We start from the raw sequence: 72,089 nt of genomic DNA, 5'->3' as shown, positions 1-72,089 counted from the left end.
ATCGCCTAAGCTAATTAAATAGTGTTTCCGGTGTGGTTAATTTTTCCGATTCCGTTTTCTGATTAAATTATGGATACATCCGATGAAATTTATCCGATGAAATGCAGTTACGGAAGAAATTTGATCGAAAAACCGATCACATATTTCATCGGATATGCAATTTAATCGGATATATCCGTTTGTTATTATATAATTATGAATTATCCGATTATATGTAATCGGACATTTTTCTCAGACCAGATATGTAAGAGAAGAAAGGAAAAGGGGAAGAGAGAGAATGAGGGGGCAGCCTAACATAAATTCCGCTCTTACGCTGATCGGTTATTTTCGAAATAACCGATTCAATTATCTAAACGCCAGATCAAGTCGCGCCTTTCGCGGCCCCCTCGAAAGCTCGGCGGAGCCCCAATCTCCCCGTATCATAAATTCGCGCACGTCCAATCGCGGTACCGTCAAATCGCCTAGCTAGGCCGCGCCGAAGAGCGACCGGGAATATTATTCGATCGGCCGAGACCGTACGGCTACGTTTGACGTGAAGAGTTTCGCGCCTGGCCGGGCCCGGGCTCGGCTTTAATTAAAAATTAATCGGCGCAAATTAATTTAAATGCAAAAAGTGGGGCCGGGGTCCTTCGGAGGTGGAGTCGCCGTTTGTTGGGGGCGGGCCCACTGAGTTAGGCGATCGTTACGGTGCCTGGTACCGGACGATAATCGAAAACCCCGAGACGATCCGAGACAAAAGGCTCGCCGTGGAGAGTGGGCACAAGAGAAAGAGAAGTAAGAAGGAGAAGGAAGGAGAGAGAGAGAGAGAGAGAGAGAGATAGAGAGTGAGAGAGAGCGAGAGATCGGACGGGATGGCCTCGGACGATCGGTTAAACGTGAGCCTCGTCCGTGAGGCAACCTTCCTTCCCTCGAACTGGTTCGGCTCCGATCGTTAATACCTCGTTATCGCTCGGGTCAGCCAGGATCGGCCCGTATTGATCACTTTTTGATCGCGAGGCGGATAAATGCGGCCGCGCCGCCGATCCGCTCCGCTGGTTCTTTCGCGGGCTGTAATCTGTCAACCGGCCGCTTTTAAACGGAAGAATTAAAGAAGCAAATCGGCATGTTTGGTCGGCCGATTCTCTACCTCTCTCGTCCGGGTTTACCGACAAACGGCCCGTTATCGTTATCACCCAATGATATATGCAAATTGAATTTCGTGTAGATCTAACGCGCGATTATGTCTCGGACGCTGCGCGACTTTTTGTATTCTTTTTTTTTGGCCGTTCCTCTCTCCGGCCCCGGCAGTCTCTTCGTATTTATTACAAATGTGATGTAACGTGGTTTTTTAAGAAAAATGAGGCAGTCCGTTGGGAAACGCTTAATGCTTAATTAATCACGCGGTTGTAGCGAATAATTAGCATAGTTTCGAAACCGCTCGTTCTTTTAAAAAAAAAATCGATTGTAAACAAAACAATTTTGCGAAAAATAAATAATAAAAAAATACGCAGGAACAGAGGAAGAGAAGTGAAAAAAAGTAGCGAGTACTTAATCATTTACGACAAATGAATAGCAACGTTTAAGGACATAGCGCGCTATCGGGGGAATTTGATTCAAAACGCCATTAATCATTGCCCGAATTTGCTTACGCAAGACGCTGAATGTATGCAACCGCGCGCGGCCGAAGGGCTTAAAAATTGTGAAATACACGAACGGTGGAATGTTGATAAATCGGAGCCGGCGGAATTATTCCGCATCGACCGGCCGCGCCGCTTCGTGATCGAGGGGAGGCGAGGGCAACGGAAGCACCGCATATTTCCCCCAGACCATTCTCCCGGTCATCGTGAATCCGCTTTCGAAAAGAGAAGGAGACGAGGCGAGGCAGGGAGCGAGGCAATGCGTGGCGTGGCGAGGCGAGGCGAGATGACGGCGGCGGGAATCCCCGCCTACCCATAACGATATTTTAATTAAACCGAGGCGCTGGCCGAGCCGAGGAGAAATTCAATCTCGAGATAATAAATGATCGCGGCCCAACACCTTCCTGACTGCTGACGAGCCGACACCTCGGCAGCTTAAGGAGTTCACACCTTTTCCCGTGCGGCCATCGAAAAAATGGCGAGCGCCAAGGATACTCCATTTCTCTCCCTTCATCTCTCTCTCCCTCTCCCTTTCTCCTTCCTCCTCCCCATCCCTCCTCCCCCTCCCCTCTGTCTCGCTCTATCTTCTCTTTATTGTTTGTTTGATAGATACGACTCCGGACTCGCCCTTATCATTAGTCTCGGCCGGCTACATGAAGTCGTTAACGCGAGATTAAAGCGCGCGGCGGTAGCTACCGTCCTTCGAAGCGTCATAATATTCCGTCCGGCGGATTTTTTCCAAATTCCAAACCGCGCTGCCTCCGCGCTTTCGACGAGCGCGATGCACGCGGAATATGGCGCCGCGATACGCGCGCCGCGCATCTAATTGAACCGCGAAAAATCTAATTCAACTGACATTGAAAATTAGCATGCGAAACGACGCCGCGCCATGCACGCCGCTCGGGGTCTCACCTTCATGCGAGCGTCCCCTTTGTTCTTGTCGCCGTGGCCGTGCATCCATATTCAAAACTCCCGCGTGCGATATTAATTATCGCGGTAACTTCAGGCCGAGACGAAAAAGTACCGTCGCGTAGGCGCTTAGACGTCAGTTCAATTTACGCGAGAGGAAGCTGCAAGGTGCGAGCCCCGATCATGCGAGCCCTTAATTGTAATCAGGCCCGCGAGGATATCCCGAGGAGCGATATTCTGCGTAAATCGCGCCGCGTGCGCGTTGCGAGGGGAAAAATAAATTCCTCTCCGATCGCCGCCGCTCATAACACAACTGCTCGCGATAACGTATTTAATGTGCTCGCGCGCTCGCGTCCGAAAGCGCACCGGTATCGGGATATGCGTTTCCTGATCGTTCCCAGAAGGATTCGTAATTAAACGCGGAGATCGCATTTCGATACACGTGGCCGTATCTCTTTGCGGACGAATTCGTATGAACGGTATGCCCACTACGCGCGAAAAATATTGCGGCGAGTCGAGGAACCCCTTCGTAAACATGGCACCGTTACCTCCCCGGCTTGTTTTTAATCTCGCATTATGGAAAAATCAGATTCGACGTTACCTAGGACGCTTTTTGTGTCGAAAAACGCATTTTTTTTTCAAAATTCGTGACAATATTAACAAAATATTAACAAGACATATCTTAATATATTTAGGGTAAAAATGTTAGCAGTGAACAACGAGGAAAACAGTATTTTCAATATAGATTGTTAATTAATTTGGATGACAAATTCAAAACTGTTTTGTTCCCCCAACAAAACTGTTTTGTTCCCCAAGAAAATAGTTTTGTTCCCCCAACAAAACTATTTGTGTTGGGGAAAAAGGTCTTAGATTAATTAATTGTTTGTCTCTTTCCGGGGAACAGTTGAAAAAAGACAAAGGATGAATTGAGCTATTAGGCTTAAAGTTAAACAAACGTTAGTGAGATCGGGCTTAAGGTGCAAACATATCAATTAATTTATAAAACTACTCAGTATTAAAAACCGGCGGTCTCGCGGAGAGAATAATATTGAAGATGTCTGTTAAGGCAAAACCGAAATATATAATTTAGGAAGAGCGCGGTTTCGACGTCCTTTGCATTAAAACTCATTTCGCGCCCTCGGTTGCGAAAGAAGTCTAACGCGAAAAAAAGAGAAAAGAAAGAAATTATTGCAGGAATCCCAGGGGAAAAAACCGACGTTGTTCTAGCGTGGCCATATTTGCGACTTGGGATTGAATTCCCGGCAATAATAGATCAGGAATATTCGCTTTGTCAACCGTGATGAAACCTCGGCGGAATAGCTTTTGTGCTCCGCGCTTCATAGACGCGCGATTGGTCTTGGCCTCGCCATTAGTCTCGCCTGTCTACGCGAAGTCGTTAACGCTAGATTAAAACGTAAATCACCTACCGAAATGTTGCAAGAGCGGTTTTTGCACGGCTACACCTTGTTGGAATTCGAGCGGGATACAATCGCCGCTTCTTCTCCCGCTTCTCACCTCCGCCGATCCGGCGATCGAGAGCCTGCGCGAGGGCCGAGCCGAGCGTTCATAAAAAGGAGTGCTCCTGTAATATGGAGAGAAAACGCGATTTCCATCGCAAACGGGGGGGAAAAATTGTAAACGGTAATATCATTGCGCGGAACGACAATAGCATTATTAACTTCGTATTCGGACAACGAGCGGCATAAATCATCCGACACAATTGAAGGCGCTTTTCTCGCGGCGCTGAATAAATCATAAACATAGGAATACACGCGCGTAGAATACAAATGAATCGCGCGGTGGCTGAAATTTACAGCCGGTGTTTTATGTCCAATCTAGAATCCATCCTCGCCTGGCGAGTAAATCCAAACGAAAGTTCCCGAAATTTAATTTAACTTAATGAGAATCGTAATGTACGATCCGCACTGTCGGAGGTAACGCGGCCGGGATTAATTTTTCCCCATTGACGACGATACGACAAATGGAAAAAAAAAGAAAAAAAACGGCCAAAGGTGCTCCTCCCCCGGGGAAATTTCCGTGGTCCCGAGATTCGAAATTGATTCCGGATCCGATAGTGAATTATTTCACTGGATTAATTGCGCGGGACGGGGCGATCAATATTCGCCGCCGCGCTCGCATGATCGATCGCGCCCAGCTACGCGTGATAGATAAGATACGAGGAGCTCGAAGTGAATCGACGGCGGGCGACTTGGGTATGCATAAGTATCGCGGGCGCCATTGCCTGATTAATTTGGCAAAAACAAATGGACACGGCCGCGTGATCGTCCGCGTGATTAATGAAGTAATGAAGTCTTGACTAACCCTTTAATGGGGCGAGACGCGCGGTGTCGGCCGCGTCGGTGTCGGTGCCGGGCGGGGAATCGGCGAGCGGCGTCCTCGCCGCGGCAGGAAAATCAATTTGGTTAATTACAATTAATCGCACGTTTTGTTGGAATCGCGCGTGAGTTATTTCGCCAATTAAAAATGTAGATTGCCCCGGTTCGGGCGGGCCGTCGGCCTCGTCTCGCTTTATTTTCGGTTAAACGCGCGCTCGCTCAAGCTGCCGGACGCTTAAGCGTCCACCGCCTGATGAGTCTATTATAAAATTAATAACTATAAATCTCGACGGTCGTCGGCGACGGTAGCACGTGGCGGACCGTTTTTCATACTCCGGTTAATTATACGCGACTGCAAATTGAGCGCGACGAGTAACGAGCGCCTTACCTCCATCGTCCCTTTTTCCCTCCTCTCTCCTTCTCCTTACGTATCGGAGAGTCACTACGTGGTTCACGTGGAACGGTGAGACTTTTCCTAACGCACTGTCGCAACGAAACGTCCATCTTCTTGTCGCAACAGCGCGAACGAGTCCGCTGCGCCGAGCGTTATTCACATTCTTACGAAACAACAGATTATCGAGCGCTACGAGCTTTTTAACGATCATTTTTTCACGCTTTGCGATCTCTATCGCATAGTTCTTTCGAGTATTCGTATCTGCATTCGATCATAACCGTAATTATAAGACATAGTAACAATAGACCGGGCACGAGGACTGGGGGTTAATTCTGTATTCCACACTATAGTGGAAAGTCTCTTTCGAATCGTCCCTTTGAAAAGAGACAAAGCCGATCATTTTTAGCATTTTCACTATAAAAGATTTGTGATTAAACTTGAACGTGGACGTGGACGGATGTGAAAACCTAGTATATCATAATAGAGGACTTTCCTCTATGTCACACCACGTCCTCTACTACAAATAAGGAGAGAGAGCGATACGGTATGTATCTATCCTTTTTTTACTTGATCTCCATTGCCTGCAAGAGGATCCGCTCGGTCCATTCTCGCACGATATCCATGATTGTAACTGACGAAATATATTTTTGAAATCTCTGTAAATTCCCCCGAGTAACACAGATTCTTTGATTCATGTCGGCCCAATTATAATAATTAGTTACAATTGAGATTAAGTTCATCGTTCAGTAGCGAGAAATAATTGGGGCCGCAAAGTGCCGGGGTCGAGTCATTTTCTGAGGCAACGTACTCCATTTTCGATGCGCAATATTCTTGATAAAAAAAAAACAACAACTCTCCGTACCCCACCCTCTCGCGGCCTCTTCGGTCTTACGAACGCTGTTTGTGACAGATCATCGAATGACTAACGAGGCTGCTTTTCAGACAGATGGGACGAGCGGACTTTACGTGTACCGCCTCGTTGGAAGGACGGAGACGGAGGGAAGGCGGGGATCCTTCGGTATCCGCGCGTCGCACTCCGACGCACTCACACACGCAATCTCTCTGGCTCTCTCGCGTGCCTCGCGGGCATTACGAGGAACGCTCACGGCAGCCAGTTTGAATTTCGGAGCGTACGGGGGTAATTCCATCGGCGGGGTGTTCTAATTGGCCTCTCATTACCGATGCTCGGCTTGTTTCGGGCCGAGGCGAGGTGAGGGTCCCAGCAGCGTCGAAACTAACCGGTGGCTCCGGCCGATTATTACCAGTTATTATCTACCGCGGGATCGTTCGATTTAATGGCCGATTGTTTCGAACACCGCGCCGTTAATAGAAATTTACGGAGGACTCTGCCTGGGTCCTGCCGAGGTCCTCTTCCGCCATTCTGGTGACACAACCGGGCGATCGTTTACTTGGAAAATCGAGCAGCCAGGGGATACAGTTCTCGAGAGGACTTCGGCCAGCGATTCTGATGAAACGTATAATCAAATGTCTTTTTTCATCGCGCGTAAGTTTTTCATTAATTTTCGCGCCCGTCGCGTCGGAGATTTCGTCTGAATCGAGGAGGGTCATACCGCGAGTAATCCTCGTTAGTGCAGATCCTTTGATTCGCCTGTCGCGCCTGTAATGCGTGTCGCTGAATATCGGAGCGGCTACGCAATTTCGGCTCTTCGTAGAAGCCGAAGACCGGGAGGAGTCGAGTTTGCGGCTCGGAGCTGGCAAACCTGTAATAAAGTGGCGGAACAGTTTTTGACCATACACCGCGCGTAATTGGCCGTCATTTTGGCCGGGATACACCTAATAGAAATAGGTAAAGGGGTATTTGCGTTCTACGCGGGATAATTACGCGATGTATATATTAGAGCCGCCCTCCGGAACGCACGCTACTTAGATTTAGTTCTGATTAGAGTTATAGTTATTATATCAAATTACTTTCTCAATCCCACACGCTACGCCAAGTAGCCCGAGCATAATTGAGCGGACGAGAAAAATTGTCATCTTATTACTTGGAATTGTAATTGACGTCGGCGCTGCGTACAACTCTTTTTTTTTTCTTTCTTACCTCGGCATTCGTTGAGTGTCTTGTAATTAGGAAGAAATGTTGTTAGAATCTGTCGGGCGCATTTCACCGGACGACCCGCAACGGCGGGGCACAGTCCGGCCTGTAAATTCCGAGTAATTAAGAACGAAGGGAGAGAGAGAGATAGATTATGACAGAGATATTACGCGAGCGTCGCGGATCATTAGTTGCAATAATGCCGCGTCGACTCCGCAATTTGTTCACAATCGTGCCGAAAGATCTCCCGAAAAATTACCTAACCGACGGGCCAATTAACGTGCTTAGGTGATCCCCCAGCCGCGCGTCAGTTTCGCCATTTAATCGTCGGGCCGCGGCGCAGTTCGCGCTCTTCCGCTCATCGGAATGTACAAGTTAAATTAATTACTCGTCGCGTGCCAGTAACCGTAACGACGTTTTCTCGCGAGTAACATTTTCAGCTCGTCCTCCACGGAGGGAAACACCGAGAGGGCGCGCGTCAAACGGACCGATCGATTGACGAGTCCAAGTCCCCACCATGATTATGTTGTAGGCCCCGTTCGACAGCTGTCGGTTGCATCGCGGGCCATTTTAATTGAAAAAAGTCGTCGCAGCGGTGACGAGAGGGGGGGAGGGGAGGGGGCATCAATTTGCCCCGATTATCCCGACCGGGTTAGGAGACCGTGGACGCGCGAGGGGAGGAGAGCGAAACGCGCGGGGGCGAGGGGGGGGTAGGGAGGGGGGAGGGAGGGGACGGGCCTGGCAGGTCGGTCCTCGGGGCCCGGGATAGAAAACCTACTATAGATTATCAGGCCTGTTATTACGACGGAGAGCGGAGGTTTTTTCGGGACTAAAAATTGGTTTTTAATGCGGGGTTCGTCGCTTTCTTGTGGCCCCGGGGCCCCCTGTTGGTAATAACTATATTATCGGGGGCCTGTGACCACGCGCATAGGGGCCCCGGCCCCGGTGCACGCTACACGGCTCGCGGGACACGAAGCCGCGCCCGAAGGCGTCCGGCCGGGCCCGGCCGGCCTCGTCGCGCGATACAATGTAACCAATGCCGGAGAATATTCGAGACATGCGAGAGAGCGGACTGGCCACGTCGTTCGCCGCGATGCTGCGAGGCGCTCGAGATTATAGCCGCGGGTCCCCCCCCCCTTGCCGCCCCCATCTCGTTCCTTGACCTACGCGACTTAGGACTCGACTCGGACCCGAGGATTCCGACCTGGAGGAGGCAGAGAATCTCCCCCAATTGTCGGGAAACTCGACCACCGCTTAAGGCCTGTGTCCACGATGCTGGAACTCGGTCCACGTTCTTTGATGGAACAGCTGCAAGTTGACTGGCTACACATTTCTTGAAACTAGAACTTGGACCGAGTTCTTATTCTATTACCGTAAGCCGTAAACGCGAGAAATCGGCCAATGGCAGGCGATCGTACTTCTCACATTTGACTGTAGTCGGTCGATCTCTTGCGTCGCGGGTTAGCGTCGTGCGTTTTGCGTCCATTGTAGAACGAGCTTTACGAAACCCGGAGGTGTGACGCGATCCCGCGGACCATAAAGATCCACGGAGATTTAAACGGCACATCTCGAGACGAATGATCTCTCCGCGAGGGGGAGTCCGCTTCATAGATTCGCACCGGGGCATCGTCGGCGCGATCCGGCCGCCTCGAGATGCAACCGGCAACGCCTTTCGCAACAGCGGCGGGTTTCGCGATCTGGGTCGACCCATTGTTGCGCAGGGGCCCTTCCCCTCCGCGCCCTTCCCGCCCCCTCTGCCACGTTCGCTCCCTCCTGCCCCTCTCGCGAACCCTTCGATCCTCCTTTTGGTCGGTGATCCCTTTGTATGTGGAGCGGGCGTCAGTTGTTCGAGGCGATTTATTATGAGAATTATGAGGGGCTCGCGCTCTCGCGGTGCCCCGTGGTACTCGGGGTAGTGCTCGAGGAGGTGCTAGTAAGAGGCGGTACTGCCTCGTAAACCTTAGATTTACTTCTGGCTGGCCGCCATCAAAGCACCGTGCACCACCACGCGGATCGTTCCTCGTGTTTCGCGGAGTCGGGGCCGAGATACTTATCGCGATATTGCCGCGAAGAGAGGCCGATAGCTTTCCGTCTCTTTCTCTCTCTCTCTCTCTCCTCGCGTCGAAAGGGAAACACACCTGGGTCCCTCCCCTCCTCCCCCGCTCATCTTCTGGCTTTCCGAGGCTTGTCGGGAAAACTTGGAGGCACGAAGCCTGTATAAGGAGACCGAACTCCCGTAATTAGAGTGGGCCGACATTTTTCAGACTTATTCGTACCGAAGAGAATCACTGGGAGTGCGCTGTCAACGCGACAACTCGATTCGCACTCGTGCGTGTCACATGGTTGTCATGTGCGTGAAGCTTTCGTAAGAGTTTCGCTTGGAATGCCGAGTGACGTGGACGTTTTTACCCTATAGCCTAATTGTGAAATAGAAGTGAGCGAATTCACAGGTTGAAATTATAAAATGTTCTAGTGTTCACTTTCGTAATTTTTGTAAGTTCCAGAAATCGACCCCCAGACAACAACGGTGGTACGCTGTATCTACGAGCCAGTGGGATCAAGATCGGTAAACTCTTGGACGAATCCTTAATCCGTTTATGCCAGCGCTACAAGTGGCAAAATTTTGATTCGATAACTTGCAATAATGCCGGCCCATGTTTGGTGACGCAGTCAAACCTAGTTCGGTTTCCTTATACAGGCTTCATGCTCGGAGGAACCGTAGACCGGGCAAATTTTCCCGATCTCGTCGGAAGACCAGGTTTCAGTGGGAGATTTGAGATTTCCTCGCAAAATTCACTGTCCGTTCACGCTGGTTTTAATCTCGTGTACGTTAGGTGCTTGCGAAATTGATTTTTTCTCGCGGCGAAGAACAGTTGCGAGGTAACTTGAGCGGATTCAAACGAGCGCTTGACTTTCGCTGCGTCAATCAAGAGGCAATTAATTATATCAGATCACGCCGCCTCGGTTTCGTGATTGGTGACTTGTGTATTGAGAGGAGCGAGTCTGCGGATCTTGTTATGAACTTGTAACGTCGCTTCTCCGAGAACACGCCCTTTTCGACAGGCCTCCCAATCATTGACGCTTCCAGGAAAGAAGAAGAACAAATGTAAAGAAAGCGGTCGAGAGATTCGTTCAATGTTACCTAATTGGCGACGGCGATTAGGGGCAGTTCTCGCTTACAGATGTATCGGCAAACGTGTAGAAAAGCTGCTTCCAGGAAGAAGGGACTGCGTCAGCAGGTGCTTGATAAAATGACGCCGGCGGATAATCCGGCCGCTCGTCCGAGGACATTCTCTTGGCAAATGGCGATATTTCGCGCGGCGTCCTTTCGCCGACCGGTTTTTTCTCGTAATAACGGAAAGATTTAGCGCTGGCATGACGCGCGTCCGTGTCCCTATCGCATGCAACATTGCGAAGAGCTTGCACGACCCATTCGCATTAGCATAATACTCAATTTCATTCTTTGGCCGCTCGTCGCCGCTGACACATTCGTGCATTAGCAGGTGTCGGGCGAAATTGCCGATCCCGCGGGATGATTGCGCCTTCCAGCATGACGCTTCGTGGAAATTGTATGAATTAGCTGGGAAAGAAAACACCGTAATGGAAGACCCTTGCTAAGAAAGTGCCCGGCGACTCGGGTTCGGTCCCTTGCGTCTCGCCGTTTTAACCCCTTGCTTTTCATCCGCGGCGCTCGTAAACTTCTACTCCTAACTACTCGCTCGAGCGAGGAGAAGTAAAGTATTCATTTTCGTCCCACGCTATCGTTCTCGCGACTTCATCTTCGCGCAAAGGGTACTCGGAGAGATTGAAATGCCGAATCGATGGGTAAAGGAATTGGAACGTCAAGACTTGGCGGAAAGAGGACGCCGTGATATTACGCAATACGTGGGCTATCATGCAAATAGAGAAGTCCGATCCGAGCGGAGAGATCGATGACGCTAGATCGATACCTGCGCAAAAAAAAAGAAGAAGAAAAGTAACAAGGATAAATCGCAGGAAGAAAATATGAGCGTCGACACTCCAATCTTCTCCCCTCGCCAAGTCGCCGGAATAAATTTCGACGAAGCCCGCTAAAGCAGCAACGAGAGAAACTCCGTTTCGAATCTGTACCCAAATTGCAGGAACTTCATGGAGGTTCCGTGTCGGCCCGAGGGCCCGGACGATCGGGAATCGATTTTGGCAGAAAAGTGAATCCAACGAGCGTGGCGACCGCCCGTGAGGCAGCGCGGTATCTCGATCCCACGAACAAGAGTACATACGTATACATAGTATATGTATATACATATAGTATATATACAACGCTCTCGGGGTCCGCGAGCGGTTCGCCAGTTCACGGCTGGCAGCGATATCTACCATCTTGGCGCGTACAGGCGGAGGAAAATTTGGTAATAAAATTTGTTCCCGCCAGTTAGACCGGGCCCGTTGCCAAAAGCGGCTATTAATTCTTTATCGCGCATCTTCGATCTCCTGCCAAGTCCCGATCCCGCCTCCGGATCCCGCCGTGGACGGACGCTTTTCAATATCCAGCGGGATTGCCCTCTCCGTGCGCCGAAGCTCACGGTACAAAAACAAAGTACGAAGGCGCGCCGGGCCGATCGATACCCAAAAATTAATAACGCTCGTCTCGCGTGACGGAACGCTCCTCGATCCACGGCTACTTCTACCGTCATCGCGGAACAAAGTGCGAAGTCCTTACGTAATTAGCATCCAAAAAGATCGATAGGATTGCGGAATTTTGCGTTAACCGGTCCCGGGACACGCATACGTTAACAGGTAGCCGGCTCGAACTTTCGCGGGCACGATCGTCGATCTTTTTCCCCCCTCGAGAGACCTCGTGAGTGCCCGTCGTGCGCCCCGACGTGCGCGCGTTTCGTGGAAGTGAGAGCAACGTCCCTCGTACAGCACGAGAAACGACTTAATACGTGGGTAGAGCGTATTCCCGTACACGGCGAGCTATGTACTCGCCCTGCACACCGATTTATGTACATGCATAATGGCGATCGCCGGGCCAAGTCGCCGGCATTTTATGGGACGAGCTGGCCACGAGCCCAGCGAGCTTGTCGAGTACGCTCGTCGAGCCCGGTCTTGATTCGTAAACGAAGAGAGCTTCCTAGGAAATCGCCTGTTTTCGATGATTCTCTTTCTCTGCAGAAGAAAAAAGTTAAGTAAATTGATCCAAAAAAATGGAATGATCTTTCAATTGCTCCGAAACAATGTAGCGAATCTCTGACACTTAATTAGAGTCTCTTGTCAATCTCCAATGTTACGAACGACGCGTAATTGAAATAAATTGCAAAAATCCTAATGTTACTTTCCGTTGAAACCAATCCGGCCCTGGAGTCTCCACCGTATGTAAAAGTTGCTGCTCTACTGCGTTCCAAATTCGTCCGCTCCGAGCGGACTTCTTTTTGGCGCACGCTAAAATATAGCAGGCGCAAGATATTAATTTACAGGAAATTATCGAGTTCGCTTATCGCGAGGAAGAATACACGGGAAAGAGGATGGAGCGAGGGGCCAATGAGAGGGCTAGGAGACCAGGTTCAGATATTTAATCTGGTGCGGAGTGGGTAAGGCTCATCTAGACAAGGAGAGAGGGCCTTGTCGGGCGAAGATCGAGCGGAAAGATAGCCGATACCTCTGGGAAATATCGGTATCGATAGGTGATCGGAGCTAAATGGTTTATGCGAGCGATCAACCTCCGACCCCTTGTAATAACCGGCAAGGAATCTGCCGCCTGATCTATTGGATCGAACTTGATCGAGTTACACCTCGACGGGAGGGGCCCCAGTCGTATTCCCACCCGGCCATTTTCTTTCCGTGAATTCAGAACGGGGCAAACGGATTATCGGGTCCTACACTTTGTGGATCGCGTCGGCAACAAGGAGGCTCTCGAATTTAGCGAACCTCACCTCGAAAATGTCGGTACGTTCGGGAAATGCAGGGATCCGAAAGATTTGTTAGGGTTTACGCTCTTTTAACAGCGCCGAAGCTCTGATCAGGCACGGTAGTTCTTCTCGACGAGGCATTCAGTTGGAAAGAGAAGAGCGACCGTTTAAAACTAGCAGTAAATAAGATGTCCAGGATACGAAAGGATAGAGGCAGGCTCGTCTCTTTATCTCTATCCTCTCCACCTTCTCCTTTTCTCCCTCTCTGTCTCGCGTACTACGATCAGTTAGGCACAGGCAGAGCCGGGCGATACATATTATCCGTTCGACAATGAAGGCGTCCTCCTAATGAAGGAGAGCGGTGATCGGGGATCTCGTAAATCCTCGGATTATTAATACCTGGCATCTCTGTGCGTGAAATCCGGCAGGTGGCCGGTCGGACCTCTAATCGCGATCCCAGAATAATTTACACCCATAGGTATTCCTCGGGAATCATCGCGGGAGCATTAATGAGCGTCGTGCAGCGGCGTTTTCGCGTGATCTCGAGAGCGCGCCGATCGTTAATCGCAAACCAGGTGACGCCTGAGCAATCGTGAATTCCGACGTCTCAATATCCCGATTTCTCTCATGCGGACGTCGAGCTCGCCGCCGATTTTAGACACCAAAAAATAACTGAGCGCAACCTCATCATTATTCATACTTCATTATTAAAAAGACGATTCATTTTATAACCAAACAAGTCTTCGCAACGGCAAATATGTCTGGCAATGAATTGTAATGGCCCTATGATTGAAAAGCATTTTATTTAAATCTCTTTTAAGTGTTCATTTTTTAATTTAACCTTTTCAATATAAATTTAGATGTGACGTTGATTGTTTGCTTAAATTGGTATATATTCGCAATATTCATAATGTATAAATATAATATATGTAAATAAATTTTTAAACAATGTTATATACGGACACTGGCATTTCTTGCATAGACCAGCAAGCGAAGTGCAACGGGTTTGAACGGCTTTGCTACAATTACCAACGCGATTTGTCACGGCCAGAGAAATCCGTATAACGATGCGAATGAATCACTATGCGCTTTGCTCTGCAAAGTCTTGCGGCATGCGCAGGTAAGAAATAAAGACAATTGTACCGTTGAATCACGTCAAAGAAACACAAGGGCGAGACTAGTTCCTATACTCACGTTGAAAATTTCAAACTTGAGAGTTTCATTGCAAGCCCGTAAACGGTTGAAGATGACACACAAAAAAATTCTTAAATCGTAAAATAATTGGAAGTAATTAAATTTGTGACGTTTGTTAGCGTTTATCACGGAATTTAAGAAGTTTAGCTCCTGCGATGGGGATCCTGTGTTTCGGTTTCTGCGATTTATTGGTTTCACAGCTAATTGTGACCCAGCGAGAAAGGAGTCGTCGGTTGAAGTCGAAACGATGTCGAATCGACGTCGAATTTGACAGTGACTGCGTTTCCACCGAGGGTCAGAGTCGGTCTAGAGTCGGATCAGAATCAGGTTGGGGTGAGCGTTTCGGTGGAAACACCAGATTCAAACATGAACCCTACCTTATTAAATTTTAAGATCAAACAGAATCGAGGTAAATCAAAAAGTTACTTATTACTATTTAACCTGTTGACATCAGTACAGGAACCTAACAAGACTCTTGTCGCTTCCACCGAACCTCATTAACCTTAAAATTTTATAAAGTAGGGTTCAGGTTCGAGTTTGGTGTTTCCACCGCAAGAACGCTCGCCCCAACCCGATTCTGACCCAACTGTAGCTCGACTCTGACCCTCGGTGGAAAAGTAGCCAGTGCCGATGTCGACTTGACATTGTTTCGACGAATCATTTCTCACTGGGACTTTCTGGATACTTTCTGGATAACCGCAGAACACTATCATTCTTGGCAATCGGGAAGCGCCGCTCTGGGGTGCCGCTGGGCCGAGGAGGGGTACGTAATGCCGTTCGTGCCCGGCGACAATAGACCGGTTCGCGATGAACGAGGAAGAGGAGGCAGCCGCCGCGAGAATTGGCCGGTAATAGAGTCCTCAGGCGAGGGCGAGGGCAGAAAGCATCGGCCGTTTAAGCGCTACTCCTCGTGGACGGCTAATAATATTAACCGCGCCACGTCGCGATCGCACAATGGCCCTTTGTGGAGGCGCTCGGTCGCGCGCGCTCGCGCGCGTGTTCGCCCGCGTAAATGCTCGTAACATAAATCGCGAGCGGCGACGCGCTTTATTGTCTTCGCGCGACGCGTATCACCATCCTCTGCGATGCTCTCCCTTCCTCTCTTTGTTTCTCCTTCGTTTTCGCGACGTCCACCGATTTTTACTCGCCAAAATGTTTATGCCATTTTCGAGCGACGGTCGTCTTCTCCCAATACCATCGCGAATTTACCTAACGTTGAAAGAGATGCTCTCTAAAAGTCAGTGCATTATCACTGAAAACATCAGTTGAATAATTCAGTGCTACACTTATAACTGTGAATCAGAATATTCACTGTTTTCAGTGGTAATCCGCTGATTGACTTTCAGAGGGTGGGCTTGTTCAACTGAATATGCAAGAGAATGGTGATCACTTGATCAGAATTGATTATTTGAAATAAACGCACTCGTGTGCGATATCTACCTGACTATAACAAACATTTAATGATATTTAATTAGGACATTTAATCAGAACGGTCAAGATTCCTCAGGTTCTTTCTGTGTCATTTTCGTATGTTTTTTTTACATCCGAATTTAGTGACTAACGTGTCAAATTAAAGTTTAATGAGCGACTTGATCTATAACAACAACCAGAAAATATTGTTACATCTAAATTGTGTTAAAGTTAATTGCTGTCGCACGACATGAACATAAATAATGTTTATTATCGTATAGAAAAAACATGGAAATTACTGAATACGGCATTGATTTAGAGGTACCTTAAAATATGAGAAAAAAATTGAACATAAATAAATGTTCTGCAAAATAATAGACGTGTTAAGGAGGTGCAATAAATTCATCGATCTCTTACTGTGTCAGATTGCAATTTTGAACTGCTTTCTATCTCATTCCGCGTTTGGCAATCGTCTAATTAATTGACAACACTAATTTACACAATATACTCTACCTTATCATTTTAATATTCCCCGAAGTTACATAATTTAGCACCTAAGCGAGTGGTACTGACAGTGAGTCTCATTGTGAACGCTTGGAAAGTTCGCTCATGAAGACTTAGAAATCGGCGGTCGCGATATTTTTAACAGCGCCGAATATAAATAGCGTTGCAATATAACAGCGGAAGCGATGTTACACCGTCTTTATGATTTATGCGCGGCTCATTGTTCGCCACGCGACGTCGACAGCGGCCGCATTGTCGTACATCGTTATTATTCCGCCAGCCTCTCCTTCCCCCCGCATCGACGTTAAACGAACAAAAGCTCTCGACTTTCAGCGAGAGCGTCCCAGACTCGTGGCGGGCATAAATCGCGCTCGCGTGAATTTACATAAATATCCGCGCTGCGATTTATTCTTCGCTAAACTTGGAATTGACTCTCGTCCAGTGAAAATCGGATGTACCGCGTCCCCCCTCCCCCTCACGCTTCAATTTCCAACATTAAGTTACGTTTATCGGAGCAAAACTGTGGACAAGCCGCTACTCCGTTTGCTACTATGTCAATTATGTTAATGCACTGTCTAGCTCATCAAGTTAAATCAATTGAATCCAATCGATTAGCCTAGTCCTAAATTATTCTATCCGACCACAGCACACGAGACGTCTCGCGAGAAGAGCATTATTCTCGGTGGAAAAAAATTCTCAATTAATCTACTAAAATAATAAAACCCATATCGCGCAAGTAGAGTACGCTGAAATTAATTTAGTCTTATACTTACGCTGCCCTCAAACGTCTCTTATCCGGTCGCGTTGCTTTCTTCAGATGCGATAAGAGGGAAGGGGGATGGGACGACGTGCGGGGGATGCAATGACTGTACGCCGGCGTGGTCTGGAGAATAAATTAATATATTTTTAATGGATATATGATAGGTACTGGTTTTTTTTCGCATATCCCGGATCATCGTATGGCAACTCTTAATCACCCCTAACTATAAACCGAGCTCGTAGATCAACCTTGCTTACGGGGGTGGGGGGGGGGGGGTGGGAGCAAATCTTTGTACCGCGCCGTATTCACTCGTTTAGGATTTTTAAAGTTTATATACAACACCAAACAAATTCCTATCGCAGGGGTCCTCAATATAGCATTTTACCTTCGTTTTATCCTCGTCTCTCCTCGCCAAACTGATTGACGCCGCTGGAACGTTATCACTGCGTTATTACTACAAATGAAAACGCCGGAGAAAGTGATTCGCCAAGTCTATCTCCCCTACTAAAACTGTTAAAGTCGAGTCTCATTAACGAGTGGCTGTTTTAGTAATTTTCATCGGGCCAATCGCGAATGTGAAAACCCCCGCCCTATTGCTTTAAATAATATCCGCGATCGACGAACACTGGGGTATCGACTACTCAAAAATTAAATAAAACGGACCTCCTTCCCGCTATTTACATTAAATACATGCGTATACGCACTCTCTTTATTTCTCTTTCTCTCATCTTCCCTTTTACTCTCTCGCACATATACACATGCACTTCCTCACACACCACACACACACACACACACACGCACGCACGCACGCAGCACACACACACACACACACACACACACTCTTTCTCTCTCCCTTTCTTTCAATCTTTCTCGCTTTTTCTGCCTTACCTCAAAGACGGACAAGCCGCCTAGTCGGCGAGCAATGTCCGCGTTTATTGCACATTTTTTGCCATTCTCTTCTTTGAAAGGAGACACAATGGACGAAATCAAACGCACTCGATCTACGACGGTCACGCATGCATTCGATATGTCGAACTGATATTAAGTCTTGCCGGTCCGTGCCGATGGCGCGAAGTTTAGATCCTCGAATTCCTCTAGACTCAAAGAGACCCAGAATTATATAATTAGTCGTGAATTTTGCAATCCCTCCAATACTCGATTTATCTGCATTTTCCGCCTTTCCTCCTTTCAATTGTCTACCGCTTTCAATTCGTACAATACAGACTCTCGGAGACCGCGGGATATCAAGAATCTAAACGCGCGTTCACCGATGGACGTGAGAATGTCTACAAGTATGCGAGGACATCCATGAATCTAGCGATGCTCAGTCCAAGCGACAGGGAACCCTGGCAGAAACGGGTGATGTTACCGTGGCTAATCCCTCCGCGCGATTTCTGCACGATCGGGAGTGCCAGTTCCGCTTTTCACGCTTCAGCCTTCGCTCAGCCGATGGTCACTTCACCGTCACTCCGGCAAGCTCCTCGACGAGGAGCTACACCCACCTCTCTGATCGCACTCTTCGCCACCCTCGGCTGCGTCAACTTTTAATCCGGCACACCTCGGCGCCCCTCTCGCCCGCCTGTTCACTACGTCGTGGAGGGCGATGTGCAAGCCGACGAGACGGGAGACGTCGGCGACGTCGGCGTCGCTGGCCTGCGATCCGACGCCGCGCTAGTCCGATTGTTCCCCAACAGGCTGTCGATGGAGAACGGGTTCAGCCTCTTCCTCTCCTCCCTGCCCTTCACCGAGAGATCAATGCTGCCGCTCTGGACTTCCTCCTCGCTGGCGGCCTGCCTGATCAGACTCCTGGCGCCGTTGCCGCCCGGTTGACGACCCGCCCCGACTCCCACCAGCTCGCGTCGTCGCTCCAGCAGACTCAGGCCCCAGTGGTGGATACCGGGTTGGTGGTTCAAGTGCTCCACCGGCAGACTCTGCGGGTTCTTTCGGGACTCGCCGGTCTCGCTCGCGTTGCTGTTGAGCGCCGGGAAGCATTCACCGTCCACGGAACCGTCGGCCACCGAGTCCACCCGCTCGCTGCCGCTCTCGCTGCAGGAGTCCAGTCCGCCGACCACGTCGATCTCCTCGTTGGCGTCGTTTCCCGACGCGGATATGTTGCTTTCGTTGCCCAGGCCTAGGTGGCCGAACGAGTTGCTCAGAGGACCGCTCGCGGAACTACGACCCGCCTCGCTACGAGACTCCCACTCGGCACGCAACGTCGATAAGTCTACTGTTATGCCCTGAAATTAAGAAAATGAAAGAATTACGTAACTACTATTTGATTATATAATTTGGTAGATATAATCGGCTACTGCATTCAAACGCAAAACTGCTGTTTCAAAATGTGGCTTGGTCGGTTACTGCTAAGAGCAACTGTGTGAAATCAATAAATTCCTACAAACGTTATAAAAATGTCTTACACGTTATACATAATCGCCTTTGTGCATGAAATTGTTAATAAAATTACAGAAATTTAAGAAAACGTCGTGTTATTGTGCAACCCTTGAGTACAAGTGACGTAAAAGATTTCCATATCCAAAAAAGAAGGGAAGATATTAGTACACAGTAACGTAAGTGCTTAGAGATTTTTAAATTGCCGAAAGATACTTTTGCGAGCTTGCGGCTTACTTTAGCAGCGAGCTTCCGCTGCTGTCTCTCGAGAGCTTTCAGCAACTTCTTCTGTCGCCTCTCGCGCTCTTTCCGTCTCAGCTCCTCAGGTGGGATAGGTTCGCCGCTGCAGCTTTGAGGATGAGCATTATGCGCCGGCCTCCCGGGGCCCTTCTTCGTGTGTTCCTTCTTCCGCCACTTTGCCCTTCGATTTTGGAACCACACCTGCAACGACGACGGTCGTCGGGAGTTAAAAGAGTACCCGATTGTGATTTTTCTAATTAACAGCCGAATGTGCGTTCATTGAAAATTAAATAAAATTCCAAATTTCATTGGAATCCGAGACGCCCGTCTAGAGAATAAGGGAGGTCCAGGTTCAAACCCTGGCTGAGGTAATATTTTCCGCAATAAATTTTCCGCATTGGCCGGTTAATTAACAAATGCGGCCAGCCGTGGTCGAATGCAATTTGGAATTTTATTATTATAATGGCATGTTGAAGAAACTAATGTTAAAAATTAAATAGTTTCTCCACCGAGGAGGGTGGAAACGGGAGGAGAAGCAGCGCTTTCTCCACAGTCCCACTTGGTCAATGTCGGTCAATTCTGGCCACGACTCGACCCACCCCTCTGTCTGCCTCTGCAGAAAGAAGATTAAATCGACCACAAGTTCGCGCCAATTGACGTCGATGAAAGCGCTGTTCCCCGCAAGGGGTCTTGAATCGTAACGGGCGTTCGCGGCGCGTCGCGTAAATTCCCCCGGATCTTCCCTCCCATCTTCCCTCCTCGCGCCACGCGAAAATTTCGTACCATGCGAGCTGCTTAAATCACGAGCGCCGCCTTTGCCGCGGCGCTATCAGAAGGGCGGATGCATTAAGTTCCGAAATTACAGGAAGGCTCCTGTCTCAGGACGAAGGACCAACGACCCTCCCGGGTGTCCTGATTCATTGAGGACGACAACCCTTTGCTCGCGTGAACGCTCGTGGCATGAACGACGATTTAGGGCTAGCGTGAGCCACGACGCGACCGAAGGGTAGCGAGGGCATTCTCTCGAGGGGTAGTGGGGAAGGGTGTGGTGGCGGTAGCGAAGGGGTTGGCCGTGGGGGGTGAGATGAAGACATTAGTTGTACGGCCCGGCCGGCGTGCGGCGCTGAGCTCACGCGAGCCGAAGATCAATAGATCCCCTTGGCTCCCTGAAACACCTACCCGCCTCGCGTCACGTAGCTTTGCGAAACTTTCTTCGACTTCGGGACACTTTACGAACCCCCCGAACGAGCCCAAAGCGCCTCTCGTCCGTCTCCCCTTCCACCCCCCGCGGCTCGCCGTCCGCGAGTCTCCGTTACTCGCGATTAAACTTCCGGCGATCGTAATTAATTCGATTACTTCGATGGCTCTGTTTAGAATCCGTCGCACGCGCTTACGCTATTTAATTCTCTATGCTTCTCGACTTTCAGCGCCAGCTCCGCTGTGCTTAAATCCCGTAATGTGAAACCGCCGCAGCTACCGAAGTAAGTTTTCAAACTACGTCAGGATGTCGTTGCAGTTTGTGTCAATAATTTCAATCTGTCGACCCTAAGTTTTTATTCCGGCATTATTTGATACCACAGCCAGAAGAAAGATTTAGTCAGGTTAGACAAATGAAATACGTTGAAATTATATTTTTTTGAATCACTAAATTTATATTTGCTTCTACCAAAACATTTGCTAGATTTGAAGAAATAGATACGAGTTCTCTTAGAGATTCCAGTCTCGATCAAATAAAATTTTGGTTAAGGTAAAGAAATCATTTCTTTGAAATTAAATGAAAGTCCAGTAAGGTGAAAGTTCAAAGAAAATTTGTTTGATTCAAAGAAACTTTTTTTTTGGGTGCAAATGGGAAAAAGCATTAATGGGTCTATGTTAAAAAGTCGTAGACGTGGAAACGACGTCCAATCAATCTGTCGCCGATGGAGGAAATTCGAGGAGTATCGCTACCGTAGCTCATCCCGAAACCTTAGCCGCAAGCCCGACTGTCTCGGCCCGGAGCCGAGGAGCACAGCTGTAACGCATTACATTAACGCGATACGCGGGAAACACGACTCGGGACTCCGGGCATTAGCGCGGCTATTCGTCAGGAATTATCGACGACCGATAGCGGTTTAACAAGCCGTCTCTGTCCGATGGGAGCCGATCCCCCGACGTTCCAAATGGACAGAGTAACACAGTTTTTCTTCACCCGCGCAGCGGCGGCGTGCGAGCTTACATACATTGTAAGCGCACGACCGGCTTGGACACGCATAAAGCGTATCTTTATGGCGGCAAAAACTCGACGAGCAGACGTCGCCGCCGATAACCATAATCTCCCATACGGTGCCCGTCGGGCAAGATAATGCTTTCTAATGTAATTACGTTTCCGCCAATTAATAAACGATGTTTTCCACGCCGTGCCGATAAGCCGCGCACTTGCCCGGCCGATTAAATTGTTTCATACCGTAATTAACCCTTCGCCTCGCGGTCTTCCTGTTTTTATCGTAATAGGAAGCGCTCAGCCGGTCGGCACTTTACACAGGGGTGCGTTAGAAAAATGCGGAGAGCGAATGCCGAGCGGAAGAAAGCGCGGCCGAGCGATCGTATTCAATTGGTATCGTATATTGTCTCGCGCGAAAAATGACGTCGAGTTTCGCCGCGAGTCGTGTGTAAACAATGGATTGCAATAAAATTGCACGATAATTGCGTCACGGTAAGCGGACGCGCGATTGGCTCGACGTTTCACAAGCTCGCCGGCGTTTCACCGGCGCGGGTCGCTCGTCTCGTCGCGGACGCAAATACCGCCTCGATGATAGCGACGATCGCGCTCGCGCCGGGCTCTCTCTCCCGCGATAAATCAAAACGCGCGCTTCCCGATGTTATTTACGACCGGCCGCACGAATTTCGCGGACGCGCGTAATAAACGCGAGACCGCGACGCGATAACGCGCGATATCGCCCGTACAACACCTGCCGCCGGGGAAAATATTGATCCCCAAGTACCCTCCCGGAGTCCTCGAATCTCCCGAGCCTCCTCCGCCGATCGGCGGACGAGGGGGATCGGATTTTGCCGGGGCGGAGAGATGGCAGGAGACGATAACCCGGCCGAGCGGTGACACAATGTGACACGATGTCACACAGCCGGTGCGTCCTTTCGATGCTTCCTCCCCACGACGGGGAACAGCTCTCAGATTAGATAACATCGATCACCACGTGCGATAACCCTCGGTGAACGTATGCGCCCGCAGCATCTTCTACAGAATATCGCAACAAGCAGATAAACGCGGGCGCCGATCGATCAGCGTTATCGAGCGGCTCTCGCGAATATCGTCGGGAGAGCCGCTCTCTGCCCCCGCCCTCTCCCCTGTTCCTACGATCACTGCGCTCGTCGCTTCTTCGTCTCGTGACGCACACTGGGACATTAATCTCAACCCTTGAACCGCACGCGCCGAATTTCGTCCGGCTCCACGACGCGTTCGCGCGGATTTATTTAGTCTACGGCGGCTATCAAAGATCGACGAGGCGATAGGCACGAATTTAAAGTGACTTCGGGATCGAATTTCCGAGGGTCGACAGACAGCCGGGGGTTGCTTCCGGCCTCGGACCTTTGCCCCCTCGGCTCCGTCTCGAGGGGGTAGTTAGTCCATCTGGTCCGCTACCTTCGGAGATCCGCTCGAGGGTGCAAAGTCGACGCGGATTTGTCCGCCCGGCGATCGTTCAGTCAAATAACACCGGCGCCGATAGGACGCCGTTGTTTCTCAATGATGTTCTCGCGAGGGTAAAAATCCGCCTCTCTTCCTCGTATTTCTTCATTTGTTTAAATATCGAAGATTTTCTTTTAAGAAACTTGAGTCTCAGTTTGCGATTCGAGTCCACAAATTGAAGACAATTTTATATTCCGCGCAACACTGGCAACGTGTTGAAAGTCCTCTATTATGAGATAGGTTTCTGATATGTGGCAGCAGGTTTTCAACACCTAAGTTCAATCGCAAATCTTTTTTTTTTGCAACGATTGCACGATCTAATTTTCCACTAAACAGATTTCGCTCCAAGGGCAATAAATTCGTAGTGGCATCAACTGATGATGCCTATTAATTTAACAGAAACCCCGTTATCCCATATTAGCGGACCTTCCTCTACATATAAAAATCACAAATTCTATTCTGAAATCCGACGCGAATTGGAAGTTGTCTAGAAACACCGTAACATCGGAACATCGAACGTAGGGAGTGAGATTTCGTGGGATCCTTCGCAAGGATCTATCGCAGCGACGTGGGCGCGTGTCATTAAGGCTTTCCGCGAAACCGGCGTTAAAGTCCGCCCGACGTGGCCGGCCTTCTTCCGGCACTCGGACGGTTCACGCCCGCGTTCGTCGAATACAGTCCGAATCCTTCGACAGGACTGCGAAGGGGTGAGCTCTCAATTTCACGGCCGGTCGGACATACGGTGACCCTCAGGTCCTTCAAGCGGATATTTATATTTATCCGCTTAGACACGCGTGTTAGGCCCCGCAAATAGCGCATACATCCGTTCCCTCCTCCCACACCGATGCGCCTCCTCGTCGTTCCTCATATCGCGTCTGTCTCGCGAACCCTTTCCCACTCTTATCTTCTCCTCGCATCGCATTCGCATCACGTTCCGCAAACAATTTGACATTATTTTACAATTCTATCTCTCGTCCGTTTCTTTCGCTGCGCGCGTTGAACAAGAATCACGCGATGTTTGCGCGGCGTGTGCTCTTTCGGTCGCATGTTTCTTCAGTGCTACAGATTTTTCAAGAAAATCAGGGCGCTGTTTAGCGGCAGGTGGACAGAGAACGCCGAAACAGCACTGCAGTTTTCAATATGAAGTGCTTTTGTAACTGAAAATCCTGTTAAAACTTAAGCCACCGTGATCATACATTCGTACTCCGTTTCGGACTACGAATCGGTTGAATTGAATAAAATTAATCGCGCCGACTTAGAACGTTAAAAACATATAACGAACGCTCGCAATGGCTGACGTTTTTTAATTAATTTACATCCCGTTCTTTCGTTTGTTTATGAATCGGAGGCGTTAAAGTTCTTGTTTTGATTTCCGTTATACACGGTTGAAAGAATGTGACGTCGGCGACGTCTCGTGTGTCTGACGAGATAAGTAAGACTGGACGAAGAGACTTACTGCCACGCGGCTCTCTTTTAGCTCGAGTCTCACAGCCAGTGCTTCTCGCATAAAGACGTCGGGATAATGACTCGACATGAAGGCCCGTTCCAATTCTTCCAACTGCCAACTGTTGAAGTTAGTCCTGCTTCTTCGCCTCTTGTTGCCGCCCTCGTCCGATTCCCCGTCGCAGCCTGAAAGGAAGAACATATATTCAGAAAGGGGATAGGAGAAAAACATAAACCGGCCCGAACGTCAAGTTTCTGCGTAAATATAGACGCCTGGTATCCCGAGGTACGAATCGAAGCTTATTTCGAGACTTCAACGATCAGAGAAGATCTAACAAGCGTCTCGATAATTTCGACTATCAAACGCAACGATGTTTCGGGCATAGTGTAACTAGCAGAGAGGTCCACTCCATCATTTGTTTCGTTTCGCGTCGATCCCTTCTGCGCATCCGACATTTTCTTGGTCCAGCCAATGAGAGGAAAGTTGTACGCGGCGTAGTGTAGTTCGATGAGTACACCACAGACTTCTACATATTATACCAGACCGCCAACTGAGGCGTTGGAAGTGAAGCCGCGTCGCCATCTTTAATGTGGGCAAAAGTTCATATACAAGGTGTCACATTTCGAAACGTGGAAATTTTAATTCTGTTTTCACTCCAAAAACTTTAGAGAGTACCACTACTAGTACTGGACCCTATTACTGAATTCAGCTCCTAAGAAAATCATTCCCAAACGTAACCACAGTATCCTTCGTGATAACATAGCAGCTATTCTTTTCTACATGCAACCATCCACACCTTTTCTTTGAGACTGAATGCCCGAAACTATTGAGAGATACTGAGAGGAAATGGGAAAACACCCCAAAGATATTAAGCATTCAGGAGTTTCCAGCTTCGTGAATCAGCATCGACATTTTCGGACGTCGGGCATTAAAGTCGCTCTCCGAGGCCGCGAAGACCCGCGAAGTTCGATGCCGCGAGAGTCCCGAGGAGCGCAAAGTGTAATGACGCAATAAGAAAGAGCTCGAAGGAGCAGAGGTCCCCGGGATTCGATGCCACGGAGATCGGGAGGATCTAAGGGTCCGATGCGCGCCTAGGAACAGAAGAGCCGTGAGTAAACGATAACGGCGACATAGGCCGAACACCCGCAATTACTTAATCGGCGCGAGCTATTGTTGCTGCGCGGCGGGATCGCGTAAGTGCATGTCTCGCAGCGAAAACAAATGCAGTAGTTACGCTAACCGCCGAGCAATAATGCGGCCCGTAGTTGTAACGGCCGACGCGCGCGTTCCGATAATGAAGTTAACCATGTAGTAAAGTGTGCACTCCTCTTCAATCTTCTCCTCCGATCGAGCAGCTGCACCGGCGCTCGCTTTCGTGCTCGCCACTTTGCCGATGTAAATCGATGAATTCGCGCGCACGCACACTCCGCGAGTGCCGTACGGGGCTCCTTTTGTTCGTGGTGGTGTCAAGCCGAGCGTGACGCGAGTAACGGAGAGAGATTATAGCGGCAATCATCATTGTTAGACATAATCTAACAACGTAATAATTCTTAACGCGAGTTCGTACCTACGTAATTCCAGAGTCGCTCGCGGAGAGCACATATCGCCGGGGTAGATTTTAGAGATAAAAAGAGGGAACTTTCGAGAGGGTCGCTTTCGCGGATTAATACTCGGCTCTAAGGTCTAATCTCTCAATCGCGTCGACGCGCTAAAAATCTGCAGATCCCACACTTAACGCTGCTGATCACGAACTTGTCGGCTCGATACCTCCTAATTTCGATTTATCCAATGTTCATCCTTGCACATTCCTCCACCAATACAAATGTGCTTTGCTGTCGCTCATTATTTTTAATGCGCGGCTCTAAAGTCTAATCTCTCAATCGCGTTAATTCGCTGTAAATCTACAGATCTCACCCGATACTCGCGCGAGTGTTTTTACGCTGCTGATCACGAACTGTCCACTTAATACTCACAATTTTGATTTATTTAATATTCATCCTTACGTACCTCGTGAAAACGAAAAAAACCCGTGTCCATTAGATTTAATTGAACTCTAATGTCAAATTTCAATTTGCTAAAAATCTGCAGGTCTCACTCGATACTCGCTGATCACGAACCGTCGACTCAATCTCCATTTGTTCAACGTTTATCTTTAATATTCCGGATAAAAATAAAAAGTTCTGTTATCGCTTGTTATTGTTAATACTTGACTCTAGAGTCTAATCACTCAATCGTGTCAATTCGCTGTAAGTCTACAGATCTCACTCGATACTCGCGCGAGTATCGATTAACGCTGTCGATCATGAACTATAATATCGACTCGATACGCTCAATCTCAATTTATTCAATGTTTCCCAACATATTCCACGTGAAAACAAAAAGGCTCTGTTATCGCTTGTTATTGTTAATTATTGCATGAAAGTTATCATTATGCGAGCAATAATTTACCCTTTTTTCGAAAGGCTTAAGTTTGGCGAACGATCGGCGGATCGTTGCATCCGGGCAGCGGAACGTTATAATTTGCGGCAGCCTATCTCGCGCGTGATCGATATCGATATCGAATTAAGTACTGTATACTTTCGACGGGAATTATTATGTTCGTGCGACACGAAAATGGAGGACGACGTCGATGGCGGACGATCGCGAATTTATCTTAATTTCGCGCCATTTGTAATGCGCGGCGCAAGGTAAACATATCGCCGGGCGTCGAGTGAATCGAGTCTTTACAAAGTGGCCGTAAACACGTAATCTAATATGAAAAAGAAAAATGTAACAAATTACACAGACGTAAAAATATGCGCGAAATTGAAACGGGAATCAGCGTCGAGCACCGAAGCTGTAAAACGATACGAGGGACAAGATTGTAAACATATATGAAAAAACAAAAACAAAACCGGCACGTAATATACGCGTGTAATGATTTATCAATTGATGGCAGGCTCTTTTTAATTTATCGTCTCTAACAAGAGAAGAGGAGCGATTCGACGATGCCGCCGATATTGCGCAAAATCCCCTTGGTATTGATTAAAATGGCGCCGGGCTCCGGGCCGAGCGACGTCCGAGGAGCAATAACCGCGCGTGATCCGCGGCGGAGGCCCGTACCGAAAATCGCTTTCCCATCTTATCCGGGCACGCGCGAGATAAAGGCCCGAGATGCCGGGCCGCGGCGTCCCGGCGTCCCGGCGTATTGAATAAACATGGAACTCCAGTGATTTTACGAGGACAATCCGCCACCACCCGACGGCGATATCTCCGGCGAGGATCGGCGGTTCCGTGCCGCGTGTATGCATGCTAATGGCCGGAATTGAATAAAAGATCGGGAATTATGATTGACCGGGCGATGCCAGAACTCTCTCCCATTCCCACCCCCGTCCGGTTATCTCGATCTGGCGCGGAGTGAAACGGAGATGGAAATAAATGCTCGATCGCGGGTCCCGGAGATCTCGTTTCGTGGGGGAAGAATCCTCAACTCCGTGATTGCAGAATTTCGATATTGACTATGTTCGCGCAACCGATGAAAAGATACCACGGTTACGATTTTATCTCGCGTCTAAACGTCTCTCGTGCGGTCCGAATAAAATCGTACGAAACGTTTACAGTTACGAGCGAAAGAACATGGAATTTAATACAGTGTCAGATCTTACTCCAAGCTTGTAGCGTACATTCGGGAAAAACGGATTTGCCGAATTAAGCGTACAAAAATGATGCCCGACACAGACTCGAAAATAATTACGTTGGACACCGTCAAAATTAGGATATTCAAGATGCTGCAAACAGTTTTTACATTCTAGCAACCAGCTCGATCAATATAATTATATGAAAAGATACCTCGGTTACGATTTTATCTCGCGTCTAAACGTCTCGTGTGGTCCAAATAAAGTCGAACGAAACGTTTACGGTTACAAGCGAAATAACATGGACTTTAATACATTGTCAGATTTTACTCCAAGCTTGTAACGTACGTTCGGGAAAAACGGATTTATCGAAGCGTACAAAAATTATGCCCGATACAGGCTCGAAAATAATTACGTTGGACACCGTCAAAATTATGTAGGATGTTTAAGATGCTGCAAAAACAGTTTTTGCATTCTGGCAACCAGCTCGATCAGTACAATTGTTTAGATGGCGTATAATTATATTTCAATCTATGTCAAACTTTTAGATAATCTTTACGTTATTTTACAATGGCGAAACCCTTTTGTGTAAAAATTATAATTTCTAATAAATTCCAGAGCACAATGCGCGCGATAAAAAGCGCAGATATCGCGGGCCGAAGTGGTCGACTGGGGGGCTAAAAGTGTCAACATATAAAATGCAGGATCGACAGATAAAAGCCATTGACGTCGCGTTTTATTTCGCTCGAGCGTTCGTAAGAGCCGGTCAATTAAGATTTACCGATGGCGGGGTAGGCGCCGCTCGCGAATCGGCCCGAGATTGTGTCGTTGAGGTGGCCGGCGCCGGTGAAAAATCGCAGGGGCCGGGCATTAATCAGCGTAATTAGATGCCATTTATTCGCGGGCCGTCTCGTCCGCGCCGCATCTCGCTCATTATTGATAATCTATAATCCGTAATAAGCGCCCCGGCGCAATGGCAGGTTGAGGGATCGTCGCGAGCGATATAATACCTTTATCGTGTCAGTGCCGGCCAATCGTCGCGCTCACTTGCGCCAAATTTCATAATGGAATGAAGCGGCGATAATTAATAATCCCGCGGTCAAATGCGGCGAGCGCGATGGCGGACGATTTCAAGTGCACGCGCGATTTCGACGCCGCGAGACGAGATGCTGGTCGCACGGGGATGGCGCACGATCGACGCGTCCTTTTCGAGGAGCCTCATTCAATTCTGTTTACAAAACCGGATGATAACGGACTTGTAATTTCGCTTCTCGTCGTATAATTAAGTAAAAGAGAAAAGAGAAGGAGACGTAATTGCGTAAAAAGTTCTCTCCCGATCTCGCGGAGAGAAGCCTCCATTCGCCGTAGCCGAAGCGCGTCGCGCTCATATCACGAAATTAGTCGACTCATTATCATCGTGTCAGGTTCATTATGCGCCGAGTACGTTACGCCGGGGGACAGCCGCTTCCCTCGTTAAGAAGGAAATGCACAATTCCGCTGCGAGGCGAACGCAACGAAAATAGATTAAGACGACGCGATCCGCGATCAAACCGGACGTGAAAATTGTTTAACTCGTTCCCTCATAAATTATTTAGCGCGCCGCCCGCTATCATCTATCAACTTTGATAACCGCGCCCGATAATAACTCCCGTGGCTGGCCGGTCGAGACTATAGACGGCCTCGAGTGCAACCACGTAAATACGTTTCAACCGAATCGCGCGAGCGTCAAGAGCGAAAGAAAACGTGCGAGTTATCCACGTGATTTCGCCGAGGTCGATCCGCAGCGCTCGCGCGATCAAAAGTTGCGCTGCGTAATGTCATTCCGTCGGGGATTACCGTCTAAACCTACAATTACGCTGTCTAACATTCGGTAATTGTACAGCAACGGCGGATATTTTGGAGATATTACCTGAAGACGATGTTAAAAGTTGCCTAGCCTTGTAACGTTTGTGACGACTATATAAAAAGATTGTTCAAGAAATTATCAATATCCATGTTTAGGCTACACTATTATAGTTTAGGCGGTTCTAAATAAATTTCAAGATAAGTATTCTCAGTAAAAAAAAACTGTGATAAGAGATTATCAGTAATTTCGTATTCACTATCGTAAATTTTAACGTTACAGTTTGTTATAAAACAGTTTAAACGTAAATCCTGAAATCACTTAAAATCGACCGGGCATTTTGTTCTTCGTTCAGACTTTTAGTGCAGACTCGTTCCCTTCATTTCTTCAATAAGAATGCAAATCTAGAATATCTTTTTATCGAATCGCTATACATAATAACGATAAAAACGTTCCACGCTGTCACCGTGTTTTTCTGTTTTCGCAGTATCTAATGTCAATCGTGTTTGGAATTTAGGTCAGATAGCGAAATCTCGGGTGTTCCCTTTCTCTGTTCTTTCAGATTGATTCTTTCAATCTCGTTTTTATTACATTTCGTATTACATTTTTATTTATGAGATTTATTATTTTATGTTAACGCAATTCCTGTATCTTTAAAACTCTGTCATATTTATGAGGTACTTTGGTTCGCAATCTTACCGTCACGCTAAATTAACTTGCTACTTCCCTCTCTCCCTCCGCTCTCTATGCATTTCGCGTAAAAAGGAAATAATAAAAAGCTGTTAATAAGAAACTTATGTAAAGTTTAATATAATTGCACTTGGCAAAAACAATATTTCGTAACGATTGAATGAAAACGAATTTTTTTGTTTAAATCCTGCAAATCTGTTATTAATCAAACTCAACTTGATCGTTATATAATTAAAGGATTCCATTATATAATTTAGGTATTCGGCTTTACAGTGCAAATTTAACTTGTTCAAGTTTGAAATATTAATCTAAATTTTAGATTAAAATATTGTAATCATTTAGACACTAACATCCTGTCTTGGCTCTTATATCCTTTATTCCTTCGCATTGTGATTTCACGTCAGAGCCTTGTGAATTTTATTGTTTAAAATATTAAATTTTTAACAAACGCCTTGCATTATGCTGTTACAATTCTTAAATCTACGAAGTACGTTGAAATACAATCAACACGAGATTCCAAATCACACGTTCTTGACAAGATTATTCGCTTAATGAAAAAGTGATTCCGCAGTAAAGGCACTTACAATTAGCCTAACATACTTGATGCCCTTCGTGTAGCCGGCCTTTTATCGCCAAACGTAATAAATACGTTAACGACGGGTTCGGCCTCTGACCGGCGTTTTAATAAATGACATACACTTCCTCAAACACGATTCTTGTCTGCGATTCCAATGATAATGATCCAATTAGCGGCCGTTTTCTCGGGCGTTCCACTCTGTTTACGCCGCGGTCTATCCATTCTTTTACTTTCAATGTCGCGGACCTGCTGCTTTTTAAAATGCGCCTTTAATACTCGGCTGAATAGCTAATAAGCCGTTTAACGATTCACAACACCGGCGATTTATGTCGTGTGTAATTAAGCTGACGATCCAAATTGAAACGCGCACTGTGGAAACATCCTCCGAGCATTAAGTATCGATGCATCGATCAAACTAATATTATACCTGCGCCTGGTATACGAGCAAGTATTCCTCAGGCTCATATTCGTTTAATGCGGCCTATCAATTATTAGATTATCACATAAAATTGATTATTTCAAGGCAGTCGAGCGTTATAAGGTTATCAGGCTTTCCCAAAGTCATTTATTTTAAGATATAATACAATTAACGTGTAGGCAAATTCCACGTTTACACGTCCAACTGAGATTCTCTATTAACGGTTTAAAATAGAGACACGCGATTCGATCATTTCCAATTACGTCAATTCCGAATATGTCGTGAGTTACTTTCGTGCGAAAATTTTAATACCGTTGCTCATTTTTGTCCGACTGTCCTTCTGCACTTTGTCGCTTTGAATAGTTTTAGTCACTGAACACTGTGGAGGTTTTTTTTCGATAAGAGCCCGTCCGGGGATAATGAGAAGACACCGGCGAAATAAACGTAATAAACGTGAATGCGGATCAACGAGACTGAAAGATTTCCTTTCTCGAAGTGCGGCCGGCGCGGCCAATGACGAAGAGCACCCATCGTCTGGTCGACCGAGGCTCTCGCGCGAAATTCTGGACCGGCGGGGCCCGCAATCAATTTGCCGGCGAACGAGGCGTTTTTATAGACGATTCCGCGTCGGTGTGCGCGACCGCTCGCGGCTGTGTGCGTTTAATACGCGTTGACGTGGCACGTTTTTAGCGCGGTGTAATCGCATGATGATACGTTACTGGCCTCTAACGACGCACGCGACCCTTCGTGGCAACTCTCCTTTATGCGGACGTCTTACTCGTCGGGAAAACGAGCGAGGGAAATGCACGAGAGATGAAAGAACAAAAGGAAGACGGAGAAAGGGAGGGGGAGAATGTGTGTGTATGCGTGTGCACGTGTAGATATCGGCGGAACTGGTTCTTCGCCGGCCGCGAAGGGCGATAATCCTTTACCGGAAGAGTTCGATCAGAGCAAAGATTGAAGGGATGGGAGAGCGAAAACTGATCTCGGGTAATAATGGTAATAATTATAATTAACGCAGCCTACCTCATTTGTGAGATTACTTTGTTTGTAAATTCATACAATTCTTCACGCAGAAAACGGACAAAGCGAAGAAAATCTACGCTTATTCCAAGTCCTTCTCCTATTTAAAGATCGCAATTCAACGTTTAACTAGATTACACAGGTATTTCGATCGATTTGCCATATCCCGGATGTACGTGAGCGTTTTCTAAGATTCGCGTCGGACAGACGGAGAATTCAACTTCGGAGGACTCGGGAGAGAAAAGTTCCGCGCGGAATTAATTATTTGGTCACCGCCGGCTTCTAATACAGCACCGTGAGAAGATTAAGATCTCTAGGAGGAGCAGCCGAGCACCCTCCCGGGTCTGCTACGGTCCTCTCCGGCCTCGCAGGAACACGCGTTGCCGGCCAGGCGAGGTGAAACGAGCGAGCGCGTCAGCGTGGCGGCCAAGTGCCAGCCCGAAGGCGTTTAATAAGGCCTCGTCCTACGTTACACGCGTACGCACGCCCGAAATAACGTGCAATTAAATTGAAATTACACCCGGGTCGTCCCCGGGTAACACCTTTGTGCATTATGCGTGGACCTTGTTCCGGCGCGAATGGCCGGCAATTCGCGTGCGTTGCGCTGCGTTGTGAAAATTCGCGGCGTAAACATCGGTTTTCGGCATAAACGCAGAGTGGCACAAGCGGACGTTTAATTTAATGTAACATTTCATCGTTCAAACGTACCGAGACGAGGTGCGTTGCCGCCGTCTCCCTTGTCTCTGCATCGCTCCGATCTGGGAGCAATCGTGACATTTTCTGATGGACGTAACCCCCGTCGTTTCTCATCAATAGTTTCGCTATTCTTGACGGCCAACTAGGCCTGATGGTTGATAAAACTTTCGGCGGAGACGTAACTTGCCGTCGCGACGGATCGCGGCATAACGCAAACGCAAAGCGGCCCTCGTACACGAGCACTTACGCGGCGAATGCAATTCAGAAGTGAATCCGAGTTTCGTAATCACCGGCTTGGTGAGCGCCGCCGGGCCGCTTCCAGGACGCAAGCCCCCATTTAGAGGGTAGTCTCTTGTTAAGTGAGAGTCAACGACGTCATTAGCGTTAGGAACGACATCCTGGCACCCAGGAGACCGCCGCCTCCTACCTGGCGAGCAACACACCAGTTACCAGGTGAGGAGGTAACACGCCGACGCTACCCCCCCCCATTTCGGGTCAGCCGAACTCCGCGTCCGCATCTCGCCCCTTTAAAGTGCGATTAACCCTGCCGGAGGAGGACCAGGGCGACACGCGAGCACCAAACGCCCGGCCATTTGCGCCCGCGATCGCAACGCTCGTTACGAAATTCTTTCGACCGGTGAAGATTTGCTAACACCCGTTGAGATCGAGCGAGAATTTCTTCACTTAATAAACACGAAGGCAAAGTCGAGCGGACCTAACGATTTGCTATCCGGTCGTGGACCGATTTGTAACGGCGAGTTTTATTCCCATCTCAGGCTAATGTAATTATGTATTAATAGTATTTTTATTACTACTTTATTCTATTATCACGTCTGCGATGTTTCTTAGAGGAAAATGGTAAATAATATGGAAATTGTTTCTGCCGAGCGCACGTTTAAGTTCATTAAGAGGGTCCATTTTTTTTCTCACATTGCCGTTAATAAATTATGTATCAAGCGTATTCGCTTCTTGAGACGCTAATACAAATTTAATTAAACCGGTGTTTAACAAACTGCGGGATCGCTTCTGCGCCCAGGACCGACCGGTCGCCTGAGTTCTCCGAGATCGGGAGGGCTGGGAGAACGATCCCGGGAAAAGGGGGTTAATAAAGTAATTTAGTCTGGCGCGCGAGAGCGCGCGAGTGTGATAAAGGACACGGACGGCGAAGAAAGAGGGGAGAGACAGAGAGAAGGAGAGAGAACAAGATTATTAAGCTGTAAGGCGTTAACTGGCATAAGGCGTCGGTAGGTGGATACGTTGCTTGCGTGCCAGACTGACTGCATTTGCATCTAGACGCCATCAATCCTCCTGACGCCCGGTTACATTCCCCTCCTTCCCCCACCCGTCGGGAGAGCCGAGAGGAGGGAAAGGAGCCTTTCGACTTGCTCCAAGAACGACTGCTAACATCATACCTGGCTCGCGAGGTGCGAAATGAAGATCCACGGAATACCTGGAAGACGGCAGAAAGGGTGTTGTTGTTTGATGATTACCGTTCAGCGGGTACGGCGAGGAGGAAGCGGCCGAACATTTTCGACCGCAAGAATCTTTCCTGACCCACATATTCGACAGTCGACTCCCCAAGTATATTCTAATACTCGCTCAATGCTTTTAACATTAAAAGACTCGACGATTAGGGTATACTTCTATTTCTACTATTTGCTCTCTAAAAGTCAATCAGTGGATTATCACTGAAAGTAGTGAACAGTCACTGATTTACAGTTTAAGTGTACCGGTGCGATTTTCAGTGCACGGAGAGAATTTTCTTTTAAAATTTACCCTGGGATCCAAGTAATTGTGGAACATGTCATTTTCAAGAACTTTACGAGAGCGTTTCGAAATTTTACCATACGTTTTTACCAGTGATTATACACTTAGTATACATTTTACTAGTAAAAAGTATGCTCTCTAAAAGTCACTCACTGGATTATCACTGAAAATAGTAAATAGTCACTGATTTGCAGTTCTAAGTATACCATTGAAAATCGCAGTGGTATACTTACAACTGTAAATCAGTGACTATTCACTGTTTTCAGTGATAATTCACTGATTGACTTTTAGAGAGTAAATACACCGTGTATATGTCTCTGGAAAAGAAGATACGTAAAGGAAGAAATTAAGTTCATCAATTAATTTACGTACTGTGACAAAAGTCACGGAAAACACGACATCTTAAAAATTTTATGAAAAATTAAAAACCAGTATTGATCAATTAATTTACATTCTGTGACAAAAGTCACGGGAAACACATCTCATAAAATTGATGATAAATTAAAAACCAGTCTCTTTGGTCGTCTTGGTTAGTTCTAGTGTTAGTGTAACTTTGATAAACGACGAACTGACAGGTGCATTTAAGGAAGACTAAAGCTTTGGGAACGACACGAACTGTCTTGGCTGAGAATCGCTGCTTTAAAGGACTAATAGCGAGACGTCTCACGTGTATTATATATATATTAATATAGTAAGGCGAAATCATTCGAATTCGCTTGAAAGGCGATGCAATCTAATGCATGTGGAGCGCACAGTACATTAAAGAATATAGTAACTACATTTATATTAATGCTGGAGGAGATTAAAGCTCGTTAGCATTAAAGCTCGTTCGTGTCTGCGAGAGATCTGTAATCGGCTGTCGCGGCAATATCATCGAATTAATTAAATGAATTGTGTTTTCGCTGGTTGGTACAAGCGCGCGTTTATCAAATTCAAAGACCCGGTCTTCGGTATCAGTTTCAGATACGCGCCAACTGTCTTCGGGATTCGAAAACAATTGCAAGATGGCCTGAAATTCGGGGCTTTCAAAAATCTACGAGAAACGGCTGCCGGGCGAGCGTGGGAATTCTAAATGTAAAATGTGTACGCTAGGAATCACCGACGCCGTCCCACATGAATTTATGCACACATCAGCGCATTTATTCATTTTGCATATACGTACGTGGAAAATTATACGTGTTCTACCTGTGCCTAAATTCATACAGGAAGGCATCAGTGTTGTAAGATGAAGGAAAATTTATTCTAAACGAAAGAATATATAAACTTACATTTATAAGTTACTCTTATCTAAATATAGTAAATCAATCTTTTTTAATTCGATAGAGGAGAATAAGAATTATTGATCTTTTTTTGATACTGTCTCTTATTTTTATACTAAATGGGGTTGTGAGAAATATAAATGCGTCAAGAATATTTTTTGTCTCGGTAACAGAAATCTTTTCTGAGGGCGTTTTTTTAGTGAGTTTAGAAACGCACATTTAGATTCAGGTTTACGTGCCAAAACATTTTCGCTGAGGAAAATTTTACTTGAAGATCGGAAACAGTTTCGGAATGTTCATCGAGTAAAATATTCGCCGGAGAAGATTTTGGAACGTAACCTGGAAAAAGTGCGGCAACCATTCTGCCCGTCACTGTACGTAACACTTTGCAATAGACCGCTCAAGATTTGTCGAAAGAAACGTAACGGAAAGAAATATGAAGAAAGCATAAATTCCAAGCCGTTTAACTCTGACGTTGAATTTTATAAAACAATTTTATCGAAGTTGTTTCTTCGACGAGCCAAGATACCAGACTTTAAACAGTAAACGTTTATCCTGCGGCTTTCGCTTTCAAACTTCTGAACAAACGTTTGTGGAGAAGGGCGCGCCATATCTCTCTCGGGTTTACCTTAACTCGCTTAATTATAGCGCGACGCGATTATGCGCGTATTAATGCCGCGGCAAAAGTCTGAGATATTAAATCCCGCTTGCAAGTCTATGCAAATGATCGTCTTGATTATGCGATGTCCGAAGAGCGAGGACCCAATTAAGATGAGACCGGGTACCAGTGGGTGAACTCGAAAAGGATCGATGGAGATGAGCCCCGGGGAGCCGCGCCGCTGTTACGTAACGCGCATTTAATTATACGCGTCATCAAATGTAATCAATGTAGACATAAATTAAGGCGGACGATGTCCGATGACGTCTGCCCGTGGCTCGTCTATTTTTATCCGCGTCAACAATCGGACCTGGCTGTCTCGGATTATCATTCTCGAGGAGACGGTGTCCGTTTTGACTCGTCGCTCGCTTGGATTCATGCTTTATCGGATCGCCCAGATCACTCTGGACGTCCACCTCCTCGCACGTGGCCGGCGAGGATCGCTAAACCGGATCACACAATGCTCGCTGGCCGACGAAACGCGATCGAGAAACGTCACGACAATGTGCCATGAGCGGCGGCTGCAGGCCGCGAGCACGAGGAGAAGAATTAAAAACGGGGAGGAACGAAGAGGAGGCCGCTGAGTGAGCCACGTAAAAGAATCTTCGCATAATACGGGTAGCCGGGACGTATCGGCCGGACGATAAGGAGGCTTTCCTTGATACGATCTACAACCATGCCGGTTAATTATACATTAATACCTTCGCGTGCGATCCTTGGTCGCGTATAACCAGAATCGAGAGACTGGTGGGCCCTGCCTGGCTAGTTAGTCTCGACGGGAAGGGACGATCGGAAGTAGCAGTCTAAAGGCATTATAGGCTCTAGAGCACGATCGGTTGGATCGATTCTCATCAATGAGATATACTTTCATGAGGCGTGGAACGTTCAGTAGACTTTTTCTATAATCTACAAACAAGCTCCTGGATGCATTATCCAAACTATTCGTTAATTTATATTTGCGAGTCATTTCGGTATCATAATTGAAGCAAATTTGTTTGGACGTTTTTCTCTAAACAACTCAGAGAGTTGCTGTTTTCGTTACACATACACTTTACATGATTATCGTTACTCTACTAAAGGTTACAAACTGCGCGTGCATACCGAGCAATTATTATTTAACAAAGCAATTAATGCCGCGTTTGCGGCGAAGGGAACAACAGAAATGTTTACGGGGAGCAATTTTGAGGAACGGTTGAGGCCTTACGCAGAAAAGCTATTTTGGCCGCCGTAATTAATTCGCCGAATAGTCGGCCATTCAATTTGCGAACAAAGATCTAATTATAAGTACGATTAGGCGCGATTGCGCCGCTTGATAGGGCTTTTCCAAGGTGTCGAAAAACTTGGAAGCGGGAGGGCAAACGGCACTGGAACACGCGCGCGTACGTGTGGCGACAAGCGGGAAATATATGGCCGGTGCCGGCCGGCGTATCTCTTAATTCCCGGTAAATACTGGGAATTTAACCAGCCGGTAATAAATACTCGCATTTAAATCCCACGCGTCCACAAGTCCTGAACTTGTTTCTGCGACGCGAGATGTAATTGCGAGTTTATGTGTTTATTTCGCGCTGGCACCTCTTTTTTTATTGGCGCCCCCGCCCCTCCCCCCCTCACTTGCGAACTAATTACCTGTCGTGTTTATTTAACGCGTTAATTAGAAAGATTACGGCAGCGAGAGAAATGCAGCGTGGCTCTTCGACGCTTCTTCAAAACTAAAATTGCCTTAGATCGGCGCTCGGTTGTGCAGAAAGTTGGATGTTTACGCGGGAAGAGAGTAAACGTATTTATATATCCGCCTAAAAACGACATTTAAAATGTAAAAAAAACCACCAAGTATATTTTGTAGTGATTTAGAGATGTATGTTAAATTATTTTGTAAATTAAAAATCAACTATAACAACATAAGATAGAAGTGAAATCAAAATTATATTCCAAGTACATTGATTACAATAAAAATCCAAAATAAAATATGGAAGAGAAGTGAAATCAAAATTATTCCAAGTACATGTATTGAAATAACAAATTTTTTAAATTTAATAGCATGAAAAAAGTGAAACTAAAATTATTTCAAGTACATTTATTGAAATAACAAAATGAAAAATAGAATGCAATACCATGAAAAAGTAGTAAAATCAAAATTATTCCAAATATATTTTGTATATCACTTCTGTGTCTTATTAAGAAAATAGTATACTTGGTGTTATATAGGGGAAAAAAACACTTGGCGCGAGACGCTGCCGCGTATCTAGTTTTTCTTTTTACCCTCGGAATCCGGACTCAATTTATATTAATGCTCTGATTAACCGTCTTCGCACTTGCACAATTTTCATTATTTATAAGGCGTTACTTACATTGAAAGGTCCCCCGAAGAGCGGAGCCCGGTGTCGCAAAAAACCGTAGAAGAGGAAAAGCCCGGGGCGCGCCGTATATCAGTATTTAATTATCCCGAAGCCCCGCGGGTAAATTATCGAGGCGAGCGATGCACTTTACGGCCTATCCCAATTATTATTAACGTAATGCACGGAACGCGAGCACACGGAAGGTCAATATTGTACAATTCCGCGTGCGCATTACGGGCGTTCTCGCGCGGCCGATTGCGTCTGGCTTAAAAAGGAGAAATTGCGTGCCGGACCTCGGCGCGTTGGCTTACACCACCCTAACTACTAGCCACGGATTGTTACCCCATGGCGTGTCATTTGCCAGGCGATATTATATCCCCGACGTCGCGTGAGATCGCGGCCGGCGGAGTCGATTGTTTTAAATGACCGATCGGCACTGTGCATTCGCAGCCGCGAATGGCGAAAACTTGCTGGACATATTTCGCATTTAAAGGGCGCAAATTCGCTGTATACAACACGCACTTATTGGCGTCAATTTGACGCTTTGTGATGCGGTTAACAATAAAACGTCCAAATTGTGAATTTGATAGGATTTGTATTAAATCGCGAATCTATCAAGAATAAAACCACAAATAAATAATATTACACGTTAAAAAGGGATGACGTGTAGCTCTGTGCAAACACGAGTGATTAGCAATTGGAACATGTAGGTTTTTTTCTGCAGTTAATTTTCCTACGTTACTAGTTTAATAGGAGAAGGCAAAATAATTATGTCAAGATACTGCGTTTACACAAATGCTACTCCATTAACAAGCATGTAAATAAGAGGACAAACTTAAAATTAAGTATATTGTAAGACAAGCTAATGTATAGCAGAAGCTACAATGTTATTAATTCCATCAATCTTTATATTAACCTAGAGCTATATATGTAAATGAAGTTGAAATATATTAATTTGTAAAAAACAGTGATTAGTAAGGATAGGGTCCTCGGTTCGATCCCGGCCCTCGTCCCGCATATTTTCCCGTTAAGAGAAATTTAAAAAAATTCAGCGCCCGAAGGAGTTCAAGCGCCTAGTGTTGGATTCGGTGTTTAATCAAGATTAAGCACGAACTTCAAGGAATTTTTAGAAATGTTACGCTGATATAACCTAACGGTTGAAAGGCGTTTCTACAAAAGGGTAAACCTAAAAAAAAATATTAAAACGTGTGTAAATATTAGAACGAACAATAAATGTATAAAACAGATTGCTATTTGAAATACGTTTAAAATATATTGCTGTCACCTTGATATCACTCGCGATCAGTTTATACATACACGTTCCCTATCAATTTCAATTCAGGTGCGCATCGCAGAAACACCGCGATCGATGTGCACAGCTTTGCGGCGAACACTCGCGGAAATAAAAATGTTATTCCCAGCTCAGATCGCGAGGAACACGCGGACTCCGCCGGGAACAGACGGCGCGTTGGAAACGTCGAGTCGAGGAATTCTTTCGGCTCGATGAGACGACTTTAGCGACCTTCGATTATCACTTACGGCGCGTTAGAGGCCGTCGTTAATTCCGACGGCGGACGGTAGCGGGTAATAGAATGTAGCGAGCTGCTGAAAATGTTAATTCTCGCCGGGCGCGCACGGGAGTGCGCGCGCTCGTAAAGACGCGGATTTAACACGGCCGCGCCGTCGATTAATCGAATGCAAACGGCAGCCCTGCGGTTGTATTATCCGAAGTAGACGTAGGCGTGGCCCCTCGCGCGATAAATTCAAATTCGCCGAAGGGTATTTTTTACGGCGTCTCGCTCGCCCGTTTCCCTAATTGAGGATGGTAGCACTCGAGACTGTCGACTACCAGATTCCGAAATTACAGCCGAAAGCGTGCTGTCCGTTACGAGACGACACGGGGATTTTGAAATTGCGGACGAAAGACTTTAGTGCGAAAGAGAAACGTAAAACGCCCCCGTTTCCTGGTAACTGATCTTATTTTATCTAGAGCCAATGATACACGATACTATTTTTCCTGGATTGCTTACGAGAACCAATCAGGATTTAGCCTGAAGTCACCTGATCTGAAACTCGGCATCTTTATTGATTCTCGTAAGCAATTCGATAGGAAAAATAGTAACGTGTACCGTTGACTTTAGACTTAAGTCACCTGATCTAATAGCGAATTCGGCAGCTTGCACTAACAATAAGCGTACACCAAGGCTTGTTGAGAGTCTACTCTTGTATTTACGGTCATCTCAAGTACATGTCCAAAAACTATTTAGCCAGAAAAATTATTCATACGAGCACTATACAGATCATTTTACTGGCTAAGCAGTATTTCAAAACGTATTTAAGACGATCCTTAAATATAAGAATTGACTGTAAACGAGCCTTAAGGCCTGTGTCCACGATGCTAGAACTTGGACCAAGTGCACACTAGCGCAAGCTGTAGAATTCGCCATAAAGCTCTGCATCCTTATTGGCTCCTGTAAGAAATCCAGTAGGAAATATAGTATCGTGTGCCGTTGGCTTTAATCTTAATTGATGTTGAAGTCACTATTATTTAAAAGACTGCGTCTTATTTCCATTTCAATTCCGTCGTATTTCAATCGAAATAATTTAATTTTCTTGCCCGATGAAAGATTGTCAACAGTATATACATTTCACAATCACAAAAGATGTTATTACCATAAATAATAAGCTACTTCTTGATATCCTCGGCTAAAAAAACGCGCCATTCTCCAATAGAATAAATCTAAGCATATCAATAGCGACGTACTTTTTTTGTGTCTACGTATCACGGAGCAGTTTCTACGCCATCGGCGCCAGTAAATTACGTAAGAAACATTAAACGGTCAACGTAAGCGAATTTGTGTTACATCGCGCTGTTTAGCTACCGTTCTCCACCGCGGCGTCTCGCTTCACAAATCATCCGACCGTTTATGTTCCCCGGGCGAAGACATTAAGGGCCACGCAGCATCGCGCGGGAAGGGTTAATTCCGAAGAAGAACGGGATCGCTAAGAGGTGGAAGGCATTGTGGCCGACGCACAGCGGCCGGAGATAATTTATTTGAAATAATTCCAGATGAGAGATATATCATCGATACGCCGCGTCCGCCGACGTTCATCCATTTTTGTCGCGGCGGGTCGCCACGATGAAAAATTCGCTCTCGCCGGCTGATAAACGTTCCCCTTTCCTTGTAATTACGCGCGATATCGCGCGAGCGCCTTAATTTGCGACAAACAATCCAATCGTTCGCAACGAAATGTTTCGGGGATTTGAGAGAATTTCCTCGGATTAGCTCTACGTATAGCTTCAGGGGGTTGCTGGGGTGATTCTGCACTTTTCACACCTTTTGCTCCTACAACTGTCAATTCGCGAAAACATTTGTGTAATATACAAATTATGTGGCTTTTGTGTACGAACCGACAGTGTTCCACTCGAATAAGTTATAAGTTACCGAACCTATAACTTATGATCGAGTGAATAGATTTTTTGTTACACTTCTAAACTTAATTTCAATGATACCACGTTATTTTGTGATTTAGTCCGAATAGTGGAACACTGTCGGTTCGTACACAAAAGCCACATAATTTGTATATTACACAAAACTTTTCACGAATTCACAGTTCTAGGAGCAAAAGGTGCCAAAGGTGCAGAATCACTCCAGCATCCCCTTAAGGGTGTTAAACTGTTTGAAGAAAGGAACATTACAAGAAAAATGGCGTTATTTAGAAAAATATCAAACCTATCGACATCTGTAAACGTTTATCAAATTATTCGACAATATGTCGGTTCGCTTCAAAGTACGTTTCGTCGACGTCATCATTGTTATTATTGGTGCTATTAATTTGTTAAAGTCACGCAGTCGCTTTCGCAATTTTCTCTCAGTTTTCACTGAATTTATCTAAACAAGCGCTTTGCGCGTATTTACAAGGTGAGAATCGTGCCCGCCGAAAATAAGAACCGAGCCGAAGTTTTAGCAGTTTGCAGACGGGAGAGCGCATTTATAAGACATTGAGACAAGCCAGTCCGGGGCCAGGAAGCGAAATTGGCGAAGTAACTCAGAAAGTAATAAAAGAGAGATTCTTATCGTCAAAGACAATTAGCGGGGCATATAAATATGACGTATTTATAGTCTGTCAGCCGTATCTTCCCACTATATGCATCCACTGCCCCGCCACACCCCACCTATTCTCCATCATAACTCAAACTATTTAATTAATGTTTTCCCCCCTTCTTTCCTCCCCCCCCTTTCTCTCTCTTGCTCGCTCTCTTTCGCGGAGAAAACTGACGATAAGAAATCTTGCAGACACGGCGCTTCGTAAATGCCTGGCTGCCTAGTTGGCTTATAGCGTGATTCTTTGGACGGTATATCGACGATACACCAAAGATTCTGAGATAGAGGGATCATGAGGCGCTTATGCAGAGGTGTTTAACTCTCCGATGAATCGTTGCGTTATCGACGCTATTAAATAACATAATAATCCTAATTGTTAATATATTACAAGACACGTGAGCAAATTCTTTCAAACGCATCGATCCGCTTCCGAAAATAACGAGGGTTCGGCGTGTTGTTTGCAGAGATATAAAGTAATAAATTATATATTGTTTGTTGCATATAAACCCTATATGCTCGTACAAAATCTTATGCTCGATTGTCTGGATGTAACATTTTAAAATAATTAAGTATCTAGTTTGTACAAATATCCATTTTAGGCGCAATTTAATGATATCATTACTTCTGTAGAGAAGATAAAAATGTTTTTTTCTAATAAAATACCTATATCCAAATAATTAAATTATATAATTCTTGATTAGATGGCGCTTATACTTGGCGTCTTTTTTTACCTTTTTTTTAAAAGGGTCATTTTTTTAAGGTATGCTCTTACAATTAGATCTTTCAAAAATGTACAAGAACATTTATAATTATATTCGTATTTAATTGTCATAATTTTCTTGTCGAAAGAGTTTCGTTAGGTATTCGCTGGATTGTAACATAATTGAAAGGCAGTTAAAAAATGTTTCAATTGTAATGGTTTAATTTTTAATCGCCTTAACGCTATTGAGAAATCGAAGTACAAATTGCACATTTAATTATAATATATGTTACAACGCACGAAATATAATGAGATCCAAACACGAGGGCTCATTGCTCTTAGCAATGGACATGCGTGTCGTCGATTTAATAAATGCATTATGCGAAATTAAAAACATTCGCGCTCAAGAATTATCGGCAAGAATTGGTAGCCATTATCGGCGAGCATTAGTAGCGAGCATTATCACTTCGTACCTTCGTGAAATCTATTGGCGAGGAGTGGTGGATCGCGCGCAGGATCCGGTATTTCGGCGAGCGGTGCCCAGCGGCAGAAAGGACGAGGACGATTCAATTTGTCGGTCGCGCCGCGCCGCGCGAGTATTTCTGAGGGCCCGTGGCGATATTCACGACACGCAAGCCACGCTCGAAAATTAGCTCGTGACCGAACGTTGGTAGCTCGGGCCGCGCCGAGGGTTGCGGCGTAGCGAGGGGGGCGAGGGCGAGGGCGCGGGGGAGACGCGGGAGGGAAGGCACGGCGGCACGGGGGGGGGGGAGGGAAGCGCAGGGGGACGGGGGGGGAGGAAGAAAGAGAGGAGTTTTGAAAAGGGACTAACGACCGGCAGTTAACGGCGGCTCTGAAATTGCCGGTTGCCGGCGCATCTTCCACGGCCGAGCCGGCCGGGAGAATTATTAAACTGTAGTTTAGTTTAAATTAAGTTATTACCCGCGCGCGCGTTTTGCCTGCCTGTTTTCTCCGCGAGGCCGTGCGGCGATCCCGCGGGCGCGCGCGCGCGAGCTTTCCTTCATCCCGCGCGAGCTTCGAATCCGGGGCTTCGTGAATCCAAGTGGAATCCTCGCGAGTGCAATCCGCGTTCCCCGGGGTCCGGGCACTTCTTCACGCGCAGCGACACCTTCGTTGAAGCCTCGTGTCCACGATCTAAGAACTGTGTCCGAGTTCTAGTTCCGAGAAATGCGTAGCCAATCAACTTTTTCGTGAAAGATGCAAGTCGATTGGCTACACGTTTCGCGAAACTAGAACTTGGACGGGGAAATTTTTTCAGAAACCCCCACGTACTAGAGCCTCGCGTCCACGATCCAAGAACTGCGTCCAAGTTCCAGTTCCGAGACATGCGTAGCTTTTTCGTGAAAGATGCAAGTTGATTGGCTGCACATTTCTCAAAACTAGAACTTGGACAGAGGATCTTGGATCGTGGACACGAGGCTCTAGTACGTGGAGGTTTCTGAAAGAAAATTTCTCTTGTGCAAGAGAGTTTCCTCGCAACGCTGATTCTTCTCGCAGGGCAGAAACCTTTAATCGAGACTCTTACGAAAATCCCGGCTGCGTTTATAAATCCGATTAGACAGCAACTTCTCCGCGCAATGGAAGTAAAATTACGCACGCATTTAAATGGTCTTGATCGTGGCGAATGATCTTTCGGATACCATTTCAAGCGAAGCTGGCTAATAAGCGGCCTCGCTAATGACGCACGTTTGTCATTACGTGCCGGCCGGGATCTTCCATATTACTCGCAATTTGCGCTCATCCTAGCGGCGGTAATTTCGAGCGCAAAAAGCGCATAACCCGCTACTTGGAATTATCGCATTAACAAACACGCGACGTGAATCGATGACGCGGACGCGCGAGCGCGCGCGATTTTGCGTATTGATTAAATTTATTATTACAACCGGACGTCGTTGTAACGACGCGTCAGTGTTGCGCGAGACAATAATGACAATGACGAATATTCAACGTAATGGGCGGATTGTAGTCCGGCAGCGTGCGCTGCGAAGACGATATCCCGCGACAACTATTCTGTTATACCCAGTCATCAATTTTTGCAATCGCGTGTCGCGGTGCTTCGGATGAAATCGCGTCGTTACCGCGACGATAGTCGACGCTACGGCGCGTACACTACCCACCGAGTGTTAACGATTTCCGACGTATTTCCGATAGGTAACAATTTTTATAATCGCGCGTCGGTATCCGCGACATAAAATTACACGTCGTTGTCACGGTGGCGCGACGCCGGAATCATTTCGAGGTTGTAATTTACACGGGCGTGAGAAAGCGATAAAATGTGTGCCATTTTTCATAATTAGGCGTCGCTATTCAAATACGGATGCCTATCGTTTCGACAGTGATTGCAATGTTAACCGTGCGATTAATGTTCTTCATTATTATGCTTATACACGCGAACACGTCCGAGTGGCCGAGGACTCGTCTCGTTATTACAACAAATAACCTAGCGGCATTGTGATCGACGCCGTTTATGGAGGCTCAACGTTAACATTCGCATCGCACGCTCCCGAGTCAACTTCCCGCGGTTTAATTTCACTATTTTTTTTTTTCAAAGGCAGAGAGGGAGAGGTAGAGGGAGGAACCGCGATAAATCCAGGTGGTTTTGTGCGCCAAAGTGCTACCTTTTAAACTTCCCTGTCCTTCGGCCGCTTAAACTTTCTCTGCGTAGCGCAGGATGTCGGGGCGGAAATTGTATACCAGATACGTAAGGCGAATTACAGGGACGTGTCGACCTTATATCTTAACCCATTTTCAATCCATTGTGAAATGCCTAACGGGACGGGCCAGTGTCTAATTAGAACTGCCATATGCAAAGAATAACACGTAGCGTTGCTTTCAACGCTCGGGGGGAACGGCGGATATACGGTTTCCACTTCCAATGTTCTGCTCTACGCCTTGAATCTTCCCTCCGGATTCTCTCGTGTACGCGAATCAGTTTTGCGAGCCTCGCAAACTTTCTTTCCGTCTTTTCCGCCCCTTCTTTTTTCCCGCTCCTCTCGCCCTCTTTCTATGAAGGACGGTCGCCTTTTTTGTCAACTGCCCTAATGCCTCCCCCCTTCGGTCTAATCGTAAAATAATGACAGGATGCTACGATAACGCGACCGCTTACTAAAGAAGCCCGGCTCGTTCGGTCTCACCTGCATCCCTGCCCTGCGAGAGTGTATTGCGTTTCTTTCGACGATGGACACTGTTATTATTTCGTCGGCTATAATCACGAGGGTAGCTTACAATTCTCGAGTGGGCGAGAAAGCGCAGCGGGTCTGCCGTCTCTTCGGGCAATTCTTTTTCCGGTAGGAATAGCCTCGACAAGAATCAGTTTGATCGTTCAATTTAAGGGCACGAAATGACCTAATGGGCATCGTTGGGCGCGTGATGCGCGCCGATAGTCACACATTACACGCGTTATTGAGTGAAAACGATTAATTTGAGAATGACGACGCCTAACCACCATACCGAGGCACTCCCGTTGATTTAATTTCGCCTCCCATTCATAAGATACCGGTCTGCAAAAAGCTTTGTTTCAACGAAGCGCCATTTTGCAGGCGGGAAACGCAATTCGAACACCTGTTATACGATGTGCCGGCGCGCACGACGTACGCGACGCTTAAAGCGGCAATTAAAATGCAATAATTCCAGACCTAATATCACTGATGTAGCGTAAGTTATGATTCATAAATACTTGACGCCCCGAGAGAGATCACAATCGCGAAATTACCAATATGACGAATGTTTATGTATAACCCCGTTTTTGCCTTCGTTCAGCGCCGCTCGTAAGGTGCGTCTGTCTACTATGAGCCACGTCTCGCGGAGTGATCTACGTGCGATTGCCGTAGATGCAGATACACAGCTCGATAAGCGAGCAGCCAGGGATAGAATAAAAATATCTCCGCAAATTCATATCTCTCAAATATCACGTGTGAAAGTCATTGTTCTCCGCGCAAATACGGCTCTCTGAAAGATCATTAAGCAGGCATTGAAAAGCCACAAGGTTCAACGCTCGTGCGCGCTCTCCGCCTGTCGTTGATTCGGATCGCGTTAACTTGGAGACTCGAACAGGTTGAGATACAATGAAAATAAGAACGAGCGGGCGTGAGCCTAGATTAATCGGCGAGTTCCGTATAGGCTGGAAATCCGCGAACGTGCAGATAAACGCGGGATGAGAAATGAGCGGCGTTTATGCGTAAGGCGTGATAAGCTTTATCGGAAAATTACATAAATCAATTGATTAGCAAAAATCAAAGGAAAACAAATGGAAATAGAGGCAGATAAAGCGATACCTAGACAGTTGCGCGCAATTTACGGGATATACTTTAATTCCGGATCGCGTCGGGTGATTAATTGAGAATAATGTTTAATTGGTGCCCGTTGCCGCTCGTTCTCCCCTCCAGCTGCGCGATTGTCGGCTTGCACCATCGCTCTCTACGCGAGACGGAACTCCCGCTTCGGTGTTTTTGCAAAGAGAGGAACCAATTTGCTAGGGCGATGGGGAAAATCGAAACCACCCGACGTCGAGCGTCACGCGGAATCTGCGAAACAACGAGAGGACTCCTCGCTTCGCACGCCGCCGAGGGCCCGTGTCCACGACGCTGGAACTTGGTCCAAGTTCTTGCAGTTTCGAGAAATGTGTAGGCAATCTCGGCTATTCCATAAAAGCCGCAAGTCGATTGGCTACACATTTCTCGGGACTACAACTTGGACCAAGTTCCAGCATCGTGGACACAGGCCCTGAACACCAGCCCGGCCGTCGGTGGCGATATAGCTTTTGCGAGGCTAACGCGTAAAGCGACACGTTTTAATCCGGCCGATCTAGCTCTCCACGTCTGAATCTTAATTCACGACGACGGGATCGCGCGGCATGTGGCGGCTTTGTGAGCCGCTGCGAGCGCGCCGACGGGACGCAATTCCGCGGTGACGCTAAGGCGCTCCAGGCCTAACGATCGCGCTAACGTCGAAAAAGTCTAACGCCCGTGCGTATAGACACGTACGCACGCGAGTCCTCCGCCGGGCTAATTATGCAAACGAGAATTTCGCGAAGCTACTAGGGGGACGGAGAGGAAGCGAGGGAGATTCACGATCCTTTGCGCGAGCGGCCTATCTCTCGACGACATCGGTCGGGATAAAATCGCGCACATTTCATTAGGAATCGACGTAGTTAAATGCCCAAGCGCCCGATCGCGAGGGACGCGAAGTGGAGCAAGGCGAACGATGCGATTCCGCTCGGCGATTTGAACGCTCGACCCAATTTCCCGCTTCGAAAACGCGAATTTATTCCAAGGCCGGAAAGAAGAAGGACCTGGACTTCTCAAAAGTGGCGTTTCAGAAATTCATTTTTGCACGCACACTAACCGGAACTTCTTAGGCCCGGTCTACAATGAGTTGTTAGTCAGAAATCAGAACTATGTGTCGGTCCACTTTCTTGCACCCAGAAAGAAAAAGGATTCACACAGTTCCGACTTCTGACTATTGATTAACAGCTCATTGTAGACCAGGCCTTAGACTTGATTCCTTAAAAGACAGATGATTCCTTAAAAAGTATATTTATCCTGAGGTATCCTTCCTCAATTGTTTATAACTTCCAGTGAACGGCCCAACATATTTCATGCCTGAAGATTTTGTTGAACGACCAGTCAACACGATAAATAAGATTGTCTTCATCCAAACGAGAGAAGGCATAAATTATATTCGTCACAAAGTCGTACGAGAATATCCCAATATTAAATATTTCTAGCCATAAATCTTTCTATAAATACGAAACCTGTTCGATATATGCTGTAGAAACGTTTCACGTTGCACAGTCGTTTATCGCAATTTTTATACGGCGTAATATATCTTGATAAGAAATTAATTAAATTAAATTTCTGAATTATTTTGATATCTCATTTGCAAGCGAATGGGGTGGCGCGATCCCCCCGTATTCTTTCAGCGTGAACGATCATTTCCACGACAGAGAAAACGTACGTGCGATCGCGGGATCGCTAGGCGAATCTAATTCAGTTCGACGTAAAGGTGGGGACATTAAACGCGCAAATAAACTTGGCTCATGCCACAACGTGACGCCATAAAGGACGTTCGATGGACGACGTTCGATCAGAGCAGACTCGCAATTACACGCGTTCCAGCCGCTGCCAATAAAACTATTTATCATGGCCGAGAGGATGGGAGCTTTCATAAATCCCGAAATAACCGGCGGGTCGATCTGATACACGCTCGCGTGCACGGCTGACGTTCATGAACGAAATGCCTCTCCTCGACGTAGAAATCATTATGCAATTATAACGAATCTAACCGCCGCATACTTTTGCGGAACCGGCGAAACCGCCGAGTGTGTTATCCGACGCTGCATGCCGTTGGAGAAGAACTATGAAATTACCGAAGAAGAACGGACGGTCTGATAATAAGCAGGATTTTTCTCGTCCAAACGAATGGAGACGTAACTTATATTCGCCGGAAAATTGCACGAGGACATAAAAATATCGCGGGGTTTAAGTGTTTCCGTAGCCATAAATCTTTCTACAAATTTAAGGCTTGTTCGACACTTAAAAGGAATTCACGCTGAATCATTTATCGCAACTCTTGAAAAAGTGTAATCGAATAATATCTTGATAATGAAATGAAATTTTTGTAAAAACACCCACGCTAGCTGAGAGCTCACCTTAGAATCTCTCGCCATTAATCGTTCTTTCGAACCAAGTATTCCGCAGAATTGTATTTCATTTAACTCCTTAACAGCTTTTTATTTTAATAACGTGCAACTGACATATATTCATATTTCTGTACTAAGCTAATAACCTTTTTTTTTTTCACTGTACATTTTACACGTGACATTAACAGATATTGGGTAACTTTGTACAAGGGAGCACGTTAGGCTAATACGTTTGCGGTGCGACAAATTTTTCAAGAATGCTGATTGGCTACAAGTTAGAAAATTTCTGGACACTCTAGAATTTTACTATCCTGCAGCCAGTCAACAGATGTAAAACATTTATCGTACGACAAATGCAATACCAGCCTTAGGCACGAGTGCTATTTTAATTACGTGCCACCTTATGTTATACCAATTTGAACTTTTGTTCATCGAGGGACCGACAGCGTTCACGCAAATTCGCGGTAGCGCGCGATAAATTCGCAGCGGCGGAAACAATCGAAAGCCAAAGGTGGGCGAATTAAGTGGCGCTCCCTTCGAAGCATAAACAAGTGTTAGGGACGTGAATGGGATCACGTAAAAAACAGATTTCCACCCTCGGCAACGCGGACGTTCTCGCGCACGAAACACGATTTCAGACGGGCGGTCGCCAGGAAGGGCGGGAAAAGGGGATAGGGACTAACGTCGTAAGCGATCCCAGGGGCTCGTCAGGAACGATCTTATGATTGACCGCGTTACGCCACTCCCCGAAGACCGTTTTTCAAAAGCTATTTCGGAAACGCCACCGCCATCAACGTGCTTCAACGAGCGATCGTGGAGAAATACCCCAAACTAGACTACTAATTCCAAGAAGCGTAATTTATTAATATCGCAACTATGGATCTATTAACGCAAACTTTCCGAGAGCAAAGTATCTTACAGAGAATATTATATTCGTCCTTTTTAAAAATGGAATGAGCCCTCGGTTAAAAGACCCTTAAAGGATCTTTGCCGACAGTTGGAACATCTTTTAGACGTTCGTGTTGTCTGTAGAAAAGACGAATTTTGTAAAGCAATTGCAATTCGAGTGTACTCTTGCAGGAAGAAGCTGGATCATGTTAAATTCAATATCAGACTCGAGCCTTTTAACTCGGTGCAACCGTCAGATCTCTACTCACCTTTCTTTTCGTCCTCTTCCTCTCCATGATCAGCGGCATGATGCAGATGATGTACACTAGGATGATGCCCAGTGATCGCCGGTACCAGGGAGTGATTGCTCAACGTCGGATGCGGATGATGCGGATGGTGATGGCTGAGGAATCTGACCGCCGCGGCAGCGGCCTGATGCTGAGCCTGCATGCTCTGCTGGACCTGGCTCTGCACCTGGCCGAGAACCGGATGATGCGGCGGCCATCCTGCCAAGTGGAATGGAAACACAGGCGTCGTCCTTTGGAACAACCTGGTCGGGGCCAGCAAGGATCCGCCGGAGGCGCTGGAGCCGCTGCCGGGGGCCAACGGAAAGGACAGGCCGCCTCCAGGCTCCAGGACCATCTTCGGTACCAACTCGCCGGCGTTCGTCTCCCCCTTGGAGAGCGATCAGTCCGCTCGCATCAATCCCCGGGGTCAGCGAAGCCCGATCGCCAGGAGAGGAAGGGTCACTTGATCACTGGTACACTGGAATCATGTGTCTGTCGAGGATGCGAGAGGTATCTGACGCCGTTAGATGTTTCCCAGTCAACGCGTGTTCACGTCTTCCATTTCAGGCCCTTCGAAGCATGATCGCTGACACGGCCCGTGGATTTATCATTGCCTACGAGTCACTCGTTTGTGACGATCATTAAGATGCTTGCGAAAACTATGATCTCGCCGTCTCAAATAGGTTTTTGTATCTTCCATTCTAAGTTCTTCGGGTTACTGAGATCCATTACTGAGGTCCAGTGGCTCGAGACTTTTATTGCTTCCTAATGTCGATACTTTGCATACTCTGGACGCTTTCAAGATCACTTCTGTAGTCCAAACAGTGTAACCAACAAAGTTTCACATATTTTGTAAATTTTTCACGTGCAAAGTTGCCTGTTGAATAGGCGAATGGTACAACTCCACCAGCCGTCGGCTAACTCAACGACCTTCTCGCAGCTTTTAAACGATTTTTCCAACTAAATGCAACCAGTATCACAAATTAGGCTATAACATAGCGATCATATGTCGACGGTTGACAATGCCAGCTGTCAGTTTCACCATGTGTACTTATAAACAGTCCTTCACTTGCTACGACCGCGGACCGACGAGCTTCCACGAGAACAACGTCTTTCCGAAAGTCCATCGGTAGAGTCTTTGATCTGTGACGTCACTGGCGGTTCCTCACGTTTCACGGGAGCGATTCTTCTCGGTGTACTCCAAAATTCTGTGCACGCTGGGATCGAATCACCGAATTACATGGACTCGCGACACTTTCTCGGCCACGACACGCCACCGGGGGGAACTTCCGGGTCCTCGCGGCTCTCGAATAGGTGCGCGTGACAGGCGGGTCTCCGTGATTTCCTTGGTAGCAAGGACCTGCTGGTGTTAAGACCACTACGGCATGAGCCAACGGCACAATACTATCTGCCCAGAGACTCGAGTCAACGACTCCCCTCTGCCCGCGAAACTGAAACTGGTTTTAGGACCCGCCCAGAGGCGCCCGATTGGCCGAGCCCGCGGCGGGCTCGTGGGTTACACGGAGCGGCGGGCCAATGCGGGCGCGAGAATTATATGGACGGCGCCGCCCACCGGACGCTTTTTTCGTCCTGGAATTGAATCGACGCCTGCTTGCGGTGCCTGGTGGGGGCGAATCAATTGGTGGCTGCCCTGAAACAGGCCGCAAGATGGCTCCTCCCTTCCCACAGCCGCTGCGAGATACCCTTGCCGATCTCATCGGCCGAGGCACTCGGATTCGAACCGAGTTGGATTCGTCGTAATGGACAGGCCAAATATATATCAGTGAATTGTGCGGTTGTTTATTGCTCAACGCTGCTTGTTCCGCCTTTGTCCATTTTCTTCTTTCAAATGAAAGTTTCCGAGGGGGGAAATTTAACTCTTCGGCTCTCGCAGACACGATATAATTTAAGTTTTATGCTCGTAATTTAAAGATCGCCCTCGGTGTATTAGTATAAGACGCACGACGGATGATTTAACGTGAAAAATATTGCGCGGCAGAAACTTGAAGGTGTAATTTAATCTATGCCAAGAGACATCTCTCTCTCTCCGCGCAGTTTCTTAATTACTATTAAATTACACCCGCTCTTTCAAGAAATTCCCGAATTAAAAAGGATCTCGAGACGCTCGGTCTCTGATATTACGGATGATATTCCATATGGAATATCTTATTGATAAAATTAATGAAATAGGAAACCCTCCTCGGGTCTCGAGTGGACGGACGAGCTTGCGAGGAAGAGACACCCCCGTGATCACGCACCACCACTCCCGCGGCAGCCCCCACTCCGCGAGCTCCTTCCGCCCCTCCAACCCCCGAGGGCGCGATCCTCTTTTAATAAAAGGAGCTCGGAGGCGTTAAGTAATTACATCTATTCTCTGCTGGGGAGGAAATTACCTGCGCCGGGTCGGTGTGGGAAAAATTGGGAAATTAAAATTAACCCCCACCCCGGCCGGGCCGCGCGCGCGCTTGCTCGCCCGTTCTGCCCCCTTTCTCGGATTGCGCGCTCGACCGGAACACTTCGTTCTCGAATTTAGGAGGAGCCGGCGGCCATTACCGCTTACGTAATCTTTTTTTGCACAGTGACGGCGGCAGCTTGTTAGCGAAGTTATTTAGCACGCGATTCGCCCCCTCCCCCCCGCCCCTCCCCCTCCCACCCTTCGTTCGTCGACGAGAACCAGGAGAGAGCGAGCGCTCATCTATCATCTCTGGATATTGTTGCCAGAGTAACACTAATAAAGGACAATACTTCAACGCTCATTGTTTTACGTCCAAATGAAATTTCAGCGTTCTTCTAATTTCAGCAACTTATTACTAATCGATCAAATAATTTACGGCAAGTCTTTTGTAGCCACGTATTTTGCAGACATTGTTCAAAATGTATTCGTCAAAGAATCTACATTCGCGTTATGAAACTGTCCGGCAGTTTTATTTAATTTTTACTCCAGCGAGAGAAAACTAAATCGCCCGAGATGAGACTTCGCGCCTTTCTTTTCGCAGTAATAAATCTCGATTCTTCTTCCCCGAGGAATCGTCTGCATAACGAGGATCCGAAATAATTTCGCTAGATTCTTTCGCATTGTCGACATTCCCCGGAATTATAAATAGAAAATGAACCGTAACTAGAAAATGTAAAGTAGCATCAACGTAATGATTGAAAGAATTTACGTAATATTCGCGTTACTCTCGAAATGCACAAATTTTGGTCTAAGAATGCAATTAGCGTTTTCCGAATTGACTTATCAGTGCGCGAATAATTAAATTACCCATCGATTGACAATGAGAAACCGCGAAGGTTGATCATGTTGGTGAGGAAAAAGGAGGGGAAGGGCGTGAAAGGGGTGAAGTGGAGCCGTGAAAAATTGATCGAGCACGATATCTCACGTTTAGGTGCATCTCGGTGAAGGAAGCAGAACACGCGCGGGTCATACATCAAATCCACCCGGAGGATCCGCGTGTGCGCGCGTGTGCGCGCGCGCACGCGACCGTGCTTTAATATAAAACTTAAATAACGACACATTCAGGAGGGCGGAGGCGCCATGACGAAAATGGCGAATAATCTTATGAATAAGTTCTTCGCCCAGTTCAACCACGAATACCAAAGCCGCGCGAGAATCCGCGCCATTAAGTCCCGCGGCGTGAGCTGGAATTGATGAACGCGAGCCACCACGCTCCGTCTTGAACTTACGTTCTCAACAGCTAGAATATCTTAGAAAGGCTGACAAATTTTCTCAACTCTTTGTAACATTTTGTATTCGCGTAGTTTTATTTGAATGAGTATATTTTAAAAAGTGATGTTTTGCCCACAAATATTTTAACTTCGTATTTACCTCGGCGTACGTACAGTATAATTTTATTTTCGCGATTCTGGCGATTATCGCTGCCACACAAATTGGATCTTTTGGCAAATTCTTTTTCTGCTTCGCAACGCGAATCGCCATCACGACACCCCCGTATTATTTTATCGTCGCTGTGAGAGAGAGAGAGAGAGAAAGGGAGAGAGAGAAAGGGAGAGGGGAAAGGAGAGAGAGAGAGAGAGGGAGAGTTCGTTCGTCTTTAATCAAGGTCAAATCCTCATTTGGCACGTCCTCGCTCGCGCCATCAAATATAATCACCAGAAAGCGCACCATCTTTTTTTCCCTCCTCCCTGCTCCGAACTCCTTCCCCCTTCTTGCTCCACAGAAACCAGCACCCTTTCTTCCTTCCTTCGGGCTCGTTCTCGCTCTCTCGAATTGAATCTCTCCGGGTGAGAGAGGAGAGGGTGAGAAGACGAAGGAGAAGGTTGCCTTGGCAACGACAGAGGGTTTCTCGATGTGGTTGCCGGGGCAACCTGTAACCAGCGACCCCTAAATATGCGCCAGGAACCGCAGAGAGGGGAGGAGGGGTTGGAGGAAAAGTGAGAAAGAGGGGCATTTAATAATCGAGTTAAATGAAAGCCTTCCCGAACAGAAATAACGACAATTGAACCGGAGCAAGACGCAACGAGAGATGTGCCTGTAACCTTCGTGGATGTTGCAAATGCTATTCACTCGTTGTAAATCGATTGGGACATCATTTACCTTTACGAGTGCCAATGTATAAAATTTCCCTTGTATATAAACTTATACCTCTTTTATTTATACATATCTACCTACACAAACGTTGAGATCTCACGAAATTCAACTTGACTTTCGTGCGAATAACGATAGAAATAACAGTAGAATCGTAATTTTTGTTTCGTCCTCGACATGTGATTAACCGCGAGTTCCTTCTTCATATTAAAAACGTATCGCACAGTCAGAATACTTGATTCTAAAGTCTTAGCAATTAGTAAAGCGCGAATAATTTTCCGGAGTGCACGTAATTCTGAAAAGTTAATTTCAAGGCGACGCGCTATTACGTAAAAGTCACCTTTTGCCGGAAATTAGGCTGACGCCCGTCTCGGGAGACCCACAGGCGTACATAATGCGGGCGCGGGAAGGACGAGCGAAGAGGAAAGCGGCGAGTTCCTAATTTACACAGCCGCCGCATCCTCGAAGCCCTTTCCGGCCCAGACGGAACTTTGCCGGCGATTAAAACGCTTTAGTAATTAACTGGGTCTCCTCACCTTCCGCGGAGTAGCAGTTACCGCCGCTACGCCGATGGCACTCCGAAACTCCGTCTTCTTCTTCTTCTTCCTCCCTCCTCCTCCTCCTCCCCCCCCCGCGCGCCCACGCTTGTTTGCATTATTTAACTCTCCGCTGCGGGAGGAGTGGTGGCTTCGCAGCGAACAATCGTCGACGTGCCGGAAAAACGTACGTCACACAAAATATGCCGAAAAATACGCGCGCGTAAAAACGCGCGTAATCAACGCGCATTTCCAGTTAACGATAAAAAGAGGAGCGAGCGAGGTATCGCCGACGCGACCAGATTAAATGGGAATTTAGGGATTGTCAGTCGCGGGGATCAGCCAGCCTGATTGTTGATAGGACCGAAAGTCGAAATGCGAGCGAGAAAAAATATCTGACGGAGTAAATTTGTACAATAAAAGTAAACACTATTTTGCCGAGCCATCGGGAAGAAAACGTAATAAACAACTCATTTAATTTCATCCCGTTTTTCTTCAAGATGCCGTTTTACCGCTCGCCACTTTAGAATCCATCGCCGACAACGTTGTAAACAGTGCACGTCAGCTTCATCTCCGTCTAATCCCGTTTGGTTTCCGTCGATAAACGTCGGCCCTTCCCCCTACCCTCCCGCCGAGGGCGCGAGACATCCTCCCCAGCCTCTCTTCTCCTCCTCGCACCCGAGGGCGCCCACCCTCCGTCACTTTTCCCGCTTTTCGCACGCGCACACTTGCCCGCTCGCCGAGCTCCGGCGGAGCGGAGTTGCGCGATAAAGTCTCGAAGTAATTAGCTCGATGTTTACACAGTTTAACGTTGCCCTCGTATCTTCGGCTTTACTCCTACGCGCAGCATCTCAATTAACTTACGGCGCACTTAATTAGCCGGGCCAGCACGCCGCGGCTCGCAAAGCACTTTCGAATCGGTCTTGTCGATCGCCCTTTTCCCGGCAGCGACGCCCAGGCGTTGCTCCGCTTTTATCATTCGCGCTCGCCCCGGCGGATCGCGCGTACGATATGTTATTCCGGAGGGCGGTCTGTCGGAAGACCCGTTAGATCTGTTATATCGTCGGCCTAATTAATCGATCAACTAGTCTTGCAATTTTAGAGAACGCGACTCTCCACGGGAAATGCACGGCGATGGATGGAATGGTTGCAACACGTTTTTTTCAAATGCGTTTAGAAACGCGCAATTAGGTTCAGGTTTACGTTCCGAAACATTTTGCCTCAGGAAAATTTTACTCGAGAAGTCGACCGGAAACGCTCGAAATGGTTTAGGAATGGGTCGATCGAGTAAAATATTCCTCGGAGAAGGAGATTTTGGAACGTACACTGAGAAAAAAGGCTTAGAAAACTTATTTGTGGCATATAATGTTTATTTCATTGAAATAGACATTATATGTTTATTTTAGTGAAGTAAACATTGTATGCCACAGATAAATTTTTAAAACATTGTTTGATTTAAAAAGGTTACTTGTTTAAACGTAATAAGGAATTGTTTTAGTGAAATAAAATAATTATTTGAGTAAAATTGTACGTTTTTTCACATATTGTCTATCAAACGATAATGTTTGAATAAAACAATAATATAATTGATATCAAAGAGAATATACCTTTTGTTTCAAACAAATATTTCAGACGAAAAGATATATTATTTTAAATTCAGACTAATGATTTGCTTAGACCATTTCAAATATAAAATTTGTTTGGATACAACAAAATTGATTAACTAGTAAGATTAATCTTAACGGTCGCCAGCAGTAATTAACAAATTCAGTGATTTTTACTGACCGTATCTGGCAATTAAAATTCTTATTGCGAAATGGGGTAATATTTTTCGCAATAAGAATTTTAATTGCCAGATACGGTCAGTAAAAATTTATTAAATCCAAAGAAATCGTTTCCACTGTGTTATAGCGCGGTGCATTAATTCGCTTCGGGTCGTATGGTCAAAAAGTATCTTTAACGGAAAGAATTTTTCTTAAAATTTACTCTGAAATTTCAAAAAATTTCATAAGCATCATACGTTACTATAGTTGTATGTGTGATAGTGTATCAAACCTGTACTACCACACATACAACGTTTCTCTCGTTGGTCTACCCAAAACAATGTCGGATGCGCAGAAGGAATCGACGCAAAACGAAACAAATATGATGGAGTGGACCTACTATAGTTGTACTATAGTTGCGTCCATTCTGTCGGTCGATCACTGTACATTTATTGCAATTTCATATTCACCTCAAGAGCTGAATGGTTTGCGAAATCAATTTTTGTTTGACTTAGGCTTCAAAGTGTTTTGACTGCGTAAGGTTTTAATGCAACAACGCGCTTGTGTTCTCGTCAAATGGAATAAAGCTGTTTCGCTACATCGTATTATCCTTCTCCGGCGAGTAAATGTCAAACCTGCGATACCGAGCAAATGTCGGCTTCGACGTCGACAAATTGAAATTGTTATCGACATCCGGCCGAGTCTTCGCTCATTCAACGGTTGCGTCACCTCGATGATATTTCTGGGATCAATGGATCAAGCCCAGCACTATCGACCTTACGAATTGAAATTTCTCAATGCAACGCGCCTCCCCGACGCGACCCCGCGCTATATCGAGTGACGTCCGCGAGGCTTTATCGCCTCTCGCGATTGCGGCCGTCGAGTTTCTTCCGCCGCGCGGCAAAAAGAGACTGGGGTGGATGAATTAAACGATATCGAGAGGCTTTTACCCCGCGATTGATTTTTGCGTCATTTATGTAACAAGCTATAAATTTTGAAAATATTAAGATAATAAACTTCTCTTCTATCTCGATGTCCAATTGTACTATTCTATTACTACACGGAGAAAACGATTTTTCTGGATTTAATAAATTTTGTTGTATTCAAAGAAATTTGATATTTGACATGGACCAGACATTTAATAAACAGTTAATAAATTCATAAGCCTCTGATGTGAAATCACAGTCGAAGGAATAAAGAAATAAGGAGTCAAGAATAAGAGTCAAGGGTGTTAAGTGTCTAATTTTAATTTTAAAATTTATTGCGAAAAATATTACCTCAGGGTTTGAACCTGGACCTCGCTCTCCCTAAATTAATCCTCGTATAATTTTATCCTCGTGATTTCCAAACGCAATACGAATAAAGAAGGAACCGCAATTTGAAATAGGGTCGTTCGTTAAAAGGATATAAACAATGTTTCACATAATTGGGAAATGCGCGAAGGATAGATATACTTTCTTTCGATTAATTAAGTCTGTTATGTTAATTAAATCCTTCGTCAAATTCTCACGACCCAAGGATCTTCGAATTGCACGGTTTCTCCTCGGAATTTATTTAGTCAAGAGACTGGCGCGCTAAATAAATTCCCATAAACCGGCGCGGCGCTGGCTCTCCGTGTTCCTGGCGGAGCGGCATATATATAAGTATTCGCTGCTTGAGTATTCGCGGCACGAGAACCTGGCAGCGGTACGTCATTCGCTCTGTCGCTAATCAGAACTAACCGCCGACGCGTGACCCGCATCTTCATTCTCTATCGGCGAAACAAAGAGAAGGAAGCTGCGCGCGAGACGGGAGAGGAGCCGCGCGGCCATCTTCGCATCTCCGTTCCGTGTTTCTCCGCTCTCCATCGGCATCGCCCCGCTTTACGAGCACTTCCTGCCAGACTTGTTATATCGGGCCGAAGTATCGGTATCAATATCGGAAGGAAATATAAATGCCTTCAACTGATAATATTATCAAGAGGGCATGTATGCAAGATCTCTCCAATACTAAATTCACTTTTCTTTTATCTGAGTTGACTTCGAGTTGAGAGTTTCTGCTTTACAAACGTACGACAGCCGAAGCTTTCGGGTTATAAACGATCTACCTGTTCGAAAATATACCTATCACAAATACGAATTAATATCACGTCTTTTATTTAATTTCAAGCTTGACACAAAACATCAGTCGAGTTTCATTAAGTTTACACTCAAGTATAAAGCAAAATTAGGAAGACGACAAAGAGTGACTTTCTCGCGAGAATATGGCGAGTGAAAAATTGAAGTTAAAAGTTAAAAAAGGAAAAGCTTTTTGATTTAAAAAAATATGAAAAGTATGATGAGTGAAAGGAGCACATTTCCAGACTTGGAATTAAAAAAACCGTTCAACGAACCGATATTATATCTCGAGGGCCGACTTCTATGCCTCTTAAAAGTCGAGCAAAATATAGAGAGCTCGGTGCGGAAGCGGTCCAAGCGAATTCCCTTAAATCACTAGGCGGATGGTCGGCCCTCTCGCCGACTCCGCGGGAGTGTCTCTCTCTCTCACCTCCTTCGAGTTCTCGAATCGTCTTTATCGAGCGGTCGATCTACGGGCCCGGCACCTCGGTGCCGTACCGTTTTCCTCGAGTCGAAGCTGGTCGGACGTGCACGAACACGCGGGGCGCTGGATAATACAGTCGTCAGTTGATTTATGGGTTAATAGTTAACCGGCCGTAAATAATGCTAATCACACTCTTATTATACGTTCCGTCGCGCCGAGGCCGGGAAGGTTTTGTCCGGGCCGCGTTTCAAAACGACCGTAAGGGCCGTGCGAGATCGGCCGAATCCTGAGCGTCCTCTTTGTCACCCACGGTCATTCTCAAGCCCAAGTTAGGCTGGTATTACATTTGTCGTACGACAAATTTTTTAAGTGTGTTGATCGGCTGAGGATAGTAAAATTTTCGAGTATCTAGAAATTATTTATGCAGCAGCCAATCGACACGCTCGAAAAATTTGCCGCACGACAAATTTGTCAGGCGTGTCAATTGACTGCAGAATAGGAAAGTTCTCGAGGATCTAGAAATGTTCTAGCTTGTAGCCAATCTACGCGCTTAAAAAATTTGTCGTACGACAAATGTAATATTAGGCTTACGTATCTCGCCAAGATATTACGACAGTAAAAATGCAGCAGTGCGAATAATCCTCCGGGAAGCTTTCTTTTATAACGTCATTTCCTTTCAAAGAAAATTGTTCTTTTCGCCATACTCGTATCCATCGTGTCTCCTCGAGAACGAACACCTCATTGTGCTTCGTTGTGACCACGCAAAATAAAAATGACAACCCCCCCTTCCCCAATTTCGTGTCGTTGTTTTATTTACTACCCACCCTTATATCAGAATTCCATATGTTCAGCATTTATAAGAAAAGGGACGATATTTGGCACCCTACTATTTGTACGTGCGCCACGAGCGCGGAAGAGGATGAGTATTGAATGCGCAGAAACGAAATCGAAATCCGCATCGTGCAGAGCCTCCCTCGGAACCCACGGGATCGGGGAAATCGACGGCTTGACCAACCTACACACGACGGCCGGCGAATAAAATGCCCGATACATTTTATTTGGTCCGCGCGAATGGCACCATCGGCGCGCTGACGCTGCGTTTTCCGCCCCAAACGAGCGGAGACCGAAGAAAGAGGCGAGCGCCGGAGGGGCGGTTTCCGCGCTGGAAACGCCGCCGGTCCGGATCAGATCCGGAGGATTTAGCCCGCCCGGAATCTGCCGCGGATTGGATTGTATTTCGTGGCACACACCTACAGTCTCGCTGATACTTTTGCTTAGAGCACGCAAGCGAGAAATCCCAGCTCGATTACGCCCGAGGAAGATTTTCACGTCACGATCTCGTCCGTCTCGATTCGGATAATACGAAAATTCTTTCGAAACGCGACCTCGAATCGATCTGACCGAGCTGCCTCGACTCGCCGTATAGAAAACCTAAGGAAATTGCGAATACTTGTCTAATAAAATTTACCTGTTATCTAAATGGGATACATTGCAATCACATTATGTTATCTGTAAAATCGAATCGTCGAGCTCACCGGAAATACCTTTACAACCTTGTATTAGTAGTAAAAATTGAAGTAAATTATTATTGTGTTGAATATTTTACTATATTGTCGCAAAGTGGAAAGAAAAATCTTATAATAATTTTAAAAAATTCTCAGACAACTTATAATTTTATCAAAACCAGGACAGAAGTCTATTTCACGCAACGTATATATTATATATTTAAATATGCATGTTTCGTGTGGCCGTATATTCTGATTCTTCAAACGCTTTTCGTCACACACAACGCGCAAAATAATAAGTGGAATTTTAATTATATTCTGACGCGAATTACAGATCGATTGAAGCGAGCCGGGTCGTCGTACAGTATCGCGAGCAATTAATTCGCAGTTTATTTCTGAACGAGCCAGCGATTCCGCATACGATCTATACGCTCGGTATTTTAATAAAGGGTAGCCGTAAAGAGATAAGAGACAGCGAGAGAATGCACGTGCTCGCGCGTGTGTGAGTGCGTGCGCCGTGCGTGAGCAACGCCGAGATATTGATATAAACAGGGGGCAGGGCCGACTTGGAGCGTGCTTTGTAATCAGGGCCCCATTAACATCGGAGGTGGTCAATCTGCAAGAGCGTTGCCCGGATCGGGGCATCGTTCGAGGCTATCTCCGACTTTTCGCGCGGCTCTCCTCCGCCTACCCTCATCCCTCATCCCTCATCGCGGAGAAGATGCCACGCGCTGACGTCATCTGCCTCCTTTCCTCCCCCGCCCCTCCCGTGGGGTGCGCGCACCTGTCCCGCCACTTACGAAACGTCGAATTATGCTAAGCGCGATCCGATATACGACGGATACGCCCGGTGCGAATCTAGACGATAGCCGTGTTTGTATATTCGACCGACCGCCATTTTTTGTCTCCGCGTAATCCGTATAATGTGGTGCGAATCCAAATATCCGCGTAAATTTCTCCTTTTTATCATTTTACGATATTTAAAATGTCGATAATTTTATTTTATAATATTTAAAAGAACTGATAATTTCTCATTAATATTATACCGTAAATATCAAAAAGTAGAATGCTTTATATAGAAACGGTACTTTTTAGCTTACCCGCGTGATTTGAATCGCCCATCGATCTCTATAAGTTTTATAATCAAATTACCGTAACATGATAGAGAACATAAAAATGCAACGCCGCAACGGGTTTTGGTTAGCAACGACGGACGTATCGCGAAATATTCCCTCGTTCTTCGAAAATGGCAATCGAAATTCGCGATGACGACGACAACGAACAAGAAACGAGGAAGTACCCAACCGAAACGAAGAGGCAGGGCAAGGGGGAGGGCAGAGAGAATGGCGTAATCTCGATATTGCCGAGGCATCGAGGCATCGGTGCCATCGAGCTGTGAGGCTAAGTATACATTTTATCCGTAACGCGTTCGCCATTACCCTACGATGCCCAGGCCACGGGCTAAGTAACGGGCCGTGAGGCCCCGACAACGACTTCGTAATGCGATGTGTGTGCAGCATAAGTGGCCATCAGCCAACATAAACAATCGCCATAGTAAGTATACGGTGCGACGGTGCCCGTTCCTCCTCCTCCTTCTCCCCTCCTCCACCTCCCTCCCGCTCCACCTGCGCGAGGGGGACTCTTTGGGGCCCGATAGGGGACGGAGAGACGATGTGCCGCAGCACGCCGCGATGTAATGGAGCCATTATCGCTGGATAACTTCATCATCGGACATTGGCGTAGGCCGGGGGAAAGGGGCGCAATCTTCCGGTCAGGGGGGGGGTGACAGAATCGATGATGGGAACGGCCAGTGGCGTCTTATAGTAGGCGGAGGGAGTTGAGATGTCTTGAAGCTTCAAACTATAAAGATCTTATCGGCGCGATCTAAACAGTGCGAAGGTGTTTCGTTACCCGATAACGTGAGTGTACGCATATTTTTTATGTTGCTCCAAGAGCTCCTTTCACGTAGGGTCGCAAATTTCTCCACGGATAAATAAAAATGCAGAGGAGTGAGTTAAATATATTATTTGTTGGTTGTGTGACAGCAAGTATTATTCTTTTCTCGAGCTTAGTCTCACCGAGGATGACCCGAAAATGGGTCGAAACGTTTGTTGATTGATTGATAAAGTGAATAAAAGTTCTACATGGGATAATTTCGCACCAATTTCTGCGTTTGGCTCGCACTGGTCCTTTCTCCTCACCATACTTTAAATATAATATATAAATACATTTCCATGTAACCCTGAACTCGATTATTTGTAAGCTCCAAAACTTGCCACTTTTATAATTACAAAACCATGAAATTATAAATTTAATTATAAATTCGTAATTTTAGATGATAATATTTAATGATTTTCAACATGTACGATGACGCATGCGACCTTAGATGAGATTCATAGAGCACAGGCTCTAAATTATCTACACGACCCGGGCTCCTGAAGTTACAAAGACAGTCCTGAGTACCGCGCTGTTCCGTCGTAGTGGTGAACGGATATTATATTGAAAGTTCAGCATAATTTAACGCGCGAAAATGGTTTTCCAAGCGATATTCGCGATGTAAAGCAGTAAGGTTTATGGAAAGCTGGAATTGCGAGTTGCTTCTCACAAAGGATACGTTAATCACAGGCGAGATCGTAATCGACGATACTTACGATCATCCGCGGTCTTAGATACTTGAACGGACGTGGCGACCGAAACTTAAAATTTCTTCCTTTTTAAAAATATCCTTATTTCGCTCGGTGAAGTTAAACCTCGTCAATTTTACAAAAGTGCTAAGGCCGAATCAGACTAGCAATTGTCGACACGGATTGTGATTGGGATTGGCGATTGGCGATTGTCTTCTACCCAATGAGAGCAAAGCGATTTAATCGACTCTCGTTGGCTGGGGACAATCGTCAATGTTTGGGATTGGCGATAGGCGATTGTCTTCTAACCAATGAGAGCAAAGCCAGCGATTTAATCGACTCTCATTGGCTGGGGACAATCGTCAATCGCCAATCCCAATCCAATCCAAGTCGGCAACTGCACGGAGAGAACGTTCTTTTAAAATTCATCCTGAAAATCGTGTGAAAGGAAAGACGCGATATAACAAGTAACCAGTTAACTACTGCTCCTTAGTTCTACGTAATAACATCGATGGCAGTATTTAATGATTCTGGAATCATCTAGCGCGAGCGTCAAACGCTTGCTCGTCCATCGTCAGTTCTATTCGCTCGCGGTCGTTGACATTCGCGGGGAAGCTCGCGTCCAAGAGGAGACCGCGTGCAGACCCGTGACAGAAATACCGAAGCAGGAAGCGGTTTGTCGGCGATAGAAGACGGTCGATTTCCAATCGTTCACCAGCGGACGTATCGACTGGCCTCTCGATGCCTCGACAGCCGTGCCGGCGAAGAAAACGAGCAGAAGAAACGGCGAAGCGAGAGCGCGCGGCGGGAGATAAGGCCTTTGAAGATATGCCGCAAGGTCAGCTCGTGGATGTGACCCCGGCATCCTGCCCGACTGAATTCGAGTTTAATGAATAACTATTGAATCCCGCCTCTATCGTTGCCAATAAGAGCAAAGAGGCGGCGCGCCGCCGCCGGATGGAGGAGGAAATCGCTAAGCTTCTATTTATGAAGCTGCGGCTTCGACGAGCAATCGGACGTCGAGAATCGATTAGGTTCGGCGTTTGTGCGCGCACGGGACAGCCTGCAACGTGACCCGATCGCAAATAAAGAAACAGTCCGCGATACAGCGATCGCGAATTTATCGGATCTTTTTGCATCTCTCCCCCCTCTCTCTATCTCTCTCTCTCTCTCTCTTCTCGCCCCCTCTACACCCGGATCATATATATCGGTGCGAAGCGAGATGTTAGAAAAGTCGCGCGATTGCGCGCGTCGGCTTAATTAACTGTAGCCAATCGGCGTGCCGCGTATTGAAACCATTTTCACGGCGATTGGAATTAGAGCGGCCGACCCACCGAAATGCACCCGACGGAGGCCCCCGTTCCCATGACGCGGAAACGAGGCGTACGTAATCGTGTGTACCAGCAATTCGATGTGGTCGGGGCTAGAAAGATGGCTAAATTATTTGGGAACATTCCTCCCCCCCCTCCTCCCAGAGTAAATTATTTGGGAACCACTGCCCCCATTAACCACTCGACGCTCTCGAGGAAAAAATTGCTTGCAAAAATCTAACAGTCCAGTTTAATGAAAAACGGATTGCGGACGTGATAAATCTGATTGTGAGATACACTTTTTTCCGCGTAATGGCGAGACCGTCGTGACTCATACAAGCTGTTCTAATTATCTCCTCCCGAGTCTGCTTGATCTATTACCAACATTCGAAGATCGTCCACCCTCCCCCCCCCCCCTCTTTATTTTATCTCCCGAGTCTAAGACTCTTATGTTGCAACGATACTAAAGAGACTCGTGGTACAAATCTTTCTCGGGTCCACTTGGACCTCGATTGCCTCGGCTAATCGTCGCGCTTTCGTAAGCGCCGCGCCAGTTTGTCCCTCCTACTTTCGCGGAGAAGAAAATTTTCCGCAAGGGAAGCTCGTTAGACCCCGGTAATTAAGTCGGCCGCGGGAAAGCCGCGTCCAGATGCGTCGCGCGGGGCGTATCGAATTCCCCCATGGGCCGCCGTTGGGTCCACATTCCCATATTAACATAGAGATACGGTCACCCTACGAGCTTTGCGCTCTATCCTCTCTCTCTCTCTCTCTCTTCTTCCTATCGCAACGCACTTTGCATTAAAGGTGTGCGTAGCCCGCTCTAATGGAGGCCCGCACGCGGCGCCACGTGGCATCGGGTTAAGCAAACTATCGATTATGGGATTTCACGCTAAGCACCTATAGGATTACACCGCCGATGGCCGATAAAGCCACTGGATTTGTTGCTCTTTTCGCGATCCCGCTACAACATTGTACGCCACTCTATCTGATCTGTCTCTCACCCCTGGCCCCTCCTCTCATCCCCCTCCCCCATCCTCTTTATCACCTTCTTCCCTATCTCGCACAAATTCCCCCTTTCCTCCCTCTTTCCCTGATAGAATAATCCGACTAGGCCAGAATCTTTTATTCTGTGGAAAATAAATCGATAATACCTCGCGATGGCACGAAGATACAAGAAACGGCGTTTAAAATAGTGCAAGCATAGTGTAACTAGTAAGTCACTTTGATCTTTGTCCGACACGTGGTGTTCCGCCATTGCTTCGGTCAGCAATCCAGCGGCGTGTGTCTGTGTGTGTGTGTGTGTGTACTAATCAAAGCTACACTACCACACATACAACTTTTCTCTCATTGGCTCGACCAAAATAATGGCGGATGCGCAGAAGAAATCGACGCAAAGAAATGACGGTGTGAATCTACTAGTTATACCGTAGTACAAGCTAGTGTAAGTGTATTTTTTTCTCTCGTATACGCGCGAGCCATGATTATCCCGCCGATAGTTTTCTCTAATCGCGCAGAGTAATCGACATTAATCTAACTGTCTCTCGCAGGCTTCTGCAACCTTTGGCTGCTTTTAGCGAACACAACAGTTGGGAAATCATTACGTGGCGATTGCGAGTGATTGATGCGCGCATCTTCTCGTATGTCAGATAAAATCAGTTCCGTTTTCCGAAAACCGATCGGCCAGTTATCATAATTCTCGCGACTCGATGTATCAGGATCCAGCGACCGCTCGCTCACTAGCGACCTTGTAATCAGAGACTGTCTATAAGAGTTCGTCAAATTCCTGCGAGTGAGAGAGAAACACAGTCCATCTTACTCTTCTACGATCGTAACGATTGTAGAAGAGTGAGATAGCCTAATGTTTCTCTCTCACTCGCAGGAATTTGACAAACTCTTATGGCCAGTCTCCGAGAGATTACAGGGTCTCTAGCTCCGACTATTCCCCTTGCATATATTACGTCTTTCGTACGTTTAGGTCGTCCTATATTGAATCACGTCGCTCCGCTCGGAGAAATCCCGGACACGAAGAAATCGCCATCCGTCGGCGGCTTTTCAGCGAGAGAGGCTCGTCGGAAAATTACAGAACGATATCGATTAACGCGGCGCATCGCTCCAGCGATGCAAACTAGGCCGCGGACTCTCCGCTCTAGGAGGAAACATAAATCAGCCGCGTGGAAAGTCGTGAATTCGCCGTTCCGATTTAAAGTTCCGCCGCGATCTATTTCCGTCCTATCAATCGGCACACTTGTCTCTCGCACTAGGAAGCCGGCTATCGGCCGGCCAATTAAACGGACTCGTTGCTCGCGCGCGGTCATTATCGCCGGACATAATTAATATCCCTCGGCAAGGGAGGGCGGCGGCGCGCGGGAGGAGAAGGCGCGCGCGAGAGAGGGACGAGAGCGCGCGCAACTGGCCTCTCTGTGTGACCGTGACAGACTTTAAGACGCCGCTATCAAAGGAAGTGAGGTCGACCTCGGGAGTCATTAACGGTCGCTGCGCCCGGACACGATGGGCTCCTACGATCGTAAGCGGGGCACAGCCCGGCCCGGGCGAAACGATCGTTTTCGGGACGACCTGTCTCTGCGGCGCTGATAAATTCGCGGGGGGTTCCCGTCCGCAGCGCCCGGAGCGGAAGCTTTTTAATCGCGTCGCATGAAACCGGAGGCGGCTGACTGTGAGGTACTGCACTCTTGGGATGACCCCGAGGCGCGCCGCGCCGGGCAGGCACCGCCAGCCTGCGGCGCGTATCATTTTAAATCACTGCCAACGCGCTGAACGCGAGAGTCTGCCCGGGTCGACCCCTCGGACGATCACCTCAAGTCGCCCGAATTAAATCCTACTTTGTTACCCCCGGCCCAGAGACTGGCCGGATTGCGGAGTGCGTTGCCCATTAAAATTTGCAAATTATAATCTCACTCGATTGGCTGGTTATTCCCGACTAAGAGAAGCGCGCGGATTAACCCTTTCATGACCGCTGGAGCATACAAGCTCCGCTTACATTTCTTGCCTCTCTTCGTGCCTGGGGATGCTCGCGTTCCATTTAAAAGAAGAATAGAGGAGAGTCTTCTATTATGAGATAGGTGTCTAATATGAGGTGGCAGGTTTTCAACACCTAACTTCAAGCACAAATCTTTTCTTCGCGACACTCTAGCAATGAGCTTTCTACTAAACAGATTTCAAGAGCAATACATTCACGGTGGAACCGACAGATGATGCCTATTATTAAATTTAACAGAAACCCCGCTATCTTATATCAGGAGTCTATCTCATAATAGGGGACCTTCCTCTAATAAGCAAAAAGTAATTTGGTCATGAAAGGGTTGAGAAACATCTATCAAAACTGTAGGAGGATATCAATAGCAGCTACGCTGCATCTGTGTTGCGATTAAGTCTTCGTTCTTTCGCCTAGTAACCGTCGGTCCTCAAGCGGAAATTTTAGAGGAGCGTGATGCATCCCCGAAGGATAAATCGCGGGGTAAAATTTCCGAAGGCGCGTCGATCAACGGGCATTTCTTCGACCTCGCACGTGACTTCGTCAACGTTTTGACAACGTTTAGCGGACCGGCTTTCCCTCCCTTCGGCAGCCCTTTTAAAGGGATGATGGATGCCCGGCACGCGACTCGCTTCAACACCCCGAGGAGAGGCTCGATGGATATTTAGGACAATTCGCGCGTGCGTTGTCGTACCAAACAATTCATATATCACCTGGGCGACGTCGCGAAATAATAGGGAAATGAATTCGCGCCAAGGATGGAGATCGCGGACCTAATCGACACTCGGTATTAAGTGAACGCGACGTCATCAGCGTAAGTGCTGCAGAATCATTTTTACCAGTTGGTCCCGTCGGGAGATCCGTCGATAATTAATACCAAATTCTCTCGCACTTCGTGCTCCTTCGATCACGAAAAATGTTTTTCTTTCGCCCGTTAATCACACCTAGAACTCATCTTGAAAAGAAGGATATGTTTTAATCCTCCCCACGAGTTATTTATTAATAATTTTGTGGTACGTCTTTGTAATAACTAATAGTTTATAACTGATAACAATCCATTTAAAATGATAACAAATTTATGCCTGTAAACTGTTTTTGAATTCCTACCTTTGCTATGAAAAATAATATCTTTAAATTACATTTTCACATTTATTTCTATCATTTTTATAAAAGTGTAATTTGAAGATATTATTTTTCATACAAAGCTGGAAGTGAATTATAGGAATTCTATGTTACACAGTTTGCAAATATATTATCGTTTTAAATGGAATGTTCAGTTGTAAATTTAGTTGGTCGTAAATTAAATGGATTATAACTCGTAGTTATAACTCGTAGTCATAAAAACGCAACCACAAAATAATTAATAATTTGCGAAAATCTGTGACGATCGTTGGCCTAATTTTCGATTGGATGAATGGGAGACCGACGGAGCGCAAACCCCCGAAACGATCTCTGCTCCGCCATAAAAGTCAAGTTTAGTCCCGGGCTATAATGCTTGTAATCCAAATATAATTTTTGTCAGTGGGGTGCAATAGCGGTTGAAGCCACCCCGTTTCACGGACGCGTCCGGGCGGCCCGTTGGTGTTAGTGGCCTGGTCCCGAAATCATAGGAAAGCCACCCCATGTTACGACCGCGCTTTACATCCCCCCGAAAACTTAATACGAACTCGGCCCGGACTACACCCCGTACTTAGGGTCGGTCTATCGCGGTTACCGTGAACTTTGTCCCGCGTAAAATTTATTGCCCCATCGGCTCTGTTTTCGAGAACATTGTACAACCGAACTTTTCTCTCCTTTGGAAAACTTTGCTCGTAGATGCCTTTATTTTCAAACAATTTTAATCGCCCTTTTTACAATACTGCCTCAGCGATTTTATGATGGCACTTTATAACGCGATGCATGGAACGTAATTTGATTTGACCCTGCGTGCGGTGGCTTTCCCTTCGAAATACAAA

At 46.8% G+C, this 72,089-nt stretch overlaps 1 protein-coding gene across 1 annotated transcript; it reads right to left on the bottom strand.

The window, feature by feature from the left end:
* Positions 1-17,273: 17,273 nt before the first annotated feature.
* Positions 17,274-53,503, bottom strand: LOC105566014 (homeobox protein unc-4-like). The gene is made up of 4 exons (XM_012019685.1): positions 52,321-53,503; positions 24,828-25,000; positions 19,687-19,890; positions 17,274-19,298 (listed from the first exon to the last, which is right to left on the bottom strand). Exons 1-4 carry the CDS (start codon positions 52,691-52,693, stop codon positions 18,648-18,650), a joined length of 1,401 nt encoding a protein of 466 aa, XP_011875075.1. The 5' UTR covers positions 52,694-53,503; the 3' UTR covers positions 17,274-18,647.
* Between the last annotated feature and the right edge of the window lie 18,586 nt (positions 53,504-72,089).

The sequence above is a fragment of the Vollenhovia emeryi genome, unplaced genomic scaffold (assembly GCF_000949405.1).
Source record: "Vollenhovia emeryi isolate VEMERY1.0 unplaced genomic scaffold, V.emery_V1.0 DF939147.1, whole genome shotgun sequence".
In the NCBI taxonomy this organism is placed as follows: domain Eukaryota; kingdom Metazoa; phylum Arthropoda; class Insecta; order Hymenoptera; family Formicidae; genus Vollenhovia; species Vollenhovia emeryi.
Note: the sequence above shows the minus strand (reverse complement) of the source record. Positions and strands in the feature narration are given on the sequence as shown.

Bases quoted from the DNA above. Each gene is read 5' to 3' on its own strand.
- LOC105566014 (XM_012019685.1), bottom strand. From the start codon at position 52,693: ATGGTCCTGGAGCCTGGAGGCGGCCTGTCCTTTCCGTTGGCCCCCGGC. The intron at 19,891-24,827 runs GTAAGTCTCTTC...TCGTCGTTGCAG, and splicing joins TAAAAGAGAGCCGCGTGGCA to GTGTGGTTCCAAAATCGAAG. The intron at 19,299-19,686 runs GTAAGCCGCAAG...TCTTAATTTCAG, and splicing joins AGCGGAAGCTCGCTGCTAAA to GGCATAACAGTAGACTTATC.